At 37.5% G+C, this 71,606-nt stretch overlaps 5 protein-coding genes across 7 annotated transcripts; 1 reads left to right on the top strand and 4 right to left on the bottom strand.

The window, feature by feature from the left end:
- Nucleotides 1-17,083: 17,083 nt before the first annotated feature.
- On the top strand, nt 17,084-20,718 carry LOC141586724 (elongation factor 1-gamma-like). The gene is made up of 8 exons (XM_074408034.1): nt 17,084-17,193; nt 17,303-17,361; nt 17,949-18,098; nt 18,172-18,232; nt 18,311-18,363; nt 18,449-18,550; nt 18,769-19,270; nt 20,100-20,718. The coding sequence occupies exons 2-8, from the start codon at nt 17,353-17,355 to the stop codon at nt 20,474-20,476; spliced, it is 1,254 nt and encodes a 417-aa protein (XP_074264135.1). The 5' UTR covers nt 17,084-17,193; nt 17,303-17,352; the 3' UTR covers nt 20,477-20,718.
- Nucleotides 20,719-22,750: 2,032 nt separating this feature from the next.
- Nucleotides 22,751-35,271, bottom strand: LOC141586722 (agamous-like MADS-box protein AGL11). Of its 3 annotated transcripts, none has more exons than XM_074408030.1 (9): nt 35,099-35,271; nt 34,014-34,218; nt 30,603-30,681; nt 30,469-30,530; nt 24,118-24,217; nt 23,972-24,013; nt 23,432-23,473; nt 23,177-23,340; nt 22,751-23,018 (listed from the first exon to the last, which is right to left on the bottom strand). In XM_074408030.1, the coding sequence occupies exons 1-9, from the start codon at nt 35,121-35,123 to the stop codon at nt 23,015-23,017; spliced, it is 723 nt and encodes a 240-aa protein (XP_074264131.1). In that variant the 5' UTR covers nt 35,124-35,271; the 3' UTR covers nt 22,751-23,014. The 3 variants fall into 3 exon arrangements, with proteins under 3 accessions (XP_074264131.1, XP_074264132.1, XP_074264133.1); XM_074408031.1 differs by having other exon boundaries at nt 23,177-23,337; nt 35,099-35,265; XM_074408032.1 differs by lacking the exons at nt 30,469-30,530; nt 30,603-30,681 and having other exon boundaries at nt 35,099-35,263.
- Nucleotides 35,272-37,111: 1,840 nt separating this feature from the next.
- LOC141586721 (immune-associated nucleotide-binding protein 9-like) lies at nt 37,112-39,381 on the bottom strand. The gene is made up of 6 exons (XM_074408029.1): nt 39,319-39,381; nt 38,739-38,997; nt 38,261-38,535; nt 37,704-37,868; nt 37,543-37,611; nt 37,112-37,427 (listed from the first exon to the last, which is right to left on the bottom strand). Exons 2-6 carry the CDS (start codon nt 38,974-38,976, stop codon nt 37,212-37,214), a joined length of 963 nt encoding a protein of 320 aa, XP_074264130.1. The 5' UTR covers nt 38,977-38,997; nt 39,319-39,381; the 3' UTR covers nt 37,112-37,211.
- An 11,772-nt stretch (nt 39,382-51,153) lies between these two features.
- LOC141658709 (uncharacterized) lies at nt 51,154-51,850 on the bottom strand. The gene is made up of 2 exons (XM_074465581.1): nt 51,695-51,850; nt 51,154-51,575 (listed from the first exon to the last, which is right to left on the bottom strand). Exons 1-2 carry the CDS (start codon nt 51,737-51,739, stop codon nt 51,195-51,197), a joined length of 426 nt encoding a protein of 141 aa, XP_074321682.1. The 5' UTR covers nt 51,740-51,850; the 3' UTR covers nt 51,154-51,194.
- Nucleotides 51,851-53,215: 1,365 nt separating this feature from the next.
- Nucleotides 53,216-57,585, bottom strand: LOC141586720 (immune-associated nucleotide-binding protein 9-like). The gene is made up of 6 exons (XM_074408028.1): nt 57,411-57,585; nt 55,993-56,241; nt 55,144-55,421; nt 53,950-54,114; nt 53,725-53,859; nt 53,216-53,598 (listed from the first exon to the last, which is right to left on the bottom strand). The coding sequence occupies exons 2-6, from the start codon at nt 56,222-56,224 to the stop codon at nt 53,386-53,388; spliced, it is 1,023 nt and encodes a 340-aa protein (XP_074264129.1). The 5' UTR covers nt 56,225-56,241; nt 57,411-57,585; the 3' UTR covers nt 53,216-53,385.
- Between the last annotated feature and the right edge of the window lie 14,021 nt (nt 57,586-71,606).

Below are 71,606 nucleotides of genomic sequence, written 5' to 3'. Positions count from 1 at the left end.
CTTATATGAGGAGATAAAAAGCGTTTCTACCCCTTCTACGCCAATACCACGGCCCGTCTCTCCTTCTTCAAGAGAAGCAATTGCCGAATTGAAATCCATCATGTTGAGTAGGTCACAATCCGATCTTTGTTATATCGGAGTTGAAAGAACAAGTCACGCAGTTAACACTCGCGAAAGACCAAACCAAGACCCCTCCAATTTGCGATCTCATTGCCATGAATTCTCAAAATGACCTTATTCATGGAGAGGATGAGGTTTTGGCGGTGATGATGACTCAGATGATGATCTAGACGAGTTCTTGCAAGAAATACTTGCTGCGTGTGCAGTGACCACTCGATCGAGCAACTCATCTACTCGATCGAGCGGTTCTAATCATCCAGTCACTCGATCGAGTGACAATGGCGGTCGATCGAGAAGTACAGAACTCCAGGTTGGTCGATCGAGTAACTATGCTGAGGAAAACGTTCGATCGAGTGTCAAGACTGGTCGATCGAATGAAATTGAAGAAGAAATCGGTCGATCGACCGAAACGTGTTCGACCAAAGGTCTTTGTAAGTGACGGAATCCTAATTTATTATCTAATACCGCCACCGTGTCATCTTCCCCTGCTGTGGAGACGTCACGAATTGATAAGGGTAAAGGAAAGGTTGCGGGACCACTCATCGCTACCAGGGTGCCCTTCCCGAGCCGTCTGAAGGACGCAAGGATCGAGCAACAGTATGGTAAGTTCGTGGACATCGTGAAGAACCTTCAGGTAACTGTCCCTTTTTCTGAACTTGTTACTCAAGTACCCACTTACGCCAAGTTTATGAAGGATATCGTGACGCGTAAGAGAAATTTGAGCGAATTTGAGACGATTTCATTTATGGAAGAGTCTAGTAACCTGCTGTTAAATAAGGCCCCTCCAAAAATGAAAGACCCGGGCAGCTTTTCTATTACCTGTGTCATAGGTAATATGGTTATTGATAAGGCCCTCGTGATTTAGGTGCCGGTGTCGTGTCATGCCCCTTCCTGTCTGCAAGAAATTGAAGATGAGTCACTTCAAGGTGACTAACATTACCCTACGGATGGTGATAGATCTGTTTAGGAGACCTTTAGGTGTCTTGGAGGATGTGCTGTGAAAATAGGCAAGCTATACATCCCAATGACTTCATTGTTTTGGATATAGCCGAGGACACCCGGACCCAAATTATTTTAGGAAGACCGTTCCTTTGTACAAATGGGGCCGTTATTGATGTTAGACAAGGGCGTCGACTCTTGCGAGGGGATGACGCTATCACATTTAGTTTGCCCAAGATTTAGCCCACCCAATGATAGAGGACACTTGCTATTCGGTCGATATCATTGATGAGTCTATTTATGACTTCGGTGGGTTCTTTTATGAAGGACCCACCGGAAGCTCTCATGCTTTTTGATGAGTGTGCGATAGCCCGAGAGGACGATGACGCTGCATTGGATTTGCTTGTTGATGATTTAGATGAGCATGAGGGAGAGCAGTGGAACAAATGATCAGCACTCTTTGCTCCATTGAGGTAAAGGTACCTGAACGTAAGCCTCTCCCATCTCATCTTAAATATGCCTTTCTAGACGATACGAGCAAAAGATATCCGGTCATCGTTAGTGCCAAGCTTAGTGATGATCACCGACTTCTTTGTTAGTCAGTACTTAAGAAAAACAGAAAGCAATGGGCTATTCATCGGATGATATCACGGGTATTAGCCCCGATATTTGTATGCACAGATAGAGGCGGAGGAGGATCACAAACCTTGCGGGCGGGGGTCGGCGTCGGTGAACCCGGAAGATGCGAGGATGTTGTGATGGGCGAGGTAATGAAGGCTGCTGGATGCGGTATTATCTATTCGGTAGGTAATTCTAGATGGGTAAGCCCGATCACGGGTAGTCCCAAGAAAGGAGGGACAACTGTAGTTAAGAATGAGAAAAATGAATTAATACCTACCCGAGTAGTGACTGGTTGGCGGATGTGCATAGATTACGAGATAAATTGAATGCCGCCACCAAGAAAGATCACTTTCCCTTCCTTTTATTGATCAAATGGTAGAAAGGTTAGCTTCTCATAAATTTTTCTGCTATTTAGATGGGTATTCAGGGTTCTTTCAGATCTCCATCCACCCAGACAATCAGGCCAAGACTACATTTACTTGTCCTAAGGGCGTTTTTGCGTATCGCAGAATGCCTTTTGGTTTGTGCAATGCCCCTGCCACCTTCCAAAGGTGTATGATGGGGATATTTTCAGAGTATATTGAGTCTATCATGGAAGTTTTTATGGATGATTTCAGTGTATACGGAAGTGATTTTTCTAACTGTCTGTCTAACCTTGAGAAAGTGTTGCGGTATTTGTATTGAGGTTAACCTTGTCTTGAATTGGGAGAAGTGCCACTTTATGGTCAACGAGGGAGTTGTCTTAGGGCACTTAGTTTCTGATAGGGGAATAGAAGTTGACAAAGCAAAGGTGGAAGTGATTCAGCAATTACCACCTCCTGTTAATGTTAAGGGGGTGAGGAGCTTCCTTGGTCACGCTGGCTTTTATCGCCGGTTTATCAAGGATTTCTCCAAAATTGCTAAACCACTTACACAAATTTGTTGCTTAAGGATGCCCCTTTGTGTTTACTAACGCTTGTCTTTCTGCTTTTAACAGGTTAAAGCAGGCCTTAGTCTCCGCACCGATCATACAACCTCCCAACTGGGACCTGCCGTTTGAAATCATGTGTGATGCGAGTGACTATGCACTAGGAGCGGTGCTAGGCCAGAGGAAAGACAAAGCCTTGAATGCTATTTATTATGCGAGCCGAACTCGGATGAGGCTCAAGTGAAGTACACTACCATCGAGAAGGAGTCATTAGTTATGTAGTTTATGCCTTAGAGAAGTTTCGTACTTATTTAGTTGGGTCGGAAGTCACCGTTTTTACTGACCATGCAGCTTTGAGGCATCTCCTTGCTAAGAAGGAGGCCAAACCGCGGCTCATCGAGATGGATACTCCTTCTTCGAAGTTTGACCTGCATTAAGGATAAGAAAGGAGCTGAGAACGTTGTAGCTGATCACTTGTCGCGCCTGATGCGACAAGAAGGGGAAGATTCTCTACCTATTGATGATTCTTTCCCTGACGATTCTTTAATTGCTGTTATATCGTCTATTGTTGACCAGGAACCTTGGTATGCAGATATAGCTAACCGTTGTCGTGGCAAGTCGCCGCCGACCTTTCTCATCAAAAAAGAAGCGTTTTACAGATAACGCTAAAGATATTTCAGGATGACCCTTACTTGTTTAAGGAATGTGCAGACGGTCTCTACAGACGGTGTATTCCGCAGTGGGAGACCAAAATAGTCCTGGAAGGCTGTCACTCCTCTTCATATGGTGGTCACCACGGTCCATCGCGCACCGTGGCTAAGGTACTTCATCTGTTTTTACCGGCCTTCTTTGTTTCTTGACGCCAAGTCCTTTGTTTCAGCTTGTGATGCTTGCCAACGATCAGGGAACATTTCGAAGAGACATGAGATGCCACAAAACGGCATCCTAGAGGTTGAGGTTTTCGATGTCTGGGGCATTGATTTCCAAGGACCGTTCCCGTCCAAGAAAGGTAACAGTGTACATTTTAGTAGTCAGTAGACTATGTGTCAAAATGGGTTGAGGCAATTGCTTCACCCCATTGTGATGGTAAGACCGTGATAAAAATGTTCAAAAAAATCATATTTCCCCGTTTTGGTGTCCCTAGGGTCGTCATTAGTGATGGGGGATGCATTTTAAGGAAAAGAAACTCACTTCCATACTTTGTCAGAGTTGGTGTCCAACACCGGCGTGGTTTGGGGTATCATCCCCAAACTAGTGGTCGAGTAGAGGTCTCTAATCGTGAGTGAAAGAGATCTTGTCTAAGGTAGTTTCTAAATCACGGAAAGACTGAGTCTTAAGCTAGATGACATGTTATGGGCTTATAGAATTGCCTTTAAGACACCGATTGGTGCATCACCTTATAGGTTAGTTTATGGGAAATCGTGTCACTTACCTGTTGAGCTGGAATGCAAGGCCTGGTGGGCAATTCGTGAGCTTAATTATGATCCTAAACTGCGTGTGATCGAATCGTCTTTTGCAGCTAGATGAATTGGAAGAGTTTAGGCTTAATGCCTATGATAACTCGCGCATTTACAAGGAAAAGACGAAGAGATGGCATGACAAGAGAATCTTACCTCGGGAGTTTCATGTGGGGCGGAAGGTGTTCTTGTTCAATGCCCGTTTGAGACTATTTCCTGGCAAGTCAAGTCCGGTGGAGTGGTCCATACACGGTGACAGGTGTCACCAAATTTGGATCCGTGGAGCTTGAAGATTCCGAGGGCCACAGATTTAAGGTGAATGGCCAATATGTGAAGCATTACTATGAGGCGAGTGAAGCGGACAACCGCGTTGAAGTCCTGCGCCGACGAGCTCGACGCGCCGCCATTACTTGATACCGAAAGGTCGTGCGGGACCTCTTAAACCAGCGCTCTCCCGGGAGGCGGCCGGACTTTTATTTGTACTTTTGTTGAACTATTTGTTTTTCTTTAGCTTTACGTTAAACATTAGACGCTACTTTATGAACAATTTTTGTGCTTTCCTTGCTTTTATGCGTCTTTTGCAGGTTAAAGTACTCGATCGAGTGCTTTTGTGTTCGATCGAGCACTTTCTGATGCGGCTGCTACTCGATCGAGGGATGATGTCCTCGATCGACCAGATCCCTACCCGTGCTTACTCGATCGAGCCCTTCCAATACACTGGTTCACTCGATCGAGCTGTTCCAGGCGCTCGATCGAGTAGTTCGACCTCCAGGTATTTGCTTTTACGTCTACAAAGCCACTGTTTGACTCTCTTTGACCTCCCATGTTCATGGTCGGTTTGGGGAGGTCCCGCTATATGACGTTTTGTAAGTTTTCCGACTCCACCTTTCCTTTTCTTTTCAGTTTGTATTTCTTTCCCTATTTTTGGTACAATGAGGGCATTGTACGGTTTGGTCTGGGGAGGTATGCATCCACATCTGTGTCTGCATGTTTCTTGCATTTTTGCTTGCACGTTTATTTATTTCCGCATGCATTGTTGTTTTAATTACTTCATATAAAAATCATAAAATTCAAAAACTTTCAAAATTTTCATGTTTAAATTGAGTCGGAACGTTTGAACATTGACGCTACTTTGAATCCTTACTTGAGCCTGGCATATTCTTGACATTTAGCTGGCATGTTTATGTGCATAATCTACGAGTTTTTGTTTCTCTCTTATCTGAACGGATAGACTTGATTCTTTATGTCGGCAAGCTACATTACATTCTGAGGTTAGAGCTTATTAAACTGGTGACATTCATGACCGGTTTCATTTAGGATGTGAGTAGTACTCTCTTTAAGACATGTAACATCAATTTGCATAAGCATGAGTCTAGACTTCTTAATACCTGTATGCATTCGGTCTGTGGATGGTGACACGTGTTAGGGGAGGCAATCCCCCTTATTTCATTCTACCCATGAGCCTCACATAGCCAAATTGCCTTTTTGTCCTATCAACTACTTTCTATAATATTTCCTACCCTAGCTGAGCTAGTAACGAGTAGTTCTTGAAATGTGTTATTGCAAAATGGTTATTTCATCTGATTTCAGAAGATGGTGGAAAGATTGAAAAAAAAAAAAAATGTTGAATTGAAAAAAAAAAGAGTGCGAAAAAGAAAAGAAAAAGAAAGAAAGCGAAAAAAAAGAGACAGAAAAATTCAAAATGAAAAGAAAAAAGAATGAGAATTGCGCAATGTTTCACACTCCCATGCCCTATTTATATCTTATGGGGAGTTGACGACTTTTGGTGTTTTGTGAGTTTAGTGCATAATTTTGCACCGTTTCATCTTGCTGTCATGAGTACGAAGTTGGGATGCAGTCTATATTTGGATCCGTTGTTACTAGCCTAGCTATTAACCCCACATATCCAAATTCATTTTAGCCCCTTCTTATCCATTACCTCACTAACCCAAATGTAAGTCCTCGGCACGTGTCTTGGTCATTAGAATGGTTGGAATGCATATGTACGGTTGTAGAGACTTTATTCATGTCAATTGCATGCATGTTCTTATAGGTCGAGTTAGGTGAGTGTCTGATTCATCCCTATCTCTCACATTTATACTCACCCTGTATCTGATTTTGAGTGACTAGTGACCCGTGAGAGTCCGACATCTTTGAGTCCTGCAAGGTCGACGGTTCAGTAAGCTTGAAACATTAATTTAACTCGTTTGCACTTTCCAGTTGCCACTTTGTCATTTTGTTGCATTAAATTGGTTCTAGTGGATGATTTGTAGCTGATGCGTTGGCCCCGTTCTATTGTTCACCCTTAGTTGCATTCATATTTGCTTGGGGACAAGCAAAGGTTTGGTTTGGGGAGATTTGATGCGTGTCTTTTATATAAGGTTTTCACCTCATTTTTACACGCATTTCTGTGCTTTTTATGTAGCATCTGGCTACAAATACCCCGAATATTCTACTTTGGTCCGTTTATTGTAATTTGCAGGAATTGACCGAGGAGGAGCTAAATCGAGCCTTAATTGTCCCAATTGTACGCATTCATGGGAGATAAGGAGCCGGAGCTTAGGAATCTTACACTTGGAGGACGCATGAGCTGAGTAAAGGAAGAATTTCAAGAGCTGACGCACCTATGTAGCTCGATCGAGTGGTTTTACTGCTCGATCGAATGCTTTATACACTCAAGACTGGTCGATCGACCAGATTAAGGAGTCGATCGAGGAAGTTCAGCAAGCAGTGTTCGATCGAGAGGTTGTCCTGCCTCGATCGAGTGATTTGGTGTTCGATCGAGTAATCCTCCTACTCGATCGAAGGGTTTTCGTGTGTTTTTGGTTTATTTCCGCCTAATCTTTTATGGGCTTTTGTAATCAGTCCATAGATTAGGTTTAAGACAATTTTCCAAAGATAAGACCGAGGAGAACATCACGTTACTCCTATCACTTCACTACGCACATTTCCATTTGCTACTCTTGTTCTTGTTCTTTGGATTTCTATTCTCTACATTTTGTCACTCAGATTAGGTATTATTAATCTAATCTATTTCTTAATCATTTTTATTTTTTAATTCCTTTCTCTCTTGCTTATTAATTGTTCAATCGATCTCTTAATAGTTTGTCATCATGCTTAGTTTTAATTATTTAGTTGTTGCAATTGTCAATCCGACGATTATGAGTAGCTAATTTCCTTTGCTAAGACTATAGGGGATCCATGATTTGAAGGGAGAGTAATCGTTTCACTAGGTTAATACCAGTACCGTCTTTGTTGTTTAAGTGCTACATATAATTGTAATTGCCTAATTGAGTCGACGCAATTAGACCCTTATTCTCAGTGGACCTTAACCTGGACCGAAAGGTTGGAAGAGGCAGACTAGTAGCGAACAATAGAGTATTGCAGCGAGGGCGAAAGTTAAACTGTTTACACTTTAGGGTGAATTAAGGACCGAAAGGTGACGTTCGCTACCCCTTAGACCGTACTGCATTGACCTGGGACCTAGATTACTCGACCAGAAGGTTGTGGTGAACCGCTTGTCTTAGCTATTCTCTTTTATCTGTTAAACTCCTTCATTTATTCCTCTTCTCTTACTCTCTTAGTTTAAAAATCACACTTCATAAACCCCCAATTTGGTTACTTAGACGAAATTGAATTTAGCCGATAAATTCCTACCTCTCTGTGGATTCGACCCGACTTCCCTAGCTATATTAGTTAGTTGGAACCAGTTGGTTATATTTGACAGGTACGCGACAGACGTGTCAACTGTAATACTCCGTATTTATAAGTCTTGGGGTACTCTATCGAGTAGCCCTTACTCTGTCGAGTAAGGGTAAGTTGTGAGATAAAATAGTTTCTGACCTGTTGGGTACTCGATCGAGTAGCTGGGGTACTCGATCGAGTAAGGGGGTACTCGATCGAGTACCTTGGGTACTCGATCGAGTGTCCGGTTTACGGGGAGTTTTCTCGGGTTTTGTTAATTATGCGATTAAGGTATTTAAACATAGTCGTCATTGTTTTAAATCACTTTTACAAAACCTAAAACCCCGTTTAAGAGAGAAAGCAACCAGTTCATCTTCCTAATCGCATCCTTAGCAATTCCGGAGTTCGAGACGGTCGAGTTCTTGTCGTTATTCGTATCGTTGAGTTCCCTGCGTCGAGGGTAAGCTTTTAATATAATTTTTATAATGTTTTGTTAAGTTTGGTTAAACCCTAATTTAGAGATTGGGGGTTTTGTGTGTAGTTTGTGATGTATAGCCTCTATGTGTTATATGATAGGAGGAGGGTTCGTAGAAGAGACTTTTTGATACAAATTTGATACCGTCCGATTTTTGTGCTTTCCGGTAGGATTTCCTACTCAGTATTAGTCCCATAATGGGATATTGGTGATGTCTTGTATTTGGTTGTTTGATATGATGATTATACTGTGTTTGTGGTTGTGATTGTTGTTGATGGTTCTCGAGATGCGTTCTCGGCTGAGTGGGGTCACTTGCGGGAGTGACTTCACGCCCTAGTTTCGCCCTTCGTGGAACCCGCCACGGAAGGGGATGTGCACATTAATGGACAGGGTTATCGCTCGGTGTGATGAGCGGGGCTTAGGTGGGAACGGCTGCGGTCCCCCATCGCGTGGCTAGTCCAAAGGACGATCGGTGATTGAGATGATTGGAATTGGTTGGTTGTGTGTGTGTGACGTTAAGCTATCTGTTTATCTTATTGTTGATATATGTATTGAATTGTGTGATTAGTACTGACCCCGTTTAAATGTTTTAAAAACTGTGGTGATCCATTCGGGGGTGGTGAGCAGTTATTGAGAAGGTGTGATATGACGCGTATGGGATAGCTGGGATGAGTCATCACGTGGCAGTTAGAAGTCTTCCACTGTGTCAGACGAAGTCTAGTAGCTTTGATAGTTGTAGCTGTAGACCGTATGAGAACCTTGTAATTCCTTTTATTAGTTTTGGTTTGAACATGTAATCACTTAATCTATAATTACTTTAAAAGTACGTTTCTTTATTGTCTTATGATATTCAGTACCTCGGGCAACCGAGATGGTAGTATCCTTATACCTGAGTGGTCTTGGTAAGGCACTTGGAGTATGGGGGTGTTACAAAGGATACTTGTTCATCACCGTCACTCTGTTCAGCTCCCTGTAATCTATGCACAACCTCAAGCTCCCATCTTTCTTTTTCACAAACAGAACTGGTTCTCCCCACGGTGGTACACTAGGTCTAATGTATCCCCTCTCAATCAGATCATCTAACTGCTTCCTGAGCTCCTACAACTCCTTAGGACCCATCCGGTACGGTGCTTTAGAGATTGGCCCCGTCCCCGGTTTCAGCTCAACACTGAAATCTATCTCCCTCTTCGGCGACAACCCCGGAATCTCCTCTGGAAAAACATCTGGAAACTCGATCGAGCACCTTACCTACTCGATCGAGTCATGCAGACTCGTATACACTACCCGCATGTTCATCTCACTTTCTCAATATTATATACAACTACTATACTTTTACTAAGATATCAACAACTACTCATACATTTCTACGCAACTTCATGCAATCAACAAACGACCTATTCATGTTATCAATATGCCACATTATAAACATCCAACATACTTTTCATCCAATTCAACATATAAAACACATATCTTCAACTTTTATCCATACCTCCAATTCTCCACATCCAACATCCAACAATTCACAACACATGCCTTTATGTACACACATAGACCAATAGACAACACATACGACCCTGACACGTACCCCCATGTGACCAGTTCAAAATTGCAGGGCGAGTTCGCGGCTTTAGGACGTTTCCTAAGCCTTTGCATTAGCTCCTACAACTTCTACCCCGGGTTCATTTTAGTTGACTCCCTATGTTCATTAGATTCATTAGTTACAGGTTTCGGGATCGTCGCTCTGATACCACTTTGTGACACCCCCATACTCCAAGCTAAGTGCCTTACCAGGATCACTCATGTATAAGAACGTCACCATCTCGGTTTCCCGAGGCAATGATAATCAAATGACAATAACGAAACATAAATTTAAATGGTAATAAAGTTTAAGTGTTTACAACTCCAAGACCAAACTGATAAAAGTACAATACAAGTTCTCAAAACCAAATGTCTCAAACTACTAAAAATACGACAGCGGAAGACTCTAATCAGCTCGTGGTGACACATCCCAGCCCATATGCCTCTAATCAAACCTGCTCAACAACTGCTCACCATCCCCGAATGGATCACCACAGTTTTACAAAACAAAGACGGGGTCAGTACTAATCACACAATACAATCATAATAAGACAAACATCAAAACAGCTCAACCGTCACATCAACCCAAACTCCATAATCAACTCCTCATCACTGACTACACAATAAAATGTGTAGTCCTGCCAGAGTACCCATCGCAACAGGTACTCCACACCGCCAGTGGGGGACCGCAACCGTTCCCACCTAAGCCCAGCTCATTTCCATCGAGCGATAAACCCAAGTCCATTAATGTGCACATCCCTTCTGTGGCGGGTTCCACAGAAGGCGAATCATGGGCGTGAAGCCACTCCCGCAAGTGACTCCACTCAGCCAGGGACGCACCTCGAAGATCACAGACAGATACAATCAACAACAATCAATAATGATAAAATCCAACAACCGTCACAATACTAACATTATATAATCAAATCACCAATCCACATCTTGTGACTAATACTGAGTAGGAAAACCTTACCTGGAATGCAAACACAGACAGCAGACGATCTTAGCAGCTGTCTCAAAACCTCTCCTCTACGAATCCTCCTCCTATCACATAATCATACAATTACTACATACACAACTAAACATAAAACCCCAAATCCCATAAATTAGGGTTTAAACAATCTTAACCAAATGCTATGAAATTGGTATGTAGGACTTACCCTTGACGCAAGGATCACAAAGACACAAAGAAAAATCAAATCCGACCTCTCAAGCTCCGGGATTTGCCAATAATGCGGATGAAGAGAATAACGTAGTTTCAATCTCCTTTTTGAGTGTATTAGGTTTATAAAGTGTTTAATAAAGATGACGACATAATATATATATACTAACCCGCATTATTAACAAAACCCGTCAAAACATAACCCGTTAAACGAGCTACTCGATTGAGTACGTAACGTACTCGATCGAGTGCTTCTTACTCGATCGAGTGCCAAGGCTACTCGATCGAGTACCCTACAGGCAGAATACTGTTTCTTAAAACAAAACACCCCTACTCGACAGAGTAAGGCCCACTCGATAGAGTACCCAGAGATTCATAAAACCATAGTATTACAGTATGACTTAAACTAGATCACGAAGCAGGTTTAAGCCTTAGAATTAAACTCAAGATCATGAAGCAAGAGTTAATTCCGCCTCAAACACTAAGTAATGATGGGTTTTCTGCACTAAGCAAGAAGAAAGTTGATTGAAAACTTCAATTTTTTCAAACTCATATTTTAATTCACTCAAATCTGATTTTTACAAAGAGAAAAGAGCTCCTTAAATAGAGTTTTTGTTGTAATCCTAGCCATTCATCTAAAGTATCATCTAAGGCTCACAATGGTCTCCTAAAGAGACAATGAAAAACGGCTCAAAAGGCCTTACAAAGCTTATGTATTCATTTAGTTGACTTATGTATCATTGTATTCCTACTTTCATTAGTGCATGTGTATTTAGATCTTACTAGACGAACCTATTAGCATGAATACAACACCAAATATCATCATTTGGTACTCACTAAGTCACTAGCATGAATTTATGAAAACATAACTTTAAAGACACCCGTAATTTTTCACGGGTCACAAAACTCGTTTTTGGTTTATACATGAAGATATTTTCTAGTTTTTTTTCGTTGATTTGATTAAGGAGATAGAGTTTTTGTTTTTGTTTAAAGTGAGGAGAGAGAGAGGGAGTAATTTCACTTTGATAGGTTATGGGAATCGGTTGTATAAGTCTCCTGTCCACAAGTTCAATAAAAGATAAATGAGTCAATAGTTCAGATTTTTCTCAGTTAAACGTTAGTATGTCTTAATATGGGAAGCAGAGACATAATTTGAATTATTCCTATCAAATAAGAGTTTTTTTGTTAAAAACTGCCTAATATTTGCCCCACTTTCATAAATACTACCTAAAGTTTTTAATTTTGCGAGAAACTACCTAATATTTTTACTTTTGCCGAAAACCACCAAATTGAAATTAATGAGCAAATTCGACAATTTTTTTTTCCAAACTAACTAAAATTCCGACAAATAAGTCAAAATGCCAATTGAATTAATCATAATTTTGTCCAAATTAGCCACAATCTCGGCCAAACTAGTCAAAATTTTAGTAAAATAAATTGAAATAAATGTGTTAGTATCTAATCAAAACAGTTGGCGGCGGTTAAGTATAGTAAATAATGTACTAGTTTAAAACCCGTGAAATTCACAGGCTGTTATAGCCGGATGATTGTTACAAAGTACTTTTCATTTTGAATAGTCCAACTTCTAAAACAATCTTATAGAAATAAGATACAACAAATAATTCAAATTAGTTATATAACACTTAGGCACTTAGCCCTGTTCTTTTGAACTTAAAGTCATTTTCTTTTAAGTTTGATTCAGCTAGACCATGTTCTTTTGAACTAAAAGTCATTTCCTTTTAAATTTAGTTTAATTCCTATAAGTTAAGTAAAGTAATGTTAATTTAAATTAAGTTCAGCTTTTATAAGTCCAATTCAGCACCTATAAGTTAAGTTAAGTTAAGTTAAGTTAAGTTGAGTTCAACTTCTATAAGTTTAGTTCAACTCTATAATTTCAATTAAGCTCCTATAAATCAGTTCAGAAAAGTTAAGCTCATATAAGTTCAATTCAGCTCAGTTCAACAAAATTAAGTCGAAAAAAATATGGCATTTCTCCGAATATTTTAAATAAATGATAAATTATGAGTCTTAAAAAAAGCTTAAGTGGGTTACCTATGCAACATGACGGACATTTATACAAATATTTTTAAAACCTTCCATTCCGGTAAGATTAAAACGGATTAAATAATAAATAGGCCACTTATATATATGAGACAAATATCTTGTTACTTTTTAGACATTTTATTTTTATCTCATCTAACCTATTTGACGGGTCTTAAGCTAACGAAGGATAGTTTCGTTATTATAGATAAGAATTTGTGTATACTTATTACACCCCGCTTTGTAGAGCTAGTAACCCCAGCCAGCTAAATCTGGCAAAACCAACTCGGCCCGTTTCACCCGCTCCAAAAGGCTAACCCGAGACTCGAAACTAACCCGAATCACAACCCGGGAATGTGACCCGAATGGACCCAACCCAGCTCGAACATGACTCCAGCTTTATTGACCTGGGAACTGACCCGTCCTGAAACCACCCAACCCGAAAATGACCCGAAAAAGCATAACTCTAATTGGAGAAAAACGATTTGAAATGACTAATTTAAAAGCACACTTTATATTATACGCTAAAATAAAGAATCAATCATAAAAAAAAAACTAAAAATAGTAGTACTACTAAACGTATTTTGTGTTGCATAATTTCTTATTTCTATATTTTCTTTCCTTTTTTAGGTTGTAGACACAATTTATATTTCATGAAATCCACAAAAGGAAAGAATTTTTATAGAATGGTGTTTAGCCTAAATTAAATATTGACCGTAAAATTTTACCAATGATTTGTAATCAATACTATATATTAAATCCAGAAACCAAGGGACTTCAATGTAATTAAAGAAAGTTATACAAATTAATTATAATATATAGTTTTAAATTAATAGCACCGTGTGATGGACCCGATTAAGGGATCTTAATGCAAATATTATATAGTTTGGGTTAAAATTAAATTATATAAAAGCTTGGTAATTTTCTTAAACATGGTCAATTTCCTTAAAATAAAATAATTAATTAAGATGGACAATTTCCTTAAAATAAAATAATTAATTAGGATGGTCAATTTCAAGGAGATTAAAAGAAAGAAGATGTCTGATAATTTTCCTAAATATTTAAAGAAGATTAGAAGATGGTCAATTTCCTTAAAATAAAATAATTAATTAGTATAAACATGCACACTTATGGTATTAATTATTATCATCATAAAATTATATATTAAATTTAAAATCTATGCAATTTTATTAAACTTTATAGTTTATTAGATGTATAGAGATGTTAATTATTTAACATACAAAAATATAATAAGTAGGCTATAAATAATTCAAGTTAGATTCCATAGTATATAATATTGCAAATTCTTTCGATATGATTTAATGCATATATGTAATATATTTATATAAATATATAATCCTCTTAAAATTGCATGCTAAGTAGTAAAAGTAATTTCGTCAGTAAAAAAAAAATTGTAGTAACATTGGATATAGTTATATGATAGTAATCACTCATTTGAATAGTAAAAGTAACAATATCAACGAAAAATTAGTGAGAGTGGTAGAAACAACAACGGGAGTAGTGAAATAATCAATATTAATGTGGCAATAGTGAACGTAACAATAATTATGGCGCGAGTAGTGAAATTATCAATATTAATGCGCCAGTAGTGACAGTAACAATAATTACGGCGGGAGTAGTAAATTTTTCTCAACATTTATTTCATCCTAATTTTAGGATATGTTATAAAAAATATATTAATGATAAATTTATGAGTTATGCAACTTTAAGTAATTTTATTTAATGAAAAAAAATTTAATGGTAAGTAGAGATAGCCCGGGCGAAGCCGGGCACCAATACTAGTACTATATATTAAATCCAGAAACCAAGGGACTTTGATGTAATTAAAGAAAGTTATACAAATTAATTATACTATATAGTTTTAAATCAATAGCACCGTGTGATGGACCCGATTAAGGGATCTCAATGCAAATATTATATAGTTTGGGTTAAAATTAAATTATATAGAAGCTTGGTAATTTTCCTAAACATTTGTAACAGACTAAAACATGGTCAATTTCCTTAAAATAAAATAATTAATTAAGATGCTTGGTAATTTTCCTAAATATTTATAGAAGACTAGAAGATGGTCAATTTCTTAAAATAAAATAATTAATTAGTATAAACATGCACACTTATGGTATTAATTATTATCATCATAAAATTATATATTAAATTTAAATCTATGCAATTTTATTAAAATTTATAGTTTATTAGATGTATAGAGATGTTAATTATTTAACATACAAAAATATAATAAGTAGGTTATAAATAATTCAAGTTGGATTCCGTAATATATAATATTGCATAATTCTTTCGATTTGATTTAATGCATATATGTAATATATTTATATAAATATATAATCCTCTTAAAATTGCATGCCTAAGTAGTAAAAGTAATTTCGTTAGTAAATAAAAAAATTGTAGTAACATTGGATATAGTTATATGATTTTTTTTTTGTGAAAAGATATAGTTATATGATAGTAATCACTCATTTGAATAGTAAAAATAACAATGTTATCAACGAGATTAGTGAAAGTGGTAGAAATAACAACGGGAGTAATGAAATAATCAATATTAATGCGGCAATAGTGAAAATAACAATAACTAGGCGGGAGTAATGAAATTATCAATATTAATGCGGCAGTAGTCGGGAGTAGTGAAATTATCAATATTAATGCTGCAGTAGTGACGGTAACAATAATTAAGACGAGAGTAGTGAAAGTAACAATGATTACGGGCAAGTAATGAAATATTATTACTATTGTTTCATTAATAAGAGTAAAATATTAATAGCGGGAGTAATGAATTTGTCTCAAAATTTATTTCATCGTAATTTTAGGATATGTTATAGAAAAATATATTAATGATAAATTTATAGATTATGCAACTTTAACTAATTTTATTTAATGAAAAAAAAAATTAATCGTAAGTAGAGGTACATTTATGGTATTAATTATTATCATCATAAAATTATATATTAAATTTAAAATTTATGCAATTTTATTAAACTTTATTTGTAGTTTATTAGATGTATAGAGATGTTAATTATTTAACATAAAATAAAATAAAATATAAGTTATAAATAATTCAAGTTAGATTCCATAATATATAATATATTGCATAATTCTTTCGATTTGATTTATGCCAATATTATATATAATATATAATCTTCTTAAAATTGCATGTCAAGTAGTAAAAGTAATTTCGTCAGTAAAGAAAAGAATGGATATAGTTATATGATAGTAATCACTCATTTGAATAGCAAAAGTAACAATATTATCAGCGAGATTAGTAAAAGTGGTAGAAACAACAACGGGAGTAGTAAAATAATCAATATTATGCAGCAATAGTGAAAGTAACAATAATTATGGCGGGAGTAGTGAAATTATCAATATTAATGCGGCAGAAGTGACAGTAACAATAATTACAGCGGGAGTAGTGAAAGTAACAATGATTACGGGCAAGTAGTGAAATGCTATTACTATTGTTTTATTAGTAAGAGTAAAATACTAATAGCAGGAGTAGTGAATTTGTCTCAAAATTTATTTCATCGTATATGTTATAGAAAAATATATTAATGATAAATTTATTGGTTATGCAAGTTTAAGTAATTTTATTTAATGGAAAAAAAATTAATGGTAGGTAGAGGTAGCTCGGGCGAAGCCGGGCACCAATACTAGTTAGTTATGTAGAAGGAATCTTATGTACATATGTTTAACTAATATACGTTTTTTGGTTTGAAGTCTAAATCTCTAACATAACGCCATGTCATCTTTACTTTCATATTATGCTGCCATGTAATCAATGACTTAGAAGATTAATATATAGATTGATGTTCAATGCCAAAAATAATGTTTTCGAGTTAAAATTTTGTCTAATTTGATCGCATTTTTCAATTTGGTAGTGTCCGGCAAAAGTCAAGAAAATTTAGGTAATTTCTCGCAAAATTAAAAAATTTAGTTAGTATTTATGAAAATGAGGTAAATTTTAGGTAGTCTTTTTTTTTAAAAAAAAAAAAAAAAAAACTCATAAAAAAACCCTAAAATAAATGTTTTTTGTTATGTTATAAAGAAAAGAAATGGAAATAGCAAAGGCTATGCAAAATATCAAATTGACACACAAGTCGTAAACCCTAACATCTACCCACTATAAAAGCACCCCGTAAACCCAAGTCGCCCCTCTCTCTCCACCTACGACTCGATTTAGGTAAGGTTTTTCCCCAGTTCTTCACTCTTTGTTTAAACCCTAATTTTTTCTGTATATCTCAACTTAATTATTCAATATTTTCATCGTTATTATTTGTTTCTTCTCTCAGATCTTCAATTATCTGGTGTTGTAAGTCTTGTAACGCATTATCAGTTGAAGATGGCTTTGGTAAGACGACTTTATTTGATTAACTTTGTTTGATTTGATTTGATCGTTTTGTTTTTGTTTTTTTTCGGGTGATTTCTATACAAATTCGTTGATTATTATTCAGTTAATTGCATGTTCATATGAATTTCAAAAGATTGCGTTTATTCCTTCGTCAATAGCACAAAAGCACAAAGATTGGATTTGTATTGGTTGGATTGGTCTTTTTTGTGAGATGTATTATTCCGTTAAATTCGATCTTCATTAAGAAGATTAGGTGGTGATCGCTGTTGCTTTTGTGTTGTATGGTAGTTTTCGTTCGTTGTCGAACATTATGATTACTTGCTCCCTATTATTGTTAGACCCTTGTTTGATAGATAGCCTCACTTTCGATTCATGCTAACTGTCAATTGAATATTGTTTGATGGATAGCCTCACTTTCGATTCATGCAACACTTGCAATTCATAGCATGTCAAAAACTATCAAACCTGAGGATGTATTTTATATGGATTCTGAGATTGTACTAAATTCCGGCTTATGACTGATTGATTTCTTACATTTGAGAATTTGTGATCTTTTTAACCCCTTGTTGCTGAATTTTATTTTTTAGATCTTACATACCGGGAGCAATAACAAGAATGCCTACAAAGCACTCATTGCTGCAGAGTATAGTGGTGTTAAAGTTGATTTAGCAGAGAATTTTGAGATGGGTGTCTCCAACAAAACTCCTGAGTTTCTGAAAATGAACCCCATTGGCAAGGTAAGAGTTTGCAACACTTGTACGCTTCTGTTTCATTTGAACTTTTGATTTTTGAAGGAATACTTTTTTTCAGATCCCTGTCCTGGAGACTCCTGAAGGTGCCATTTTTGAAAGTAATGCCATTGCAAGATATGGTATGTCCCTGTTGGTCTTTGTGTGTTGTATATGATTAGTTTTTATTACTTCTAATTACCTTTCTTCTCTCGCTGCAGTTGCACGCTTGAAGCCTGACAACTCTCTTTTTGGCGCTTCACTGATCGACTCCGTAAGTATTACATATTAAATATACAAGGCCATCTTTAATGTTGTGAGCTTTTTTTTGACGTGTATGTGCCTGTTTCATTTGTCAGGCCCATGTAGAGCAATGGATTGATTTTGCATCCATGGAGATTGATGCCAACATTGCTCGCTGGTTCTATCCTAGAGCTGGCTATATTCCATTTCTTGCCCCTGTGAGTTTCACTCTTTCTTATCTCATTCTTTGTATATCCTATCCATTTATTGGACAACTCTGAAGTTGTTTGCCAATCTGATCTAACATATCATGCATTTGAATCTCATAGTAATCAGCGAACTTAAACTTGCCCATACAAAATCAAACACTAAAATTGGCAGCACTTGTTCCGACTCTATTGTATCTTGTGAATGATGCTTTTGTTATCTCCTGCAGGCTGAGGAACATGCTATCTCTTCACTAAAGAGAGCGTTGGATGCTTTGAACAAGCATCTTGCTTCCAACACTTATCTCGTCGGGCACAACGTGACACTTGCAGATATTGTGATGATCTCTAATTTATCTATGGGTTTTAGCCGTGTCATGACAAAGAGTTTTACCTCTGAATTTCCACATGTTGAAAGATACTTCTGGACTTTGGTTAATCAGCCAAACATTAAGAAGGTGTTGGGTGAGGTCACTCAAACTGAATCTGTTCCACCAATTGCAAAGAAGGCGTCACAGCCTGCCAAGCCCAAAGCTAAGGAGGAACCAAAGAAAGAGGTTAAGAAAGAGGAGGCAAAGCCTAAAGCACCAGAACCAGCTCTTGAGGAGGAGTCACCCAAGCCAAAGGCTAAGAATCCTCTTGACCTCCTCCCTCCCAGTACCATGGTTTTGGATGAGTGGAAGAGGCTCTATTCCAACACCAAAAGGAATTTCCGTGAAGTTGCAATTAAAGGTACATCTATTTGATTTGAAGTCTCCTCTTGTATTTTGTTTACTGTTGCCATTCCTGCTTTAATCCTGTCAAGACAACCCCTCCCTTAAATGCTATATATTGTCCTGTGAAGTGCCATAATATGATTTTTTTTTTTGGAAAGAAGTATATATGCCCCCAGAATGTATTGTTTATAGAATAGCCCTCTAATTTGCATGCCCCTCTCAATGCAACTATTGATACGGTCATATTCTGTACCTCTCTATGTTGTTAATCTGCACTTGTTGAGAACCTTTACTTATGCTGTATTTGTCTGATTACATTGGGCTTTGTTGCTCAAATTTAACATGCTGCATCACATGGGGCTACCATGACTTTGTAACTAGAGATAATAGTAGGGCATCTGTACTTTGAGTCTTTCATATTGTAGACTGTCTGCATTTCATGAAGTACTTCTAATTCTTGACAAGTGAGCTATATGTTACTTGGATTCATTTAGTATGATACGACGCGGATGTGTTGCAATTTGAATTGCCATGTTTTGGCTTAAATTAAGGTATCTAAGTGTGATACATGTCTGGGTGTCGTGTCGGACACGGGCAGTCGGGTATGGGAAGTAATAAGAAAAGCTGGAGCTACATAGCAAGGGAAAAGTGGACAAATCTTGCTGCTTGTTTTTACTATTTACCATTGTATGGGTATCTTTAGATGCTTGCTCAAGAATGTAGTAACTTTAATTATGTTTCCACTTGCTATCGGCTATACTATTGGCTATACTATTGGACTTTAATGGGCTAGTCATATAATCCCACGCTGTAAGCATATTCTTACATGTATCTTCACTTGGCAGGATTCTGGGACATGTATGATCCAGAGGGCTACTCTTTGTGGTTCTGTGACTACAAGTACAATGATGAGAACACAGTCTCATTTGTGACCATGAACAAAGTAGGCGGGTTCTTGCAGAGGATGGATCTGGCTCGCAAATATGCTTTTGGGAAGATGCTGATTATTGGTTCTTCGCCATTCAAGGTGAAGGGACTCTGGCTTTTCCGTGGGACAGAGATTCCCCAGTTTGTGATGGATGAATGCTATGACATGGAGCTGTATGAGTGGACCAAGGTGGACATTAGTGACGAGGTTCAGAAGGAGCGTGTCAACCAAATGATCGAGGACTGCGAGCCCTTTGAGGGTGAAGAGTTGGTTGATGCCAAGTGTTTCAAGTGATTCAGTTGTTTTTTCAGGGCCTGGGATATCAAGAAACAGTAGCACAACTGGGTGGTTTAAGATTCAAATTGGTTCACCTGTTCTATCAAAATATTCGAAAATGACTTTAGTAAGCATTTTTGTTATCTACTCTGTTTTGTGACGGTTTTTATCTTTTTTTTTTATGTCAGTTTTGCCTGCGGGGAAGAAACATTTTCGTGTAGTGGTTACAAATTCCAGAGAGTGAACTTTTAAATGAGAAATTTGTAATGTTGATCCCTTTCCCTGTGATGCCTTCGTTTATTTATCTAAGCATGAGGTGACTCAGATCCTAACTTTATCGGAAAGTGTATGGCTGGTGACTAAATGTTTGTGTCCATATACTTGGCTGCAATCACCCGATTTGATATGACCGGACCGCTCTTATACTTAGGACACAGGAACGTGAGTCAAAACTGTATCATACTCTTCGATGACTTGATTGAAGGACATTCAAATTGGGAGATCTCTCCTGATCTAGATGCAAAAATACTTGGAATTATGTGACCCTAGAATCCTTGATGATCTGTTCGCGAAAAATTGTCTACTCTTTATTTGCTTCTCCCTGGAATGTCCCTTCTTAGGCTTGATTGTTTTATCTAGAGAGGGATTGGGAGTAAAAGTTACGGGTTACTTCACTAAGCATGAGGTGATTCAGATTCTTAGGGCTTGCTTGGATTGAGGGTAATAGGAGGGGAATGAATAGGGGAGTAATATGTGAGGTGTATTTCCCATGTTTGGTATGTGGGTAATTATTCACCTCCTGGAATTATTACCCTTGTGAAGGGTAATACATTACCCACCCTCCCCCTGGTAATGATTAAGGAGTAAAAAAGATCTACTTTCGAATCATTCTTTCTTACTTAAATCAAACTGAGTGATCAAATGGCCCAAGCCCATTGACCCTACCCGGCCCGGCCCGGTTTTTGAAGGGCTTGGGCCTTTAGTTTTGGCCCAAAAAGCCCATGGGCCGGCCTAAAAGGCCCAAAATATTTTGGGGCGGGTTTGGTGCGTTTGGCTAAAAGTTTGGCCCTACTGACCCATATTTATTAATAATGAATATTTTTATAATAAAACCTATTAAAGTAGCGTTAAAGTTATACTCAACTCTTTACAAACTCAAGTATATTTTTTTAGATTTATAAAACAAAGTATACATAACATAAATCATATCTAAGAATGCATGATTAAGCATTCTAAAGTGGCGATTTTTGTCATTATTTTATTTTAAAGAGCAATTAATATGCATTTCATCATATTTTGTGCAATTTTATACACTATGTATGTTTTAAAAGTTGTAACTGAAGGTATTACGCTAATTATTTCCTAGGGTAAGTCGTAAATTTTAGGGCCCGAAAAAGCCCATTTAGGCCCAAAAGCCCGCATTAGCCCATAAGGGCCGGGTTTGGGCTTGCTAAATAAGCCCACGCATCTGGGCCGGCCCGGCCCGACCCACACAAATGGGCCGCTTTTATTAGAAGGGCCCGGCCCAAGCCCGCATTGGCCCGGCCCATGATCACCTCTATGCCAAACATATCATCAAGGAACTCATTATCCCACTAATTAATTTACCTAGTAATTATCGCCCAATAAAACTTACCCCCTTAATAATTCCATGGATTCCAGGCAAGCCCTTAATCTGAATCTAAACTTGCATTCGTCGGCAGGTAAACTAAATGAATATGTTACAAGTCCATAGCCTTTGCTAGAATGGTCCTATTTGGATGACCGGACGCATTTGGACCCGAACTTAGTGAAACCGACTCAATACTTTCAACGACTTATTTGAAGTACATTGAAACCAGATCTGTCCTGATCTGTATGAAATGAACTTGGAATAACCCGACCCTGGCCCTTATCTGTGTCCAAATGCCGATAATTGTATGTAATTGGAATCAAGAGGTTAATCAAAGCTTGAGTTGGAGGATGGATTGGGTATTTGAGACTAGCAGTCAGTTTTTGCGGTAAACTGATTGTTATAGTGTGAGCTGAGAGGGCAGCTGTGTCTATATAATGAAGCAAGATATAGAGATGAGAAATGTTGGATAAAGCACAATGTCACGACACAACGGCCATTCTGCCGAAAATTGAGTATTAATCCCCTTTTTGCATGGTAATGATAATGAGTCTCTGGTTTTATATTGATAAAACATCGATCTATGAACCAAAAGCAGAAGGGAACAACGTCCATGACAATTGAAGGCAGAAACTACTAGTGAAGGAACATGGTAATTTTCCCGGCTAATAGTCGACTGACGAATATAATACGCATTATATTTAACATACAATCCTTCTCTGTCCACTACAAAAGTATTATCTCCGGTAAGGCATTTACTCAGATCGGCCGCTATATAAATAATACATGAGCAATAATTAATCTGTTTTTTTCTGTGCGATTAATACGAAAGTTTCAGCACAATTGATCTTATTTTCAATATAACTCCAGACAGCAAAGAAGAGAATTGTCGTCATTACATGCTTGTAGATGCAGTGTCTACATTCGGTATCAAGAAAACCTGCTCAACTGCAAATACAAAGGTGGTTGTGGTAAGATCCGTATTGAATATGTACTCTGTTTACAAGTGACCCAGAATGACCCGATAGGTCTGTATTTGTGTATTCTATCATCAACAGTAAACATCGTTGTGTGCCCGATACTTGTAGTTTTGAGTTAGAGTTTACCTGAGATTGAGAAACTTTTTGTCAGGATTAGAGAATGCACTGCTATGCTGTATCATGCTTTGATCCATAATGTGATCTCTGTGCACAAAACCATGGAAATGATGGAATGCACTCAAATCTTGGTTCGGATTTACTTGTTGGAGCGCCTCGACTTCAGATATCTTCTAGTTTAGGATGTCTAATATGAGATTCAGGCTCAAATGAAACCACAAAATAACAAGTGTACTGTAAATATTGATGCATATACACATATACCTTTCCTTTGAGAAATACATTTTCATGTTCCAGCTCAATCTCCTGTTATCATAAAAACATCGAATGGTTCAGAGCTCACAGAAGATCTGTTAAACATTACTGAGTATTTTATACTCAAGTTTTTGTCGAAAACGTAAGATAACTTTCGGTATTGGTCGTGATTACAGTGATACTGCAACCTGCATTTCTGCAATGTACTAGTATATACTTTATCCATGATATTAAAGATTGTTTACAATGTTAATCTTGATCACTGAAACCGTAAATGATGCTTACAACCTATCAAAATATGGTTGCAACTTCATAAAATGCATTAGACCGCTGTCCGAACAGTGTTAGGAATTGACATGTTGGAATAACATTTATCGTGTTAAGGTATAGAACTTGATTTTAAACGAAAACTATACTGGAGGTCGTTTTCATAAAATAGCCGAGTCTGTCTCTTCACTGTCTTGAGCACCCACTCGGCCACTCATATCAAATACTGTGTTTCTAACCGGTCTGAGTAATGAGTTTTTAAAGGCAATAGGAAAAACTGACCCTTTTCTGCAAGAACTCAATGTCAGCAAGGAGTAATTCATGCTGCACCCACCAGATTAATGCCAAGTTATTGTCAGTAGAATATTAGATTGGAAGTGGCAATTGCAGAAGTTGATTTCCTGAACTATAAATATGGGAAATGTTACCTTCTTAGATCTAATTCTTGAGATGCCTCTTTCAAGCCTAGTCTCCACTTGCTTCAGTTCTTTTACACTTAAGCTTCCCAAGCATTCACCCATCAGATTCCTGACACAAAGCACAAATGCACAAGGTGAAGTAATTGCATGAAGAACTCAACATCGTAACCAATTACTCGTGTAAGATCGTTGTAAACTTGTAATCATTAAAGAGGCATGTTGTACGTCTATAACAGTACAACAATAACATTACCCAAGTGACTCAATGACTCCCCCAAATTGCGGGTATAAGAGAAAATCAGATGTGTAAAGAATGTGTTAGAATGTTTTTGATTAATTTCAATATTGACAAAGGTACCAATATATATAGGGGAGAAGTGAGACTAAATAAGGCTAATAATAGGAGCCTCTACACAGGAATATACAAGATAAAAATCTTTCTATATTTACAGTTAGAATGCATCTTTTAATTGCTTGATTTTAGGGACTAATTGATTGCCTTGCTGGTTGATTGATTTGGTCTCTTTGATTTGCAGATATTGAAGGAATATTGTTAATACGCCCCCGCAAGATGGGCGTCGGAGGAAGGAGTCCAATCTTGTCTCGTAGTTCATGGAAACGATTTTTGTGTAGCGGTTTGGTGAGAGCATCTGCCAGTTGATCTTTGCTTGCAACATGTTGTATACAGATGTGACCAAGTTGAAGTTGTTCACGGACGAAGTGGAAGGAGAGAGCCATATGCTTCATTCTTGAGTGAAAGACCGGGTTCTTATCATAGAGTGTAGCTGACATGTTGTCAGAGTATAGAGCTGAGGGTTTTGTTATGGCTATGTTAAGCTCGATGAGTAAGTTACGGAGCCAAAGAGTCTCTGTGGTGACGGCAGTAAGAGCACGAAATTTGGCCTCTGTTGTGGAAAGAGCAAGTCCGCGTTGCTTCTTAGAGGACCATGAGATCGGTTTACGGCCGAGATAGATTATGTATCCGGTGGTTGATATGTAATTGTCTTTAATTTGTCTCCAGCGAAGTCAGCGTCGCAAAATGCATGAAGGCAAAGTGGAGTGGTGCGATAAAGTTGAATGCCGTAAGTTTGAGTGCCTTGGAGGTAGCGGAAGTCGCGTTAAAGCTAACCAATGTGTAGAAGTAGGATGATGTAGAAATTGGGCTAAGCGGTTTACAGTGAAGGCAATGTCGGGCCGAGTTAGGGAGAGATATTATAAGCTCCCTACTATTGCTCGATAACCAAATTGGTCTTGGATTGGTTTGTTGTCTTCACGGATAAGGTGTGTTTCGGTGGCCATAGGTGTTGCATTTGGCTGAGCATCAGACATTTTGTATTTAACTAGTAGATCATGTACATATTTAGATTGATTAAGAAGAAGTCCAAGGGCATTAGGCGTGACTTCGATTCCGAGAAAATACGATAGCGGCCCAATGTCTTTTATTGAAAATCGTTGAGATAAATTAGTGATGAATTGTTGTGAATGGTGTTGGTTTGGACGAGTAATAATAATATCGTCGACGTAGACGAGCATAAAAATACATGTGGTTTTGGTGTTGAAAATAAATAAGGATGAGTCGGAAATTGATTGTTGAATGCCATAGGGGACAAGGTATGTTTTTAGCTCAGTATACCAAGCTCGAGGAACTTGTTTTAAGCCGTAAATAGCTTTGTTTAATTTGCAAACGTAATCGGGTTTAGAGACATCAACGAAACCTTGGGATTGGGCCATATAGACATTGTCATTCAAGGTACCTTGCAAAAATGCATTGTTAACATCTAGTTGACGTAATGACCAAGAGTTGGTGACGGCTAGTGAAAGGATTAAACGAACCGTTGTTGGTTTTACAACCCTTGGAAAGTTTTGGTGTAATCTATTCTGGGACGGTGAAATCCTTTTGCAACTAGTCGTGCTTTATGTTGTTTGAGTGAACCATCGGTGTTGTATTTAATACGATAGACCCACTTGCATCATATTATATTTTGAGACGGTTGTTTAGGGACTAAAGTCCAAGTTTGGTTTCGTTCAAGGGTTTGGAATTCATCATGCATAGAGGTTCTCCATTGAGGTGAAATTAGAGCTTGTTTCACAGTAGTTGGTAATGAATGAGCAGTAGCGGAAGCATGAGCGAGGTTGGCATATTTTGGGTTGGGTTTTCTGATATTGTTATCGAGACGGGTCACAATAGTGCGACTTGGTGGGGATGGTGGTGGTGTATGGGTTTGATCGGACGTAAGGGAGTCATGAGGTGTATGGGATAGCGTGGTGGAGGACTGTTGGTAAGGTGTTTGGCGTCGGGTATATACTTTGGTGATAAGGGGACGGGTTGTGAGGGCAGTGGGGATGCGTGGGGTAGTGGGCGTGGTAGTTGGTAAGATTGGGAGGAAGAGGTGACACCAATAATCAGGATTGGTGTTCATAGAGGGAGGAGGCATGGTGTTGAGAAGGCGAGTATATGAGAATTCGTCTTCGATGAACTTAACATGACACGAGGTATATAAGCGATTGGTTTTGGGTTCTAGACAGTGAAAGACACTTTGTGTGGATGCATATCCAACAAAGATGCAAGGAACGAAACGATATTCGAGTTTTTGCTTTGCATATGGCCGTAACCATGGATAGCAAAGACATCCAAAATTATGTAACTTTGTATATTCAGGTTGTGAATTGTGCATTTTCAAGTATGTTGTATGGCCGTTTAGCGTAGTAGTAGGAAGTCGATTTATAAGGTATGTTGCCGTACTAAAAGCAAATGGCCAAAGAGTTGTAGGGAGTCTTGCGTGAGATAGGAGGGTTAGACCGTTTCAACAATGCGACGGTGTCTTCTTTCGGCATACCCATTATGTTCCGAGGTATGAGGCAGATAGGTGAAATGGCTTATACCATTGTCGAGTAATGTTGGGTTTAATTTCTGAAATTCGCCTCCATTATCGGAGAAAAATTGGCGGATTGGTTTTTGAATTATTTTTTCTACTAATGCTTTAAACCGAATGAATACTTGCGTTGTTTCGGATTTTTGTTTGAGCGGAAAAAACCATATATTTACTAAAGTGGTCTACGAAAACAATGTATTATTTATAGTTTTTGCGAGAATAGACAGGGCTAGTCCATAAGTCGGAGTAAATTAAATCTAGTGGTGCATTGATTTTGAATGACGATGTCGCGAATGGCAATTTCTTACTTTTGATAATATGACATGATTCACAGAAGGAAAAACTAGAAATGATGAATGGTAAATTTTTATTAATAATTTTCATAACATCAAAGGTCGGATGTCCTAATTTGTGATGCCATGAAATTGGAGTTGAGCCTTTCTGGGTAGAGTAGACAGTTGGTTGTGACGGACTCAACTCGTATATTCCATTCTTAACTCGACCATGGAGTAGTGTCGCTCCCGTCGATATTGCCTTAATAACAAAAAAAGAAGGCGAGAATATAACATAAGCACTATTGTCGCGATATAACTGCGAGATTGATAGAATATTACGAGATATTTTTGGCACATGTAAAACGTTATTTAATTTAAGAGAGGAGAAAGGTAGAGTAAATTAACCTATATTGGCAATATTGAGAGCTGATCCGTCTCCAATAATAAGGTTGTCGGAGCCATAGTAGGGCGAATGAAAGGCAAGAGTATCAAGATCGCGGGTGACATGGTGGGAAGCCCCATTGTCGAGGAGGTAGTTACGGTTAGGGTTGGTGGTACCGTGGGTGGCAGTGTGGGCTTGCAGTGGTTGCTGGTGCTGTCAGGTTGGGGGTTCGGGAAAAATAATAATGGGGAAAAGCTTGCGAAAGAGTGGATAGTCGGTTATAACATGACCGACTTGTCTACACCATTGGTAGCGTCCCTTAATGGGACGAGGGTTCGGGTTGGTAGAGGGTTGTGGGCGGGTGGTTTGCTGGTTGTAGGCAGGGGTGTTATTGGTGCGCGAGTTGTCGCGGTATTGGTTGTGGTAACGGTAGGTGGGGTTGGCGGTGGGTTGAAAAATATCAGTGGTGGGTTGTTGTTTGATAAGGAGTTCGTGTTGAAGCAATTTCTCATGGAATGCTTCAAACGAGATGGGATTGTCACGGGCACGGACCGTGTCAATGACGGGTTTGTATAGGTTGTAGTCAAGGCCTTTGAGAACCTTGGATACAATGTCTTCTGGGTCGAGAATTTTACCCACTAAAGCAAGTTGAGCAATACATGCTTTAATGACATTCATATAGTCAATAATTGATTGGTCTGTGGTTTTCACTATTGAATCAAGACGGTCCTTGATTTGCAATATGTGAGCACGTGAAGGGTTAGCGTATGTGTGGGCTAATATGTCCCAAGCCTCTTTAATTTCGAGGTTTTGGCTCGGACAATGAGGGCTTGGACAGCTGATGATAAGGTGTCCATGAGGGCGCCTAATATAAGTCTGTCTTGTTTCAACCATGTGAAATAAGCGGGGTTTGGTTTTTCCGTTTTATTGTCACCAACAAAAGTTGGTGAGGGTGACGGATTTGATCCATCTAAGAAACCCAACAAGCTGTAACCAAACAGAATGTGTGATAGTTGGAAGTGCCATGACATATAGTTTAGGGGAGTAAGCTTGACGCAATGACTCAGGTTCTGAGATCGAGGTTAGAGGTGCAACGGTTTTGTGGGGGTTGGGCATAACAGTTTCGTGGTTGGTCATGGTGGTAACGAGTCTGGTGGAAGAGGTGATGGGACGTTTGAATAGGGCGCGACGAGGTTGAAGGCAAATCTTGGAGGATCATTTGTGACTCCTTGATACCATGTAAAGAATGTGTTAATTAGAATGTTTTTGATTAGGAAAAATTACAAATTACCACCTAGTATTTAGCGTATTTTACAACTTACCACCATGTATTTCGTTTATTACAATTTACCACCTACATTACATAGTATATATCTCAATTACCACCGTATTTCATTTTCGATAGTATTTCACTTAAATCCCGACTCGTTAAGTAAATAAAAAATTAAATCAATTAAAAATTAAATACAATACCCAAGATGCCCCTCAGTCTCTCATCCCTCCCTCACAATTCATCTGCCACCCTCTCCTTCCCATCCCAGATCCACCATCGAAGCCGTATTCACCGCCTTAATAGCTGGTGACTCTCATCTGTCACACACCCAACACGACCACAACTGCTACGAGTCACCACTCACCACCTGTGAACACCCTACTGTCGCCGCCAGCGTCAGCCCGTTCCTCACCACCGACGTCGGATATTCGCCCATTACCGATATTCTCTAATCTCTTCACTAAATCAGTCGATTGACACCCACCTCCATCTCGAACTCTTAGGTCCATTGACCACTCCACCACCAATAGCTTGGAGGTTGAATAGTCGTGTGGCAAAATCGTGGTGCGATATGAGATTATGGGAATGGGTTAGCATTTTGCATAGGGTGGCAGTGAGGTGGTGGTCAGGTGGGAGTTGTGAGGTCGTGTGGACTAAGAAGCTGGTGGGACATGTGGTACGGTGGGTCGGTGGCGAAGGCAAACGATGCTTTGATTTTTTTTTTTTTTTTTTTTTGTTATTTGTGGTGTTTGGTAATATTCTGGGCTTCTGGCCATATGATATGATGATGATGATGAAGAATTATAGAGGTGAGGTGGTGATAAATGATTTTATATTTAGTTTAGGTAGTGAGTGTGTTTGACTGTTTGTTTTTGGTGAATAGAAGTATGGGTATTTTGGTCATTTTATTTTTTATTAACTTAACGAGTCGGGATTTAAGTAAAATGTAGATCGGGAATGAAATACGGTGGTTATTGGGATATATACTATGTAATGTCGGTGGTAAGTTGTAATAAACGAAATACATGGTGGTAAATTGTAAAATACGGAAAATACTAGGTGGTAAGTTGTAATTTTCCCGATTGATTAATTTCAATATTGACAAAGGTACAATATATATAGGGGAGTGAGACTAAATAAGGCTAATAATATGAGCCTTTAATTACTTGATTTTAGGGATTAATTGATTGCCTTGCTGGTTGATTGATTTGGTCTCTTTGATTTGTAGATATTGAAGGAATATTATTAATAAGATGCACACAACCTTACTTTTGTGTCAGAAACGCAAAGAAGCTTTTTTGAATGACCCAAGTTGAAAATAGCGCCGGAAATTATATTAAATGATTACTATTTCACAATAGAAAGAAGACACACACTTTAATGAAACATTTTATTTCTTCCTAATACTCCACTACGGAGTATAAATTTTCGACTTGGACGTGTGACTCTTGTCGTTGTCAAATTGGCATAACTTTGTGCACGGTTCAGTTGCAAGCTTACTGTAATGACCAATGCTTACACTAGGTAATACTGTGATGAAGCGTATGTACTGCTAACCTGTTAGAGTTTTGCATCACTTGTATTTGCTGCCGTAACTTTGCAGATTCTTGCTGATAGTACTGTATGGAACATAATAACAAGCTTAAGTGTCCATGGAGTCGCTAAGCTAGGTTGAAAGTAAGGAAGCTTACTTGAGCAGTGATCTCAGTGGTAGAACTTGAGGCTGAATCATCAGTAGCTTTCTTGTACCTCTCTATTGTTGATCTTATACTGTATATATGCAACCATTTCAGTTACATAAGTATAAGCAATAAACGAAAGAACATCAATGCTCCGTAATTTGTTATTAAGACGGAGATATCTGTTTTATAACTAAAACAATTCAAATACAATTCTATTTAGATAGATAGCATCTATCTAAATGACTAGTATTTGACCTGTTATAAATACAAAACGGGTATCTTCGTCTTAAGTAAAAAAATTTGTAAATCCACTTAATTTATCACATAACATTTGATGTATATATTACAGGCATAATCACATACTGTTGTATAAAATTGTCTTATACTCCATATATAAGACTAGCCTAAGAGTATCAATAAGGCCAACTAATTTACTTTAAAATCAAGTACTATTTTCTTTTTAGATTCGTCCTATATTTAATAGAACGATCCTATAAGGAGTTGTTAAACAAAAATAGAGGATTTTAAAAGCAATATCCCTTAATTATTATGATTTGTAGTGATCGCATTATATAAGATCTTAAGTCTAAACATGAAGAATTTCCCCTAAATATTATCAACTGAACTTTTGTTATACGGACTTTATCATGAAATTCCAATCTAAAAACAAGACACGTGCAAGATTGAAGATAAAACTCGAGATATAAGTATATGAATCTCAAATTGCGTTTTGGATTTACAAAATCTAGTTTTATTAGTTAAACGTATTTTACCGACGGTTATCACTTAGACGGTAAGTTACTAAAATCGATCAGTAATTTATTTTACCGACCGAATTTAAACTTACCGGCCTTTTTTGTCGGAGAGTAATGAGTAATGTTCTTGTAATGATCCGACCACTGTTAAAGGCACGCAATATTCTTTGGATTTGGTGAGTTAGATGAAAGCTAGAAATAGAAATAAGGTGGGGAAATAAAGTAGACGTGCTACTGTAAACTCTAGTCAATGTGACATTATTAGCAGTTTAGCACCAATACATGCACCGAAGACAGATATGCTTGTATTTTGTACCAACCAGTAATTCACATGTAAAATGGAAAGACTAAAATCCTAAACTTGCACCAAAGATTTGTTGCATGCATGTCAAGATATGCTCACTACATTTGTATGTTTACTACATTTGTATGTTTACTGTAGGGGTAGAATGACTATTTGGTCTCCCATATAATTATATTAAAGAAATAGATAAGAATTGTCTACTTTCTAAGTCAATGGACTATTGGTTGGTTTTGGGATTGAACCTCTTTGGACTTGTAAAATGAACACTCATTCTTTTTCAATGAGTGCGATCTAGGCCTACACAAATTTATCGTAAAACGAAAACTTTTAACAACGTAACCATCTTACACAAGAGTACTAATTTATAGCAGAAGATTAAACTTTTGTTGATATAGAGTGAATTTTGCATTTCCTTAATGAAATAAGGGGAGTGGTTGTTTAGCAACTTCCCAAAAGTTATAATTAGAGGGACCAAATCAAACCAATCACATTTCCTTAATTAGTTAATCAACAAGTAACAAACTAATTGGGGAAAAAAAAAAACCGAACTCTAACCCTAATAACCTAAATTGATTTTCTTCCCCAATTCACCCCAGATCACTCCAAGATCTCATTTATAAAAAGTTAATCTGTTTTACTTATTATCACTAAAATCTAGACCTGGCAAATAGATCAAGTCTGGGTTCGTGTTTGTATCACATGTAAACGGGTCACAAACTCTTCAACCCAAATCCGACCCATTTAAATCTCGTGTCGTGTTCGTGTCGACCCACTTACATAAATGAGTCATCAAGCCTCAACCCTAACCCGCTAATTTCGTGTCAGGTTCGTGTTGTGTTTTCGTGTCATGTCAATATTTGAAAAGTTGTAAGTATATTTATGGGATGAAGGATAAAAAAAAATTAGGATTAATTTACTAAAAAGGTCATTCGTGTCGGGTTCGTGTTTAGAGAGCTCAACCCAAACCCGATCCAATTAAATATCGTGTAGTGTTCGTGTCGACCCACTTACATAAATGGGTCATTAAACCTCAAACCAAACCCGTTAATTTTGTGTCGGATTCGTATCGTGTTTTCGTGTCGTGTCATTATTTCTCGGCTCTACTAAAATCTACTTCATTAATTTGTTACTTGTAGATTAATTAACTAGAGATTTTTGAAATTTTATTACCTGGTTTTGTTTGGTAGTTTAGATTGATGTTGAGCTTTGGTTAGTTGTATATTTAGTTTGTTTAAATATTTACTGGACTGAACCAGATGAAACCGGACCGTAAATAAAAATTTAGTGAACCGAAGACTGGACTTAAAACTTTCGGTTTTGGACCGGACCAAACGCGAAATATTTGGTCCGGTCCGATTTTGGACCAAAATGGACCTAAACTAATTTTTCCACTATTTCGGTTATGATAATATATTTTTAATTCCGCTAAATAAAATGCATTTAAATAATTAGACGACTCTTTTTATGAAAATCATTGACAATACTAATTTATAATGTCTTTTGAAAATAAAATATTAATTTGATTCATAATATTTTAATGATTAGTCTTGAAAAACATAAAATTTGGTCCATTCTGTCCGGACCTAAATTAACCGGTCTTGGACCGGAACGAACCGAAGACCAAAACTTGAAAAAATGAGGACCGAGGACCGGACAAAAATAATTCGGTCCGGGTTTGGTCCAAGACCAAATGATCCGGTCCGGTCGATTTTTCCGGTCGGGACCTAAATTTGTTCACCCCTAGGTGAACATATTTTTTTGTTTTAAATAATTTTAATAAACTTTTTAATAGCTTGATAAATTAGAGATTAATAAAAGTCAATTTTCTTAAAATTAAGATGAAGTATCTAAGTTTCAGAGGACACAAATCAATATCTACTTCATTATTCCATGCGCTTTTTATGATACAATACAAAATAAATTCTCAAGTTATGAACCTCTTCAAGTTTAATAATAATCGCCTATTTGTCCCATTTTCGTGTCCTATCTTGTATATTCCTTTATCTCTTATTAATTAATGCTTATGTGTTAAAATGGAGAGATATTGAGATACAAGATGAGAAGCGAAAACAGAACAGAGAATTCGACCTCATAAAACACCTATCCATCTCTAATATTTATTTATCTTTGATTATGTCACTAAAGCCTTAAAAAAGGGCGGCTTTATGTTATTGTTTATCAAATAACAAGTTAATCGAATTGTATTTTTATACAAGTTGAAGAAGCACACTGAAATCATTCTCAAACAAAAAGGCAGAAAATGATACATACATGAACACCCTAAATTGGAAAGGATAAAGAAAATGACCAGATGAATGAAGTAGCATGCATGAGAGAAGATTAAAGAGGAAAGAATAATACTTGTGATTGGAGTACTCATAGACACGGCCACGGCTCGAGAAGACGATGAGGGCAAGTTCAGCATCACACAGGACTGATAACTCATAAGCCTTCTTCAACAATCCATTCCTCCTCTTGCAAAATGTCACTTGTCGATTCGTCGTGTTCTCTATCCTCTTTATCTCTATCTTCCCCCTCCCCATCTTCTTCCCCTCCGCCTCCTCCCCTGCAATATATTATCCTTGTAAACGAGTCTAACCAAATCATGTCTTCAAATAAGGCACAATAACATTGACTACATTCACATTGTTATCATTTTCTTAACTTAGATAAGACGTATAATTGTCTAATCTTATGTTATATGCCTCATTTCGTCATAACAATGATGTATCATGTATGTACCATACAACCGTCATAAAATAGATAATCCGTTCCATTCATTTGTTTAACTTTGTCATTTTTTGTGAGGAGTAATTAATTATAAATAAACAAATCATTGGTACGGACGAAGCACCACTTAATTTTAAAAATCAATCAAGAAATAACACATCCTTTCCTCATAAATAATTTCAGTAGATTTACTTATATTTAATAGTATAAATGATGTTAAATTTGCTAAAACATTTATTATCCTCCATTGAATTTAACATAACTCCATAAAATCGATCTTACTAAATAATTAAGTACACTATATATTGGCTATATGCTTAAACCTAGCTAAAAGATAGAATTGATCAAGCATTAGTAATTCTACTACTTTTAGACCTATGATCAAGACTAACATGATAATTTTACATAAGCTTACGATCAATTATATACTCAACTACACAACATAGATGCCAACAACAATTTGTTTACCTTCAATTAAAGTATCTCTCATAAGGAATAAAAAAAGTAAACAATTGTTTGAGACAGAGGGAGTATATGGACTAGATCTAATAAAAACCCAAATGACTGTTTTCACATCATGAAATTTCAACTAACATACTAAAAATAACAGATCTACCAAACAGTAGTAAAATCTAATGACAAACCCAAAGATTATACATAAAAAAAGCCCTAAAAAAATGGAAAATGATAAAACATAGAAAAAAGGAAAAGCAAACCTTGAGTATTACTGGTAGTTAACATAAGCAGAAAAAAGCGAAGATGAACTGGGAGTTCAAACCCAGTTCAACTACAGTGAAAATTATTATAATTATGATTATAATTATTTTTACAGCTTTTTTAAAAAAGCACAATTTTCAAGGGAGATGAATGAATGAATGAAAATGATGTTAATTTGTTGAGCCCTACTTTTATTCTTTAACATAGCATGGGAAGAGAAGTGAAACGACGTCGGATTGTGTTATTTTTAAATAAAAATAATAATATAGGGATTCTTTACCCAAATGCATGCAAGGTGACGTAGTTGTTAAGGTTTTCAAGGAAAGGGCTTTTCAGGTAAAATTCTAGCTAAATATGGCAATGTTTGGTTTCTATGTATAGGGTGGATTTACTTTATTGCCCCTGTTTATAAAACTGGTCCCCATTAATTCTCAGTGAATTCTAATTCACCATGGTCCATGCCTCATAGTCTCAATTGTTTGATTTTGTAGCATTGCTGAAATTATAAAATAAGGAAGCCCTCTTAATGAAATGTTTACATATGTTTTATACGAGTATATATAAAGAACACGGTAGAAAAAGAGGGAATTATTTTTAATATTATTAAAAGATAAGCAGAGAGAAAAACATATCCAAAAAGAAAATTGTAAATTATTGAAGGAAATACTCAAAAAAGAAAAAGTATAAAATATTAACCGGAGTGGGTGAGTTATAACATAAAGCAAATTAAAAGTAACCTATGAAAGAGGTGAAAGATTGCACAAGGAGTTATAAATTTATTGTATAGTACGTGGATTATACATCTGATGTATTACCAGTTTACCACCAATTATATTGTTTCTGAGCATTATAATAAAAATTTTGAGTTTTGTTTTAAAAATTATGAGTTTTGCTATAAAGTTTCTGAGTTTATTCACGTAAACATTAAGCTCTAAAAAATTACAATAAAACTCAAAAACTTTACATATAAATTTAATAAAATTTGAGTTTCGATGGAAAAAAAATTAAAAACTAAATTATAAATTTTAATAAGCTCAAAAAAATATAAATATGCTCAAAAATAAATAAAATTTGAGGTAATAAGCTCAAAAATATACATATATGCTCAAAAAAATAAAAAAAATTGGAGTACATCCGATATATGTGCTTTTTTCTCATTTATTGTAGGACTGCCGATTTTAATTTCACCACTAATCTCAAAACGTACGTTTCTTTTATACAAGTCTATGTTTATTGTTCGATATTAGGCTAACTTCCCATGAGGGTTTGAAATGATCCGAAAATATAGTTTATTATTGCTCCTAATTAGTGGCGGAGCCAGGATTTGAGGTTAAGGGAAGCGGAAAACTTCAGTGGGGGCAAACTAAGATTAACCCGAAAAAAAATCGAAAATTTGAAGTAAAACTTGCGACATTTTCATTTTCCAGCGAGGGTAAGCACCCCTGCTAGCCCCTTTCCCCCCCCTAAATCCGCCACTTCCCTAATTTTGCATTAGAAATAGTGTTGTAAGTGCTTGGTTTGGGGGGAAGTTTGCGCACAAGCAATCCGAGTTAATTCAAATTAACTCTCTGAACGACCGAAATCATGCATGACTTTAGCTTAGCTAAGATTAGTTGTATCATTTGTAAACATATAACATCGAGATACTCGCATTTACTAAGACCATGCATTCATTCATATAATATATTGCATCTTGAATTTGTATTTCAATTTCCAATATTCATATGACTGCCGGAGATCAGCCTAAGAGCTGCCACATCTTCGGCAAAGCCGGAGAGGATGGAGGTGGTAGGCAAGGAAACTGAAGGGTTAGAGAAGGGGGGAAAAAAAGTCTGTCTCTCTCGGATGATCGGTTTAGTTTTGGGGTTTCTAACTTTAGATTAAATTATAAATGGCAACATAACTTTAGTTCAAATTGCCAACTCTCCATCAAGGCCATATACTAAAACAAAGAGGGTTAAGTCCCTCGCAAACTTATCTAAGCCACGGATGGTACGAGTACATATCGCAAAATCCAAAATCAATCCATTTAAAGCATGAATCATCAAGACTATGTAAATCCAAATTCCACACGCAAAATAAGCTTAGATAATACTCATAAGAGTTTGGTGATTAGAGGATAGAGCAACCCCCTTGTTCAGCTGCTTTATTACGAAGGTTTTCTGTCTCCCTTTGTGCCTTCTCCAAGTTCTCTCGGAGTTTCCGAATCTCGTCATCTGACTTTACCCGATCAGCGAGTGCCTTTTCCTCTGCTTTTAATCTGGCCGCGTGCTCCTCAGCCAATTGTTCTTCAAGCCTTTTAGTTGCCTCTCTCAATTTTGACTCGACCTTTGAAAACAATAAAACATATACTCCGTATTAATGTATGTACATTAATATCCCATTCTATTAAATATTAATGTATGTGCATCAGTAGTTTATAGTTAGAAGAAATGAGAAGAACCATTTCAGTAATCGGCTCGAGTTGAACTTCATGTGACTTATGCATCTGCTCCTTCAAGTTTGCTACTTCCTGCTCCATCAGTAGTTTATTGCAAAAATGTTTAGTTCACTATTATTCGACTATTTAACCATAAAAATAAAGTAGGTCGAAAGAGAGAATACCTTGAGTTCCGTAAATATACTATCAGTGTATGGTTGCTGTTCATTTTGTAGCATGATCATTTCAACCATATCAAGAAGCTTTTGTCTCTGTCTTTCTCTAACTGCTTCATCTCTTGTTTTGTTATCGAAAAGAACATGTCGACCTCTACACGAGGTAAGAATTTTCTGCAAATTATTAGGGTAAAAAAACAAACTCAGTTACTCAGTTACTCAGTAGTTAGTACATACTCAAACCTCTCAATCTCTCTCCCTAAACACTCTAGACCAACACAATAAGCTTCTCATTCAAGGAGCCCAATCAAAATGAGTTGCTTCGATAAATGCATTCATCAATCATGCGAACAAATAAAGTGATCGACAGATAAAATTCATTTAAATGTTTATGCTTTACAAAATTTCAAATTATCATAATTTTTTTCGGAGTTTATCAAGAATATATCAAGCATCAAATCATCAAATTAACAAATATCTAAATCGTTGGCCGAAACAATTAGTTAAAAGAAGTAAACATGTCTACAACCTAGCTTAGAATTGCATTGGTAATGGCTGCTACCTACCTGCAACGGTTCTGGACATCCAGTCAAGTAATCATCAAGGGTCTCATCATTTTCTTCAAGCTCGTCACCTCCCGTAAACACTACTATCATGTAATCAATAATTTTAGGACCAAAGAAGGTTTGCAGAAGATTTAGTGCGGTTGCCTCTTCTCGAGTAAAACGTGTTCTCAGAGACACTACTAAAAGTACTGCATGTATCCCATCCTTAGCCAAATCAACGCACTTCACGATCTCTTTACCAATGACTTCAGATTCAAGAACCGGATCAAACAGCCCTGTAAACTCAAGAAAAGACACATTAGTTTTATACATAATTAAACATGTATAGTAATATTAGTCGAATCATGATGTTCGATAAACAATCTTTCACTAAAGTAGACGATAAAAATATAGATAAAATGACTAGGCATACAAGACTATATTGTATACGTGGTTAGAGAAAACAATGAATGAGATTAAGTTTTAAGTAGTTGCATACCTATGGTGTCGATAACATTAACGACTCGTCCATCTTTTAGCATTTGACTTTGCATTTCTGTCATACTTGTGACACTAGCAAAGCTACGCTTGGACTTAAAAACCCTTTTTCCAAGAATACTGTTACCAGTAGCGCTCTTACCATTCCCTGCACCTCCAACCAAAACAATAGTACGACCCCTATTTGATAGGGATAGCGACGGAAATCCCCATTCATCTTCAATTGAGTTTCCACCCATTTTATCAATCAATCAACTTTTCTGCAATATAACATGCAACCAAGTTTAATTCAAGTATTCAACTAATTTATTCTAACCGATGCCATCACATTGTTTACTTTTGATTAAAATACCGCTCATAATGAATATACAAGATAAACAAATGAGTGAGACTCAAAGATTAATTAAAAATGATGAGATTTGTGTTAACAAAATACCCTTTATTGGCCAAAAGATAAACAAGATACTGAATCAACCAGTAAAACAAGGAAAGAAGTGCGATAAAATTGACGAAGAAGTATATATTAATCAAAAGGAAACATAAATTCCAAGGAAGAAGAGATCCAAAGGGTTTTGACTTACAACTTTAACAAGAGAAGAATAAATAAGACCTTTGAGTATCCAACGAAGGCAAGTCACTATAAAACCCACTAGGTTGTCTTAAATGACTTTCAATTTTTTTTAATTCCCAATAAAAAAGAGAATCGCAATTACCAACAACTATTTAGATTGACTCCTCCACTAAACGTATTAACCATTCAACTTCCTTTACAAACAACATATCAAAAAAGTTTCCAGATTATAATTATCAAAAAAAAAAAAAAAAAGAATATATTGATGCTTCATTTGGATTTGAATGAACCCCCTCTAACTACAATTAAGCCCTGTTCTTTTTGATTTTTTAGAGCGGAGTTGAACTGAGCTAAAAATGGAGCTTGAATCAATCAATCGAGCAATCAATCAATCCCGGATGGAGCTGAATCAATCAACTCGAAATAATCCGAATCGAATGGAATGGAATCCAAATCAATCGAATCGAGCTGAATTGAATCCCAATGGAGTCGAAAATTAAATCGAATCGAATCAATAGAGCTGAACTGAACTAAGCTGATTGAAGCTGAATTGAACTAAAATAATATTAATATTAATATTGTTAATATTAATATTAATACTGAATATAATAATAATAATAATAATTATTATTATTATAATAATTATAGTTATTAATATTAATATAAATAATAATATTATTAATATTAATATTAATATTAATATTAATATTAATATTAATATTGATAATAATAATATTATTATTATTAGAATAATAATAATAATAATAATAATAATATTAATATTAATATTAGTAATTTTACTAATTTTAATGATTAACTAGGTAGCCACCATGAACCACGGTTCACTATCAATCTAATTAGGTGAAATAATGGAGCACTGATTTGCTAGATAGATGTTCAAATTCTAGTCGTTTATCATCCTAATTTGACTGATTAGGTAGCCATCACGAAGCACCAAAAATCCTAATTTAATTAATTAGATAAATAAAAATTAACAGACCCTAATTTCATCTTTAACAAATAAATAAAATTTGGTTGATTAATTAAAACTCAACAAATAATATTATTAATTGATAACAAGTAAATTAATTTATTATTTGATAAATTATAATCCCTCTTGTAAGTTTTAAGTCCTTTGAGCAATTAAATTAAGTTTTAGGGAAAAATATTGATTTAAGAGTTCACTTGGTTCAGTTTTAGGCGAAAAGGGTACAAAATAGAACATTATGAAAAAGTGTATGTGAAATAGTAAAGTTCGTATATGAAAAAATAATTACGTATTAATAATAGTAATATTAAAATTAACAATGTTATTAATAATATTATTATTAATTAATATTCATATTCATATTAATAATAATAGTAATAGTATTATTATATTAATATGAATATTATTGATTTTAATAAGCATAATATTCATAATAATAACAATAATGAGGATGATTAATTAATAATAAATTAATGAGGATGATGACGATGATGATGATAATAATAATAATAATAATAATAATAATAATAATAATAATAATAATAATAATAATAATAATAATAATAATAATAATAATAATAATAATAATATTAATAATATTAATAATAATAATAATAAATAATCGATTCTATCGTTATAGACGATGATGATGATGATGACAGCACCGCCGCACCAATCTGCCCGCACCAGTCACATCAACAGTTATTGATTGATGATAATTTTTTGATTGATGATAATTTTTGATCGATGATAATTTTTTGACCAACTGAAATAATCGATTCTATCGTTATAGACGAGAGAAGAATTTTTTGATTGATGATAATTTTTGATCGAGCGTTCGTTCCGTATGCTTGATTGATGATAATGTTTTGATTGATTTTGGCTAAGAAAAGAGAATCTAGAACGGTGGATTTGTTTAATTTAGTTTTTGTTGTCCTTTTGCAGAGAGGAGCAGCTCTTATTTTTTTTTTGAGATTTAATATACTCTCATCTAATGACTGAGATTTTAAAGAACAAACTCACAACTCACCGTAAGAACCAAACTCACAATAATAATAATAATAATAATAATAATAATAATAATAATAATAATAATAATAATAATAATAATAATAATAATATATTAGTAATATAAATGATAACATTTTTAATAATAATATAATATTAAATAATACAATATATTAATTATAATAACTAAAAAATAAATACGATAAGTATAATATAATATATAAATATTATAAATAATTTTAACAATTAATATAATAATAATAATAATAATAATAATAATGTTATTAATAATATTAATCAAAATGAATATATTAATAAATAATAAATATAATATAACAATATTAATAATAATAATAATAATAAAAGTAAAATTAATAATAATAATAATAATAATAAATGTTAATACTTTATACTACTAATATTGCCATTAATCATAATAATATAATAATAAATTAATATAATAAAATAATAAAAATAATAATAAAAACAATATTAATATAATAAATATAATAATAAAAATATTAAATAGATTAAATAATAATAATGATAACAGAATATAAAATAAGAATAATATTATTAATATTGAAATGAAATGAACTGAACTGAACTTACACTACTACAAGTACAGGCAACCACAACGGCCCTTTAACAACGCTTATTCACAAAAATCATCAAAACACGTTGTAGAATTGATTCCGCGAATTTTACCAAACTTAATTACAACGGTTCTGTGTTGTTAACCGTTGTTATTGGTTTTAACAACGGGTCATACTTGAAAAACCGTTGTTAATGAAAAAACTAATAACAAAGGTTAAATTTTAACCGTTGTTAATGGTTTGGCGCCAAATTAGTGAAAAGTAATCACAACGGTTATATTAGAACCCGTTTTTAAAACTTTTTAACAACGGTTGTAGACTCAATAACCATTGTTATTAATGTTATGAAAATCTTAAGAACAACAGATTGCTTTATTCTGCTATACGCTACAAAACACAAACACAAGCTAATACTGCTACTGTATTATCCTCCATTCCTCCCTGATCGTCTCTCTGTCTTCATCTCCGTCACTGTTGTCACGTCTTCTCTCCCTCATCGTGTTTATCAATCAGGTATATATATGTTTCTTAGCAACGCTTATAGATATATGATTTTTTGGGTTATTATCTAATTTGTTGATAATTTAGCTTAATTGATTTCCTGAATTTCGTTTATTTGTTTGCCTATTATTGTATTTTCTGAATTAGTTGCCTATTATTACTAATGTAGAATAATGACTCGAACTTGGATGATTGATGCAAATATGAGTGACCGCACCTACAAGGATGGTTTAGCTGAATTTTATGAATTCGTTTCGAACAATTTGAAAGGTTCTTCTAGTATTGCATGTCCTTGTGAAAGATGTGGTAATATTAGCTATATGGCTTTTCCGGACGTTAAAATACACCTAGAAAAGTGGAGATTTAGTCGATCCTATACACGTTGGATTTTTCATGGGGAATCATTAGAGGAAGAGAATAACTCTGAAGAAGATGATGTTGAGGTACACGAAAGTCTAACTGATGATCCTGAGTTTGCCGAGTTTTTTGAGTTGGAAGAGTTGGAAGTAGAGAAGTTGAATGTTGGGTCTATAGATAATGAAGAGAATGATGATGAGTCCATTGCTTTTGAAGATGTAGGTGATGACACTAGTAATTGGGATGACTTTAACAACATGTATGAGAAGTTGTGTGAGTCTGAAGCACCTCTGTATCCTGGTTGTAAGTTCACAAAAATGTCGGCTGTGGTGAAGTTGTATAATATCAAGGGGGCAAATGGGGTGAGTGACACGTGTTTCACTAGTTTTTTAGCCTTGATAAAGGAGTTGCTTCCTGATGGTAATGTTCTACCTGTTAAGACATATGAGGCAAAAAAACTAATAAGAGGAGTGGGTATGAAATATGAGAAAATACATGCATGTCCAAATGATTGCATATTGTATCGGAAATTATATCAAAACTTAACCAATTGCCCTAAATGTTTGGAGTGGCGTTATAAGGATAAGGAAGGTATCCCGGCTAAGGTGTTGTGGTATTTTCCATTGATACCAAGATCCATATTTTTTGATAAACTTCCATATTGGTCAGGCATTGCCTCGATTTCATGCACATTGAGAAAAATGTCTGTGATAATATTATCAATACCCTTCTGAATGTTCTTGGTAAAACAAAGGATAACGCCGCAGCTAGGGAAGATATGAAAATGATGGGTATTAGGCTAGAGTTGGCACCACAGAAGAGAGGTAATCGTACATTTTTACCGCCAGCAGCTTTTACCCTTTCACGGAATGAGAAAAAAGAGTTATGTGCATGCTTGAATGGAATTAAAGTGCCACATGGTTATTCGTCGAACATCAAAAGTCTAGTGTCGATGCAAGACCTAAAACTCACCGGGTTAAAGTCACATGATTGTCATACTTTGATGCAACAATTACTACCTGTGCCTATTCGTTCCATTTTACCTGAAAAGGTAAGATATGCTATAACTAGATTCTGTCTCTTCTTCCAGTCCATATGCGAGAAAGTCATCGATCCCGATGACGCGGATTCATTGCAGGACCTCGTTGTAACCTCTCTTTGTCAGTTGGAAATGTATTTTCCACCCTCTTTCTTCACTATCATGATTCATCTGACCATTCACTTGGTTAGGGAGATTTTGTACCTTGGGCCCGTGTACTTGAGATACCAGTATCCTTTCGAAAGATTGATGAAAGTCTACAAGGACTATACATCTAATCGGTATCGTCCGGAAGGTTGTATTGCTGAACGCGCTATTTTAGACGAAGCTCTTTCATATTGTTACGCTCATCTCTCTCCTGAGGAGTTGATTGGCGTTCCTAAGAATCGTTATAGTGACTGGATGACCGGAAAAGGTATTAGGGGCCGGGTTGAAAAAATTGTGACACGTGAAATGTTGCATTTACCACACACGTATGTTCTAAACAACGAAGATGAGGTGCAACCTTATATTCAACAACACAAAGATGAGCTCAAATACGATCACCCAAACAAGACCGAGAAGTGGATTGGGAACGAGCATACGAAGACGTTTGCAGAGTGGTTTAGGAATATTGTCTTAGAGTGTACTGATCAAACTGGTGATGACATCTCTCCTAGGTTACTACGTCTTGGTTTAGGTCCAAATGTCAGGGTCACCTTTTACAACAGTTTTGCCATTAATGGATATACTTTTTACATCCGCGAGCAAGATGAGTTGAGCACAATGCAAAATAGTGATGTGAGTTTTGAATTTGAGGTAATGCACTTTGCTACTTCAAAAGATAAAAAGCCTATTTGGGGAAAATGCCTTTATTATGGTGTTATTCAAGAAATATTGGTACTAGATTACATTGATTTCACAATGCCTTTGTTTCGATGTAACTGGGTTGATAACAACATCCATTGTGTCCGAAAGGATAAGATGGGATTTACGTTGGTCAATTTGGGTAAGGTTGGCAATAATAAGGATGATCCTTTCATAATGGCATCCCAAGCTAAACAAGTGTTCTATGTCACCGATCCTATGGATAAGAAGTGGTTTGTTGTATTGTCTATAAAGAGTAGAAGGAGTAGTCCATCCGATAATGGTGATGATGATCAGGATGTCGTTTTTGAGGGAATGGATCAGTCTACCACTGTATCTTATTTCGACGATGTTGACACTGATCATGAGGACACTGAAAGCATCTATATGCGTGAGAACCATGGTGAAGGTATTTGGGTTAACGAAGAAACTATGACATCCAAGAAACGTCCCCGATCCTGAGATAGTTCATCAGGACACAGTGATATGGACGACCAACATTTTGAGTCATTTTCAGACCAATAATTTGATGGTTTAATTTATTGGTAAATCAATAATGGTCATTATATTGTTAAATAAAAATTCCCAAATTTGCATGGCATGGTAAATCTTGTAGCTTAGATATGCAGTATGCATGCATGCTGGTGTTGTCTTATTTTCTTGATCTTATTATTAGATGTGGATCTTTGGTGTTGAAATTCTTTGAATAATGTTGCAAGATATGGTGCTTCTCATTTATTCTGATGTATTATTACTGAGTTTGGACTGTAATGGAATTACAGTAATTTTAAAAAAAAAAAGAGGTTCAACAATAACAACGGTTATATTTAAATTACCCGTTGTTAATACTTTCAACAACGGTTGTAGTACCCCTACCCGTTGTCATTGATTTTTTTGACATATTTCATTTTGGCGCAAATTTGGTGAAAATATATTACAACGGGTATATTTTAACCGTTGTAATAAAGTTTTTGACAACGGTTGACTTTTATTGACCCGTTGTTATTAACATATAACAACGGTTCTTCTTTGAGCACCCGTTGTCAATAGTTTGTCTTAATAAAAAACTAATTTACAAACCCATACAGCATACCATACACAAACACACACAACATTAGTTCGATCAACCGTTGGTATCCTGAGTTAATTCTTCTCTCTTCCTCGCTTTCTACATTCTCGTTGCCGGCCGTCGCCCAATTTCCGACGCCCAGATTCCGTTGCCTTCCCTTATCATCCTGCTCGTTCTCTTTATCATCATCATCATCAGGTATGTTCACTTTAATTTTGTGTTTCGTCATTAGGGTTTTAAGACGATTTTCTTTTTTCTTTTTCATGCATCTGTTTGTTTTTCGTCTTCGTTGTTATCTTTATCATCCCGCATCATCTACTTCACTCCTGTTATTAGGGTTTAGGATTTTAGAAACTCAATTTGTTGTTTTAAATTTTCATTCCTATTAGGGTTTAGGGTTTTAGATAATACTCTGCATGTACGTTGTTAAGTTGTTCATTTCCTATATCATTCATATTTGGGTTTTAGGATTATCATGGGTGAAAAACGTAAAAGAAGTCAAAAGAATAATAAGTCTCAGAATAATAAGCCTGGTGAGAGGGGTGCTACGAAGTGCCAGAAAGTCCTTGCAGCTATAGCCGCTAAACAGCCGTTGGAAATAACATGGAGTGAGATGGGTTTCCCTACTGGTCCAAATGCGGGTTATTTCTCCAGTTGGATTGGTACTTGCACAAGACAGTTTGTGCCTATCCATTTAGATTATGTTAGAACTTTGAATCCAAAATTGGCGGAGTTATACTTGGCTCGTGTAAAGGAAGGCTTTATTATACCCGATGAAAGCCATGATAAGTATTTAATGCATAAGGCGGCGGATGTCCACGAGCGGTGGAGGTGTGACGTTGCTAGGGATTGGTTGTATGTGGACAAGGCAACGGGGAGATGCGTAAGAGCCCACCGGAAAACAAGTGTCCCACCATCAAGCAGAACAATGAGATCTTTTCAAAAGATGAGAACTACGAGAAATTTCAGTTAAATATCCTCGCCTTTTAACGATTTACCTATCATTTTTTTAATTAATGAGTCCTTTATATAATATTTTTATTATCTCATCTACTTGCGCTTTTATATAATTATTTGAAGGCCGTTAGCAGAAGAAATCGTGCTAACATTTCATGCAAGAAGGGGAAATAGTATGGTTCTCGAGGCGGTTCTGAAAAGATAGAAGAGAACCTCGTAAGTAGCATGCATTATTCCCCTGTGAGACTTTATTTTTTTAATCACACTTGAACTTGCATTGATACACATTTACGTGTATAAATATTACCATGTTAATGTGTAGGTGGCAAAGGGAGTGAAAGAGGTGGATCGGCATGTAACTTATAAAGAAGGGCACACGCCTAAAAGATCCCGGTCGCGTGACAAATATGATGAGGAAGTGTTGGCCAACATAGTAAGCATTATTTTATTAAGACGAGTTCATTACTAACTTTATTATTTTAGTCACAAATATAATTTGAAGTTTATTTAATATATTATAGGACAACGTATTGAAAGAGGTAGAAGAAGGGAAATTCACTCCCAGTGGTCGTAATGACGTTCTTGCTAGAGCGATCGGCCGACCCGAACATCCAGGTCGTTTGAGGGGCGTCCCGTTACAGGTTGGAGTAACGAAATATTATGGGACAACTGCCCCGATAAAGAAGAAAAGGAAGACTAAGTCTGAGAAGGCTGACATGGTAACATTTATTCTATTATTTTCATTTAAGTTCAATTCACATGTTATTGTTGGGATAAAAATTGCTGACACATTACATTCTTGGCACGCAGCTTCAGTTAATGGCATCCGTACTACTAAAGCTGAATGCTTGAGGCAAGCTTTCCGAAGAAGAAGTGAAGATGATGGAGGATGTCATTTCTAAAGGGGGTAATAATAAGGTACAACAGATTGGTCAAGAGGCCGCTACTACCTTGGCAATACATGAGAAGGAAGTATCGGTCAACGAGATTTAGAAAGATCAGGTACCTAATAATGCTTCTGAAGTTGTAACAACTAAAGCCGATCAGGTACCTAATACTTCCTTATTTTTTTTTTTTTTGGTAAGATCAGAGGGTGTGTTCCCTGCCAGCTCTAATGCTATAACTTCTGACATAGTGCCATTGGTTAATTTTATTAGGTAAATAATGGGTCTGAAAAGGAGATGCAACTTGAGAAGACGGCTGATGGAAAACAGCATACATCCCCTTCAAGTCAGTTCCCTGTTTTCAGTAAGGTATGCATGAAGTGTTTAATTAGTTAAATTTATATGAATTCTATTAAATTTTGGGATATAATAATGTATGTGTATATTCTTCAGGCCGTAAACAAGAGGCCGATTATTCTTGTCTTGACCCTAAAACCGAAAAGCCACATGTGCGTGTTGGCCGGGTCTCGTAGAAATGCACACCAAATCTGCAGCAAGAAATCGTAGTTCATGGCGAAAAACTTTTGCCGAATCATACCAAAGTAGAGATAACTACAGTCTTTCCAGGCCATGAAAAATTGCAACTGCCTGTCCCAGTTCGTGACGACATTACCATTCTGAGAGATGCGGTTGGAAGTTTCATCCAATGGCCTGAAACTCACATCTACTTGGCTCGGTCGTCTCCGCCTCAGAAGCGGAAAGCAGTTGGGGTTAGAAGAAATACCTTTATATATATGTTAAATTTTTAATTGTTGAATGTTTTTATATGTTAAATTTATATGTTATTTTTTTTTTGTAGGGAACAAAAAAGCCGGCTTTGGCGGATAAGCCTAAGTCCACAGACATGCCAACGACCTCGTCGAGACAACAACTTGATGAGGTATTTAATTAACTTCTCCATTTTTTTAAAAACCTCGCTCATTTTATTTATATTTTGTCTGTATTTATAAAAAGCATGGTAATTTTGTGTAGGGGACAAAAAAGACTGATAAGCCTAAGTCCCCAGTCTTACCTGCTACTACTACCTCATCATTGAAAGAGCATGTTGACGAGGTATTTAATTAAGTACGCTTTTATTTTTATTACTCCAACTAGGATATGTTACCTTTGGATTTTTTATTATTTTAATTATCTACTACATGTGTAGGCTGGTGGTAGTAGCACAAAATCAAAGACTCATTCTTTCCCGGACCTGAAAAAAGTTAGGAGTTTAGACTCCACACAATATACTGGGAAGGATTACATGCAAAAAGTAAGAACGGTGACGATGAGGAAACTGCATGAGGAGGCTGGCCATCGCATAGCCACCGAGCAATTGATAGTTATTCCGCTCGAGGAGGATATTCTAGGGGTTGAGCGCCAAGTACATCTATCATGGGATATGCTAGCCATTTGGGTGGCCTAGACCGTTGATGTCCAACACCTATTTGTTTGGATGAAGTAAGTTTCTTAATAAATAATTTCATATTCTAATATTCTGACTACTAGATAGTGTTTTAAATACCGGAATTAATACCGTAATAATGTAGGATATTGAAATTGAGAGTGATCCCGGAGAAGAATATTCCATCTGATCAATACGGATTCCTGTGCCCCTATGTTTTATCTTTATTTATTCCGAATTTCTCGTTCAAGAACGGGTAGATTATATTGCTCAAAGAATTGGCGACAACCAAGAAGCTGATTTTTGGCGCTTATAATGAAAAAGAGTAATAAACAAATTAATATTACGTTTCCCCCTACAATTGCATTTTCATAACTAATATATGTACTTGTTAATAATGATGATGTCTCTTGATGTAGGACTCATTGGGTGCTAGCAGCCATCATGCCGACAAGGAATAAAGTTTTCTGGTTGGACTCTATACATCATCAACCAAGCGAGACTTTTAAGTACTTGATTAATAAGTAAGTTTATAATACTGATTTATTTATAATAACATTAAGTTTCAATTTTTATTTATAGAAAAAAGCTCATTTTTGCCCCTAAAAAAATGAGTTTACGCCTCCTTTTTATTTTAAAAAAAAAGGCCATTTGAGAAGAGAAGAGCAAACGAGCGGGATCAACCCGGAAAGATTCGATGTTGGCCCCGATTTTATTACGATAACAGGGGTACGTGCTCAAATACAATAACATTAAGTGCAAAAATTTGTGTTTAATACTAATACAATACCTAAAGTTCGGGATTCGATGTGAGCCTTCTCTCGTTTGTTTGTTTTTATGTAATAATAGGCCCCTCGCCACCCAGGATAGCATACAATGTGGATACTACGTTTGTCGGTTCATGTTGGAGATTATTAGGCGAAGATATATCATTATTTCGAAAAAAGGTTAGTAATTTAATAATGTGTTTATTACCTTTTTTAAATTAGAGCTAATGTTGTCTTGCTTGCTGCTATATATACCATGATGTTGCTATGCGAAGAATTGATGTTGTTACAATAATGTCTTCTCTTTGTTTTTTCCGCAGTATGTAATCAACCCGTCACAACAGATTGAGGAGTACTCAAGTATAGATATAGACGAGGTAAGGGACATGTTGGACAAATACGTCTTAGAAAATAGAAATGCATGATACTCCGAGTTTAGATCAACTTATTAGTAAATTTTTTGTTGAAGTTAGGGAATGATTAGTTCATGTAAATTCAACTCCTTGTAAGTATATATATATATATATATATATATATATATATATATATATATATATATATATATATATATATATATATATATATATATATATATATATATATATATATGATCTTTTTGTTGTGGTTGAATTGAATCTATTGAGTTCGATGAATAACCCAAATTTGATTTATCTTTGGTCTTTGGTATATGGTGTCACTTGATATATGCGAGGTTTTGAATGGCATGAAACAAATTTAATTTTTCAAAACATTAGGAGTTCGTAATAAAAACGGTTACTAAAAAAACCGTTGTGAAGACCTTTCACAACGGTTAATAAAAATAACACCGTTGTGAATGACTTTCACAAATACCGCGCATAATATTCAACAACAGGTTTTAAACGAAGAACCGTTGTTAAAAGTCTTCACAATTTTGGAGGGAAAGTTACAACAACGGGTTTTAAACTAAGAACCGTTGTTACTACAAATATCAACAACGGGTATGTAGCATAAACCTGTTGTCAAAAGACTTCACAATTTTGGAGGGAAAGTTACAACAACGGTTATACATATGACAACCGTTGTTATATTATTCCCTCCAAATTTTTGAAACACTTTCCACAACGGAGAACACCCAACAACAACGGCTTTTAACCGTGGTGAATACTTTCGACAACGGTTTCATTAAATAACCAAACCGTTGTAAATACCTTCTCTGAACTGTCCGCTTTAACAACGTCCGCTTTTTGTTTTTACAACGGTTTTTACCCGTTGTTATAGCCTGTATCTGTAGTAGTGTTAACTTAACTTAACTTAAGTTAAGTTAACTTAATAAGCTGAACTGAACTGAACTTAAAAGAACTAAAATTAAGTCCAAAAGAACAGGGGCCTAAGTCCTGCCATAAACTCAACTAATAAGCCACGAATCGTACGGAAAATCCAAAATGAATCTATCTTCTTAAAGCATAAACCAAGACTATGATAAATCCAAATTCCAAGCATCTCCATCTCCATTGTTGAGCAGCTGCTTTACGAAGTTGTTCTGTCTCCGTTTGTGCCTTTACTAAGTCTATACGAAGGTCGAGTTTCTCCCTTTGTGCCTTCTCTACGTCTTTACGAAGGTCTTCTGTCTCCCTTTGTGCCTTGTCTAACTTGTCTTGTAAAATCTTGTCATTTGATTTTCCCCATTCCCATCCCCATTGCTGAGGTTCTGCTTTACGAACGTCGTCTTTTGTCTCACTCCGTGCCTTCTCCTCGACTTTTAATCTTGCCGCCGCTTGATTCTTATCACCCAATACTTGTTCTTCCAGCCTTTTAGCTTGATCAAGTAACTTCAAAAACAATTTATTAATGTATGTACGTTAATATCCAATTCCAATTCTATTCTATTAATGTATGTATGTATGTGCATTTATAATATGAGTAATTAATTAGAAGAAAGGAGAAATACCATTCCAGAACGCCGCTCGAGTTCGTCTTCATCTAACCCATACATCTGCCCCTCCTGCCCTCCATAGTATAGCCTTCTAAGTAGTCAAGATCTTTTCTTCTTTAGTAGAGATTATAGATCCTTTTTATTGTGCTCTCAAAACCCCTCCTCTTAATAATTAACCTATAAGAAAACTTGAGTATTTATGTAATCGTACATCTAGACTGATAATAATAATAATAGGAAACAAAATACTACTAATTTCCTAATCTAAGTACAACACCCACATAAAAACAAAACCATTAAGACTAGAAAGGTGGGAGGACCGGGGACCCACACTTTCCAAAACATGGCAAAAAAAGCTACTCGTCCGTGGAAGTAAAGCGCGTATCAATATGATCATAGGGTTACTACGTTTTTTTTTTCCGAAAACGAAACTAGGTTAATCTCGGATCAACCTATAACATCCTGCGGATGGAATTGAAAAAAAGAAAATCACAGATTTTCAAAATAGGGTTACCATAAAATAGGGTTACTATGTTGTATGAAAATACTCCCCTTCATTTTAATTATTTATTTATCTTTAATTAAAATATTTCTAAAAGAAAATAAGAAAGACAAATAAATAATCGGTACAAAAAGAGTATTAATTAATAAATCAATTCCTAATCGAGATTGTGTTACATGCAATTGAGGATGGTTGTAGACTTACAGATAAGAGTATAAGAGGGTGAAGTGTAGAAGATACAGTAGAACACAATATGAATATTAATAAAAATTAAAGTGGAAGACGTCTTTGAAATGGATTCGATTCATTTTTATGTTTAATTGAGTTACATAAGTATGATGTTAGGTGCTCGTATATGATATACTCTGTACTTTTCAACCTCCTATAATTTCATTCTATCTAGCTTGACCTTTTCCCCAAATTTGAAGACATAATGTCACTTTGAAATTACTCATGTTTGTGAGAAGGTGAAAAATGAGTATGAGACTTAGCTTGTATGGTTGTGCCATTATCAAAAAAGTGTAATGGCATTATCATTTTCCTATAAATCTATAATAAATACTCGTATAGTGTACTCCTATATACAAAGAGGATGAAAATCCAAAATTCCCAGCTTAGATAATTTGTGATAAGAGTTTGTTAATTAGAGAATCGAACATGCATCTCTCCCCTGTTCAGCTTGTTGAGCTGTCTTCCTACAAAGGTCTTCTGCCTCCTTCTGTGCCCTATTTAAGTTCTCTCGGAGTTTCCTAATCACCTCATCTGATTTTTCTCCACCCGAAACACCAAACTCTCCGTTTGACATACAGGAGAATAAACACCAAAACAGGACAACAATTATACTACTTCCACAGTGTTCCACATTTCTATCTTTCACTACCATCACTCCTTTCCATTTTCTATTTTAACTCTATTACTCATTTAACTGCTTAACAATTTACCTCTACGGCTGACGGGCTCTATCCCGAGCAAGCTGTATATTATCTATCAATCTGTTCATTCCATCGGGGTCATATATACTAAAACAAAGAGGGTTAATTAAGTCTCTTGTAAACTCAACTAAGCCAAGGATCATACGAGTATATAGATCTATATACATACCCCAAAATCAAAAATCAATCCATTTAAAGCATAGATCAAGAATATGAAAATCTTAATTCCACACGCAGAAAAAGCTTAGATAATACTCGTAAGAGTTTGCTGATTAGAGGATAGAGCATCTCCCCTGTTCAGCTGCTTTACGAAGGTCTTCTGTCTCCCTTCGTGCCTTCTCTAAGTTCTCTCGGAGTTTTCGAATCTCGTCATTTGATTTTCCCCGATCAGCGAGTGCCTTTTCCTCTGCTTTCAGTCTTGCCGCGTGCTCCTCAGCCAATTGCTCTTCAAGCTTTTTAGTTGTCTCTCTCAATTTTGACTCGACCTTTGAAAGCAAAAAAAAAAACATATCAAGTAACATCAAAAACATATACTCCATATTAATGTATGTACATTAATATCCCATTCTATTAATGCATGTGCATCAGTAGTTAGAAGAAATGAGAAGAACCATTTCAGTAATCCGTTCGAGTTGAACTTCATGTGACTTATGCATCTGCTCCTTCAAGTTTGCGATTTCCTGCTTAGTATAACCTTCTAAGGAGTCGACATCTTTTTCTTGCTGTCGGAGCTTCATTGCTCCTTTCTGTACAACATGATAAAACAACCAAGTAAAAATGTTTAGTTCACTATTCGACTATTTAACTATCAAAATAAAGCAGGTCGAAAGAGATACCTTGAGTTCCTTAAATATACTATCAGTGTATGGTTGCTGTCCATTTTCTAGCATGATCATTTCAACCATATCAAGAAGCTTTTGTCTTTGTCTTCCCTTAATTGCTTCATCTCTTGTTTTGTTATCAAAAAGAACATGTCGACCTCTACATGAGTTAAGAATTTTCTGCAAATTATTAGAAAAAAAAAACACCATACTAAGTTACTACATTCTCAAACCTCACATACAAACTCTGGACCAACAAAATAAGATACCCATTCAAGCAGTCCATTCAAAATGAGTTCCTATGATAAATGCATTCATCAATCACGCGAACAAAAAGTGATCGACAGATAAAGTTCATAAAATGTCTACCTACGGCTTTAAAAATTTCAAATTATCAAGCTAGATTATGGACTTGCTTGGCAAGGTAAATAAGCTAAGCTAATTAGCTAAAATGAATTTGAGGTAATTGAAATAAAAAAATACTTTCGAGTAGGATTTTAAGGAGGAAAAAAAAACATCCTAGCTTATTTTTCCTTTTTCCACTTTTACAGGTTAAGAGACATACTCTTCAATTACCTTTTCATCTAAGTACAAAACACTTTAAATTTAGGGATTTTCTCATGTGTACCCCTCAACTATTTCATTTTCTCACTTGTGAGAAGAAAAAACTCAACTACCCATAACTCTTGGCTACGAGATCAAAAAGCTTTAATTTTTTTCCCAAACAAAAGATCTTGTAAAAACGTAAATTTGATCACCGCATTCAGAACTTGTAACTAGGAGTTATAAAGTTTTTTACGAAAAAAACTTTGGCTGACCATAACTCCCAATTATGAGTTCAGAAAACAACAATTTTTTTTTTTCAAACCGAAGATCTAGTAAAGATGTCAATTTGAAAAAGAAAATTACCGTTTTCTGAAATCATATTCAAGAGTTATGTCTAGTCAAAGTGTTTTTTTCAAAGAGAGGTATAAGTGAGAAAGTGAAATAGTTGAGGGGTACACATAAGAAAATCCCTTAAATTTGTCAATGAGAGTGTTAGATCTACGGCAAACTCAAGACAGGCTTTCAAGAATATAAAAAGCATCAAATCATCAAATTAACAAATATCTAAAACGTTGCCTGAAACAATTAGTTATAACAAGACTATAACATAGAATTGCATTGGTAAATAATATAAGGTGGAATATATATATAACAGCTACCTACCTGCAACGGTTCTGGACACTCGCCACTCAAGTAATCATCAAGGGTCTCATCATTTTCTTCAAGCTCATCACCTCCCGTAAACACTACTATCATGTAATCAATAATTTTAGGTCCAAAGAAGGTTTGGAGAATATTTAGTGACGTTGCTTCTTCACGGGTAAAACGTGACCTCACAGACACTACCAAAAGTATTGCATGTATCCCATCCTTAGCCAAATCAACACACTTAACGATCTCTTTACCAATGACTTCAGATTCAAGAACGGGGTCAAAAAGCCCTGTAAAACCAAGAAAAAAGCACATTTTCAGATTCACATGATTGAATGAATATGAAAATACATCTAAAGTTATATATTGACATGTATAGAAATAGTCGAACCATGGTGTTATTTCAACAACACATTGAATAAATTTTATTATTATCATTATGTATGTAATAATGTTGGACATCCTAAGAGCTAAAATCATTCAAGACATCAATGTTGGGTAAACAGTCTTTCATTATAAAGTTGAACTTTACATATGAACGAACTAAGACTTGTAGAGTTGAGATGAACCTCCAAACAGACACGCCTATGGGCTAATGACAGTATAACAAAACTAAGGCTTACCGTCTAAGATAAATAGGTGATAAAAACGAGAAGCAAGGAAAAAATCAAGAGTAAGTGCATATAGTTTCTGCAATTAGAATAGAATATTTCTATCACATTGCCACATTACTAGAGTACATTGATAAAATGAAGTAATGAACAACTAACTAAGCAATAAGCAATAGACAAAATGACTAAGCATACAAGAATAATAGTGCATATGTGGTTACAGAAAACAATCAACTAACTGATTGCATACCTATCGTGTCGATAACATTAACGACTTGCCCGTCTTTTAGCATTGTACTTTGCATTTCCGTGGTGCTTGTGACACTAGCAAAGCTAGGCTTCGACTTAAAAACCTTTTTCCCAAGAATACTGTTACCCGTAGCGCTCTTACCATTCCCTGCACGCCCAACCAAAAGGACAGTACGCGCACTATTTGAAAGAGAGGGAAAATCCCAATCGTCTTCAATTGAATTTCCACCCATTTGATCAATCGATATATCTGCAATATGATTAAGAACCAAGTTTATTTGTACTCCGTAAATTTTAGTAAAGTAAGACCACGATAACAACATGAGAGCCTTAATCACAAAATGATCTTGAGTCGGCTCACATAAATCATCCTAAACCTCTTACTATAAAGTAGAAAGTATTCAGGTAATTATATCAAACTCATAGCAACACATACTAGCCATAACATCACAAAATCTTGTTTAAGACGGGTATATCCGTCTTAAGTTTAAGACGGGTAAAGTGGTTGGAATAAAACAAAGCAGAATGCATAGTGGTAAAGCAACAGATTGTCTTATATGCACAAGTAGGATGATACTTGACCCGTTTTATTGTTAATTTGGATACATACGTCGAAAGGTAACATAGGAGAGTTTGTTTATAACAAAAGATGACAGATAGGCATTGCGTAAATCGATACATAACCAGCATTGGCATAACACAATTGGAATGGATCACCAAACTTTCCGCTGATAACTACGGAGTATTTTGAAGATCAGAAACGAATTATTAGTTTCAAAATCAAATTAACAAGTATTTTTAGTATCTTTCATGGAACAAGTCTCCTAACTTTGAAGTTACTAACTACCGGAAAAGTTCAACAGCAAACTAAACCTAAGGCTCGGGAAAGTCCACAAAGGGTCCGAAATTATTGGCAGAGATTCCGATTCAAGAACAAATTACTGTATCCGTCCCAGAAATTTGTTTACCATTGATTAAATACCCCTCACAAGTCACAAAAAAATTAAAAAAATAAACAAATGATTGGGACGGAGGGAGTAAATAACTCAAATTCAACTGCAACGCTAATGAAATAATGCAGAATTTTTATTTATGATTACACAATTTGTCAATATTAATCCAAGGATCGGCATTAAAACTCACAAAAGGAAAGAAAGCAATAAAAAAAAACACGAAATTTCGAGTATCTGAAGCATTGCAAAAGCAAAACATTAGAATTCAACTCAAGTCAACAATCAGCAATCAAATTCACATTCTGTTCACAAAAATAACTATCATACCAAAATTAATTTACTGAATCAACAAGTAAAACAATCAGACGAATGAGATTAAATTGAGGCGAATGAATGAAGAAACAAGATGAATAAGTATAAATTAAGCAAAAGGAAACATTAGTAGGAAGAAAGGGTTTTAACTTACAATAACTTGAACAAGAAGAAGAATAAACAAGAGCTTTGAGTGTTGTTTATTGAAGGCAGGTCACTCACTATATAATTTAATATTTAATATCAAAAAATAATTGTGGGGGAGAGTCCGTAATTGTAACGACCACCTTACCAACAGAAACTGTTCTAAATTATCGCCAATTTGGTGTGGATTATGGATGGGCTAAGTCGTCATTTTGTTTTGTCCACACTCAAGACTCAAGAGGCTCAATATGACAAGGACTCTCACTCACACAAAATTAATTGTGGATTCAATAACCCCTCACAAGTCACACTATAATAAATAGTAGAGCTCAAAATGCGATTTCACTAGTATTTTAGATAAAGATATTAGAGATGATAATTTATAAAATTAATATGGTTTACCTCCATTTTGAAAAGGGTAGAAAATTTACATATATAGTGCCAAGGAGATATTTTATTCGCCTTATTTATGTAAAAGTTAGCAATGATTTATGTTAATTAGGTGGTAAAATATTGTTCAGTAGTAATATAGATAGTGAAAATTAATTTGGAAAAAATATCGTCCAGTAAATATTGCTTAGGCAAGAAATTTAAGCGAGAAAATTTAGAGATATGTTAATCTTTTAGTATATAGGAGATGTTAGTATTGTCCATATCTTAGAATATTTTAGAGTGTATTATTTTATGGAAACTATATCTTCATTATATGTGTATATATATCCTCTCATAATAGAATACTATACAATTCTGTCTCCCTTTCTCTCTACAATTCTCTCTTCTCTGTTATCTTTTATTTCACAACACGTTATCAACACGAAACTCTAACCAATTGAGTATGAAATTAACGACGACCATGTATCCTTTGGATCTGATAATTCGATGTATTCAACAAGAGGAAAGGTGCAAGTGGGGAAGACATGATAATTAAGATGGTCGAGCCATACACAAAGATAAACACCTCGTATTATCACATATCATCCAACTTGTGTAGTCAAGGAGGAGCAGTGATGCTAGCGGGACGTGCCATGAGAGTCGAGATGGAGCAAGTCTTTGAGGCTACTAAAGCATTGTCTATGAAAGTGCTCAATTTCGATCGGTGTTTCACGGCCCAAGCAACTCAAGTGGGTTCGTGTCTTGGTCGTCTTTCCTTGCTTGAATTTCGTACCCGTCCTGGTTATGTTAACCATCACCGTGTCAACCACAACATCCCCTAGACCGCTTTTATCATTACCATGCCTTATTGCCTTTTATTTTGCTTCTTAGACTCTTATTTTGCATAATTGTCTAATTCGGCCCATTTTTGCTTTAATCTAATTCGGCCCATTAGGCATTAATACGTGTTATCATATTCAACTCTTTGGCATTAAACTCCTTGGTTTGTATTAGACATATTTTATATTTTGCATGCTTATCGTCGATTACTTTCTCGTTTTATAATCTTTCTTTGCATGATTAATACGTGTCTCGGTCTATTTTATTCTAGTTGTTTTATGTCTTTTCTCGTCTTTTCGATGATGTCAAGAGAGGGAAGAGAATGACTGTGACTTAAGTATTTGCCTAAACTTGCTCCTTATCAGAACCTTTAATCTCTTAAGGTCCTTAGATGCTATACTTGTATATAAGTGGATTATTCTTGTGTTCAACTGACTATGACTTTTATAATATTATGTTGAGGGAGAACTTACACTTACTTACAAATCGTAAGAGACTTGTCATCATCAAAAAGGGGGAATTTGTTGGACCATATAGACATATGATTAGTTTTGATAATGACAAGTATGTATTTGATATTATATATACTCTTACTCGTAATCGTTGTTTAGTCTTTAATAGATTGATTAAAGTTTACAATTTGAGTAAGTAATGTTATAGAAATCTTGGCTATAACATTGAAGATTTGTAAAGCGTCGTTCAAGTAATGTTGTAGCAGCTTGAGCTATAACATTGAAGATTCTTAAAGCGTCCATAGTAATCGTAACAAGTTTCAAGTATGATGATCACTTAAGCAAAAGGTTCGATCAAGTCTATAACAGGCTCAAGATGAAGGTCTTATGATCAAGATAAACAGATGATCCTACCACTGAAGATCTCCAAGAAGATTAGCTAGTATAGAACATCGTCTAATAACGGTATCTTAAGAAGTAGTGTTGGGAAGGTAAAGTTATAGCTATTTCACCTATAACTTTACTTACTAAACTTAAGGTTATAACCATTTTTATTATAATCTTGGGTTTCATTTTAAAGGCACGATTTTAAAAAGTTTTAAAATCAATTTTCAAAAGATAAAATTTTTCAAATATGTTTCGAAATCATGCGTGTATATCCCCCAGCTACTGCTACCACTCCCACGGCCACGCCCATATGAAGCCCCAGCACTAAACCTCGAACCAGATGAATATGCTCTTGCCTGAGTGTGGTTACCCTTCTTATAGTTGGATTGGCCACCACCCTTGCTCTCAGCCTTTCTTTTCTCAGCACCTCTCTTTTGGGTCATCTCCACGAACCTCTCAGCCCTCCCAGCTCTCTCATAAGCTTCCTTAACATCTGTAAGGACTCCCACAGGTAGCTTCTCTATTATCTTGGGGGTCAACCTCTTCTCAAACCTCATAGCTAGGCTCTCCTCACTCAAACCTATATCCTCAGGGTACCTAGCCTTCTCATTAAACTTACGGTAGTACTCAGCCACCGTCATATCAGATGTCATCTTAAACTCATCCTACTCCTCTCTCAGCTTACTCCTTACATGTTCCGGTAAGAACTCTCGCCTCATGGCTCTCCTGAACTCATCCCAAGGTATAACAGGTGGTCCCTGCTTCATTTACATCTCCCTAGCACTCACCTTGACCTTATCCCACCACTCTCCTGCCGCCTCCCTCAAGTAAAACGCAGATTGTTCCACTTTCAACTCACCCGGCAAAGGTGCACCAACTCCAGATATTCTCCATCTCCCCGTGCCAATTATCTAGAAGAATTGGCTCCCCGGTCCCCTTATACTCTTTCGGGTTGAACCTCGCTATGTGATGCTTTGATCTTTAAATGGTCAACCTCCTTATCCTTTCCCACTCTCTTCAACGCTTCCGTAAGAGCATCTTGGTGCTCCAACATCTTTACTATATCATCAATGTTCATGCTCTCAGCTCTCGCATATAAGGCGGTTTTCTTTGGCGGCATCTTGTAACTATATAAGAAAAGGTAGATATAAACACGCATACTATAACCCAAAACACGTATATAACCCGCATGCACCCCACTCAATCGAGTACGTAACCCACTCGATCGAGTTGAGGCTACTCGATCGAGTTCCCAACCTACTCGGTCGAGTGCCTCGACTCCAGAACCTAATCAGACCTCTGATCATAAACGTACTTGACCGAGCTGACACGCCACTCGATCGAGCGCTCCTATGTACTCGATCGAGTACCCAAAAACACGATTCTACCCAGAAAACATCAAACTACCTACTCGACCGAGTCACACCCACTCGATCAAGCACCACACCTACTCGATCGAGTGCCCCCTACTCGATCGAGTCATGCAGAGTCATATACACTACCCGCATGTTCATCTTACTTTCCCAACATAATATGCAACTTTTATAATTTCAATAAAATAACCATAACTACGCATGCATGTATACGCAACTCCTTATGTAATCAACAAAACGATCTACTTCATATTATCAAAATGCCACGTCATAAACATACAAAATGCTTTTCATCCAATTCGATGTTCAAATCACAAATCTTTCAACTTCTACTCCATACCTCCAATTCTCCACATTTAACATCAATCAATTCAGAAAACATGCCACTATGTACACATACAAACCAAAAGACAACACATACGACCCTGACACATACCCCATGTGACCGGTTCAAAATTGCAGGGCGAGTTCGCGGCTTTAGGACGTCTCCCAAGCATTTGCATTAGCTCCTACAACTTCTACCCCGGGTTCATTTTAATTGACTCCATATGTTCATTAGATTCATTGGTTACAGGTATCAGGATTGTCGTTTTGATACCACTTTGCGACACCCCCATACTCCAAGTGCCTTACCAGGACCACTCAGGTATAGAAACGTCACCATCTCGGTTTCCCGAGGCAATGATAATCAAATGACAATAACGAAACATAATTTAAATAGTAATAAAGTTTAAAGTGATTACAATTCCAAATCCAAACTAACAAAAGTAAAATACATGTTCTCAAAACCAAATGTCTCAAACTACTAAATTATGACAATGAAGACTCTAATCACTTCGTGGTGACACATCCCACTAGCCCAAATGCCTCTAATCAAACTCTGCTCAATAATCGCCACCGTCCCGAATGGATCACCACGCTTTTACAAAACAAAGAGGGGGTCGACTAATCACACAACATAATCACAATAAGATTATTATCAAACAGCTCAACCGTCACATCAATCCCAAACTCCACAATCAACTTCACATCACTGACTACACACTAAAGTGTGTAGTCCTGCCAGAATACCCATCGCAACAGGTACTTCACACCGCCAGTGGGGAACCGCATCCGTTTCCACCTAAGCCCCGCTCATGTCCATCGAGCGATAAACCCTAGTCCATTAATGTGCACATCCCTTCTGTGGCGGGTTCCACAGAAGGCGAATCATGGGTATGAAGCCACTCCCGCAAGTGACTCCACTCAGCCAGAGACGCACCCTGAAGATCACAGACAGATACAATCAACAACGATAATATTCAACAACCGTCACAATACCAACATTATACTTTTATCAATTCAACAATCATAATCAAATCACCAACTAATACTGAGTAGGAAAAACCCTACCGTAATGCAAACACAAAAGCGCATATAGCTCGTTACGTTGATCGTATGTTCATCCAAGTTACGTTGATCGTATGTTCATCCAAGTTTTAGCCCTTCTTGGATTAATTAAAATAAAATTTTAGGGTTTGTCGGGGTTTTTTAGGGATTTAGGGTTTGTAGAATTTTTTAGGGGTTTAGGGTTTTTTAAGGGTTTAGGGTTTATTTGGGGTTTTAGGGTTAGGTTCTAGGGTTTCTTAGGGGTTTAGGGTTTATTTGGGGTTTTAGGGTTTAGGGTTTGTACGATTTATTTGGATTTTAGGGTTTATGGTTAATTGTCCCGATGAACATGGTACAACTAATTATAGCAATGTTTGATCAATATGAGTTTATATATGATCGAAAAGTAAGATTTAAGATTAATATGTCATGCCACTTATGGTTTAAGATGTTATCGATCATACGTTGTTATTAACTAATCATAGCAATGTATGATCAAGACGGGTTTATATAAAATCGGAACGTAATACTCAAATTTAAGACTTAAAGTTAAGATGTTATTCCACTTTATTTTAAGATGTTATTGATTATACGTTGCTATAAATAGTTAATTGTCCCGATCAACAATGTACGAGTAATCATAGTAATGTACGATCAATACGGGTTTATATATTATCGGAACGTAAGACGTAAATTTAAGACCTAAGGTTAAGATGTTATTCCACTTATGGTTTAAGATATTATCAATCGTATGTTGCTATAATTAGTTAATTGTCCTGATCAACGATTATTGTGACTAATCATAGAAACGTTTGATCAATATGAGTTTATATATGATCGGAACGTAAGACTTATATTTAAAATGTCATGCATGTCACTTATGTTTTAAGATGATGTTGATCGTACATTCTATTGACTAATCATTGCAACGTACGAGTAATAAGATTGTACGATTATTTTTATAATCAACGGTTGAAAATGTTGCATTTGGCGGAAAAACAACAATTTAGGGTTAGAACAACATAAAAAGTGGATGATACTTAAGAGTGAATCGTGGTCGTTCAGTTGTAAATAAATTATTAGATAACATTTAACTTTAAAACGTGGCCGTTCATCCTATGACTGACCAATCACAAAGAAAACCACAGATTAGTGAATATTACAACCTTTATAAGCATTTTTCGGTGTGGATCATATCAACTAAAACATAATCACTCTCTCTCTCTCTCTCTCTCTCTCTCTCTCTCTCTCTCTCTCTCTAACTTCTCTCAATAATACTTTCTTCATCTCTATTTTATTCAACTTATCTATCTCTATTACTTTATTATCATTTTTATTCAAGTATGACTTAATTTCTCTACTTCTTTTCTACTTTATTATTTAATTTCTCTAGTCAAGTATTATTACTATTATATCATTTAGTTTTCTCTATTATTAATCAATTTCACTTAACTTGGAACTAGTTAATTCAATTCTTGTCTTTGTGTATGTCAAGATGGAGAACGGCGTCGTTGATGTTGTTAAGAGGTTAATCCGAGGAAAACAAGTTTATTATTTAACTTTATTGTTAAGTATTATATCCTTTAATCTTCTTCCTTTTCCTATTTTTCCTTATTTCCTAGATTTTTTGTTTCAACACTTTGCTTACTTTTTCTTCAAACAGCCCTTCATAGTCATGTCTTCTTCTTCAAATACTTCCAAAAACTACCCAATAATGGGGATGAAGTTTCTCAATCAAGCTTGCTATCATTGTGGAAGGAATGCAGTAATAAAAATTTCCGGATCCACAAGCAACCCACGAAAAGCTTACTTTAAATGTCAAGAATGTAATATATTTGTTAGTTGGTTGACGGAGAATCTTATTATTCATACTCGAAAGCTAGAATTGAAGAATTGTTATGAAAATGGAGATGGGTCAAGTGGCGTTGAAGGGGAAAATGAAGACATTTTAAGTTGAAGAAAGAAATTGTTGGATTAGCAAATGTTGTCAAGTTTTATGTTAAGTTGGTTAGTTTTATGTTAATATTATTGTAGTAGCTTTTATTTATAAGTTGTAATTTTCTGGGTATTGTGAAATAAATTGAGATCTGTAAAAAAAATCTGATTTGAACAAGTTGTGATTGTGACATGAAATGCGATTTGCATAAATTGCCATTACATGTTCTTGAACCAAAATGGTAGTACACTTTTGTTTTTTAAGTTTATCTTACTATTATTTCATTTAAGTAACATTGTAGTGGTTTCTCTACTATACTCCCTTTATTTTAGTTCGAATTAATTGTTGAAATACAATAATTAAAAAATAACTTTCTAAATAAAAATATACTCCATATTATATTAATTAATATTTATTAAAATACAACTCATTGTATTGGAAGATTAAAGGACACAATGTCATTTCCTAAACATATTAATTAAAAAAAAACTTCCTAAACAAAAAAATATTAATTTATTATTAACTAGAAAAGAACTCTTGGCATATCAAACGACAAATGTTTCGTTTATATGCTACATATACACTACATGCTAACCACATTTCTCAACCAACCCATTATCTCATTTTTCTTTCAATTTCTCCAAACCCTAAACTTCAAATCCTAAATCTTCGGTAGGTTAAATTTGGTTTGCATAGTATTTTGTAAGGATTAAAAGGTTGGTTTGTATTATACTATGGACAATATCAACTAGCCAAACACGGTCGCAAGTAAAGCATAGTGTAGCTGTAAATCGCGTCGATTAAACTATCTATTCGAGGCAAGGGATAACAATCTTTGGGGCATGCTTTATTAAGATTGGTAAAATCCACGCACATCCTCCATGCCCCCGATGATTTCCTCACCATTACAACATTAGCTAACCACTCAGGATAGGTTTAAGGCATGATAAAGCCCGCCGCCAGTAATTTATCTACCTCGGCTTTTATGGCCTCATCCTTCTCGGCCGAGGAGTTCCTCATCCTTTGCTTGACGGGCGGCGGTGGGGAGTACGTTTAGCTTGTGAACAATTACCTCCCGGCTCACGCCTGGCATCTCGGCCGCCGAGTAGGCGAAGACGTCTTTGTTCTTCCTCGGCGGATCTAGGAGGGCGGCTCTGAATTTTGGCTCCCGAGGTTAACACCGATAGTTACGGTGCGGCACAGGTCAATCTCCACCTCTTCGGTCTCCGCTCCTTCGACCATGCCGACGGTGGTATCCATGCGCTCGCCCTCCTGTTGCAAGGATGGGCTCTTCCCCTTCTCTGACTTCTTCGCCACTTTGAAGGATTGCATGTTGCACCCTCTGGCGGACACTTGGACATTGACCACTTCGTCCTTTTCGTTCTTTGAGACGAGCTTATGCGCTTCCCCCCGTCCGAGACATACATCAATGTCGAGCCCGGATGGACATTATCGCATCGGCCTCGCTCGGGGTGACTCGGCCTATGAGAACGTTGTAGGCGGTGAGCCGTCAATGACCACGAACTCAGACATAATGTTCTTGGCCGCACTTCCCTCGCCGAACCTCACCGGCTGATTGACCCAAGGGGTACCAGTAGAAGCCCCGGAAAAGTCAGACACGGGTTGGTGCGAGGGCTCAAGTCTTCAACCTTCGCATCGAGGTTGAGAAAGCATTCGCCAGTACATAATGTTTGTGTAGGCGCTGTGTCAATCGGGCACCTCTTCACCAGGTGGTTGGCTATGTCCAAGTGGACTACGAGTGGAGTCGTTTGTGAGGGGCGATGACTCCCTCGTAGTCCTTCTTCCCAATAGTTATATCGGGGATGTTGGAAGCGGGAGCCGCTGTGTTGGGCACAAAGTTGATGGCCTGATACGCTCGTTCAGTCCGCTTGTGCCCATGAGCGGACCCACCGTTCTCGTTGCCCCCGATGACCACATGGATTACTCCTATCCGTTCGAAGACGGATTTCTTATCTGAACCGCCGGCATCAGTCTTTTGGCCTTTGGCAACATACTTGCCGAGGCTCCCCTTCCGGATCGCTTCCTCAATGGCATTCTTCGATGATGCGCGAGTTGTCGATAAGGTGACCGGTGTGGCCGTGGTACTCACGATGATCGCTCGTGTCACCGTCACTTCTCGGCCGGGAGGCCTCTCCCACTTCGACCCTCGTTCTTGCTCGGGCGAAGACCTCGGCGCGATTACCGACCAAGGGGTGTGATCATTTTACCACTTCGGCGGTTCGTTCCCGAACTCCCCGTCCCGCCGAGTTCTCATTTCCTGGTGGACTGTCGCGACCGTGACCTATTATTGTCACGGCGTCTTTCATCCGGTTGTCCTCCGGCGCCTTTTTCTTTTCGAGTGCTCGGCCTCGTCGGGGCCTACCCAGGTTTTGTGGTAGTCCTCCACCTTAATGGCTTGATCGGTCATCTTCCTGGCGGAGTCTAGTCTCTGGCCGCCGCACTTGATGAGCTCATTCTTTAGGTCCCCTCTTGGGAGGCCTTTCATCAGCTGCGAGCCGCGCAGTTCGCTATTCACTCACGAATCTGCCAACCTTGGCGTCGAACCTCTTCACATAACCGGAGAGACTCGCCTCCCCTCCTCGTCGATAGTCGGGAGGTCCGAGGTCTCAACGGCCCTCCTCTTGTTGCAAGAATACTTTGGGCTAGGAATGTGTCCTTTAGGTCGGGCGTAAAGATGCACCGACCCATCGGGTAGCCCCTTGTACCAACTTTGTGCCATCCCATGCAAAGTCGTTGGGAAGACTCGGCACCAAACCTCATCGGGTTGCTCCCATACCGACATGTGAGACTCGTAAGCCTCAACGTGGTCGGTTGGGTCGCCCTCTCCTTTGTATGCTATGGGTGGCAACTCTAGCTTAGTCGATCGGGTATCTAGGACGTGGCGCTGAGGGGCTGTCTGACCACGTGTCGAACGACACGCGGCGATCGACTCCTCACATCCCTAGTCCGGCTCCTCTCCCCGTGGCGGGAAGGGCTTCTTCTCCGACTCGGTGAGTCGGACTCCTTCTCCGACTCGGTGAGTCGGACTCCCTTCTCCGACTGCAGGCGAGTCGGACTTCTTTCACTCCTCACTGGGGATGCCTCGTCGGTCTTTGCGGCGACGCCGTCCTCCGCGAGTGCGGAAGGACTCGGAGTCTACCACTAGCATTCTCGGCTCCCCGTCTTGACAGGGCCGCTTCTTCCGGTGCTCCATTTAAGTCTCTTGGAGTCACATTACGGGCCATGGTCTCTGGGCCGGGTTCCGCCGCTCTTGTCGGTGTGTTAGTGTGAGCCGACGTACTACCAATGAGGTCCAGGAGTAGCTTCGGTTTTGCTACATCAACCACATGTCCCATGATGGTGACCTGGTTGGCGAGCGGCACGCGTGATCTCGGTATTATTGGCATCCCATACTCCGGTTGACTTACCCGGGGTGGAGGGTGCGAACTCGAGTGTGGACAATATCATCTTGGCGAACTCGGTTTAAGTCGATTCTGAATACCTCTTGTTGTTTTGACATCTTCTTAGCTTTTTGGGTGGGTTTTTGTTTTGTTTTTTTTGTTTGGGAATGAATGTGACTAGCTTCTAGTATCTTTCCTCACATGACGCGCCAATTGTTCCGAGTGTAATTCCAGAGTAGTTATTTGTTACCACCCGTGCTTGTAGAATGACGTCTTTGGTTGAATCCTCCTCGCGGTCTCTGAAACAATGAACAAACCGAGGGCTCGGCTTGGACCGAGCGAACTCACTCCGACGCTCCGAGTCGAAACTCAAAGGGATAAGTTGTGGTTACTTGGCGAAGTACGTGTTGTAGAGAGATAAAGGAGATATTACGGATGAATAGTGTATTTTAGGTTAAATTGTGTATCCCCTCCTCAATGAGAGTTGAGGAGTATTTATAGACTTTCACCTTTTGTCACGTGGTGGCCAAGTGGCCAAGTGGCTAGCAGGTGGAAAGACCGATCTACCCCTCGGCCGAGGGACCCATGGCAGGCCGGCGGGCCATGTGACTCACCGCCGAGGGGTCTTGGATATGAGTTCGCGGATGTGTGCCTCGGGCCGCTTGCCCCCAAATGACCCAAGAGACAGTGCCGATTGTGCGTTGGCGTCGGTCATTGTTTAAGCCGTTGACTTCAGGGGATATCTTTGACCTTGTTCAATATGTTGATCGTCACGGGTGCGAGAATATGCCCGTCAATTTGCCCCCACAGATAGTCTATGCCGTGGTATGGGCTCCGTGCATGTTGAGCGTATATTTCTGCGCACGCCTCAATTTACTCGCCTGCTTCTTCTTCCCCTATGCATGGCTCGCTTAGGCCGTACCATATCCCCCTCCACATGGATGTGTAATGGACATCGATGTGGAAAAGAAAGTGTCTTTGGCCGAGACCGAGGTTGTGAGCGCCGTGTGCTTTGATTGCCCCCCAGTCTTTGACAAACTTGGTTGATCGTGTAGCCGTGGGAGAAATGGATACTTAGGAGTTTGTTGAGGAAGATGAATGGGCAGAGAGATTTGAAGGGGCGTGTTGAAGACGCTTGGTCACCGTTGCATTGATTGACGTTAAGTGTTGCATATCCGACACGTGACATTTCTTGCCGATTGGCCGGCGTTTCATGGGTCATGTGCCTGATTGGTCCTTCTTCATGGGCCTTCCCCTATAAATAGGGGGTTAGTCCTTGAAATTGGGCACCAATTTCATTTTCTCCAAAATTTTCTTCTCTCTAAACTTTCAAGGGCTTCTCTCTCTTCTAATCTTCAGAGTCGTTACTTCGGCTAGCACTTTTCTTCAAGGTAAACAACCAAATTTCTCTCTCTTTAACTTGTAAGTTTTGTCGTAAACATGTCTTCTCGCTGGTGTCGGGACCTAGTAAGCTGCGCCGGGGTTCCCGTCGCGTCTTGATGAGGAGGAGATACTTTTAGACGCCATCCCGATAAGGTGCCTGGGGCCCTAGGTCTCCGTCTTCCGAAGTCGATCCAAAAGCTTTGGAGGGTTGGGAGGATGATGATGTTGATGATGACTGTGAGGACAGGATTCCTTCGGTGAAGAGAGGCCGCATATCTGGATCACGGCGAGGCCTGCGTAGACGGTCTCGACCGTGCCTGGACCAATAAATTCGCCGATTGTTCCGTGGAACTCTTTTCGAGGGTCATTTCTACTTTGGTGAGGGGTACAAAATTGTTATCCCTGGGAGGGTCAAAGCGATCTGTTGCCCTCCTCCGGGTCATATCGGGCGTATATATCGGCACCGGAGTATGGGCTCGGTTTCCTTTGAATAAATACGTCCGCGGCCATCATCAAAGCTATGAGCGTCGTCGTGGCTCAACTACATCCGTTGGTCATTAGGGCGATAGTTGGCTTCGTGTGCTCTGCCTTTTTAAGGGGAGGTACCTACGATTAACTTATTCCGGCTTCATCATCTTCGCATCGACCCCGTGAAGGTGGGTGGTACAAATGCGGATGGAGCGGGGCGTCCTCTCTGTTGATAAGCTTTCTTCCCGCAAGGACCGGAAGGGCGGTGTGTATGTCGAAGTGCGATGACTATCCGCTGCCCGTGCCTTCCAAAGACCAAGTCAACTTACGGTGCGAGAGTAAGAGGGAGCGTGAAAATGGGTCTCCCAGGAGTAAGCTCAAGATGGATGCCGTAGGTTCCTCTTGAACACACGTGCGGACGAGGAGCGGGCGATCTGTTGTTTGATGTGAGAAGGGATGGGTGCCCCGACTCATTATTCTTCAAGATGAGCTGCTTTGCCGCGTCGGCCTCATCCTACCCTCAACCAGGGTGAGTAGGGTCGGTGAGGCCCATCTTTGCCTTCACGCTCCTGTTTTTAGAGCTTTGTTTTACTTCTTTTATGTAACTCTTGTTTGGTTTCTTGCAGACCGGTTTGGGCAGGATCTGTCTGAGAGGACCTTGAAGAGGTTAGGGCTTGATAAGGACGGGAATGTCGTTGAGCGGCACCCTCAGGCTGACGCGCGTGATCGTAGATCGCTCCCAACGAACTTATGGACAAGCAAACAAGGCACTGATCCTGGCGGCTCAAGCACGGGTTCTCGGAGGCGTGCAAGAGAAACCAAAGCGTCCTGGTTGGCGGCGTCAATCCCAACTCCTCTTCAACCCCAATGGCCCGGAAGGAGCATGTGGAGGTCATCGATGTCTCGAGGAGGAGGTGGTGGCCGTTGCGAAGGGCCCTCCTCCTCCGAAGAAGAGAAAAGAGCCACTGCCCTTCTACTGCTGCCGGGAAAAGAAAGATTCACCCGGTCCTCCATCTAAGAGGGTCCGTGACCGGGTACGGACCTAACCCGTGGTTCGGACTTAGCTAGTTCATTATGCATTCCCGATGACAGACTCTCTACGATGTGTCAATGAATGTTGACATGGATGCGTTTGTGTGAATTTTTTGTAGATCCGCATTAATCGGTAGCGCCGTTCTTACCGAACGACAATTAGAAAACACTGAGAAGGCGGGTGATAGAAATGTCACCGTTGACTCCTCACTCCAGAAGGTTCCCCCCGCCGAGCTTGTGGCAGAGGGTACAAGAATATACAAGAGGTTGGCGAAGTGGACTCAACTAGCTGGCTCCCACATTATGGAGCAAGAAAGGTCGTGGCCCCAAGTGGGCCATTGATCGAACGGCTTAAACTTGATCTTTCCGCTGCAAAGGGAGAAGCCGGAAGGCTAAGCTGACCTCCTTCCGCTCGGAAGCGTGCGGAGGAAGGCGAGAAGCGGCCCATCAAGCCGAGAGGGCCAAAGTTGAGGCCGCTGATGCCACCTCCGCTTGATTCTTTGGAGGAGCGGGACAGTATAAGAGGTGGTTACGACGCCGTTGTTGCCAAGAGGGACGAATGGAAAGATCTGTATTTGTCCCGATCGGAGGCACATAGGGATACAAGGATATCCTTGCCCAAAGGGAGAAAGATATCGAGATGCTTCAAACCGAGATCATCCCTAACATGCGCGCTCAATTCGGGATCGGGCCGAGGAAGCGACTAGGAGGCAATCAAGAAGCTCATTCTGAAGGCTCCTTCCGTGGGAAAAATTTGAACAACTTACGGATGAGATGGCCGCCGCGAAAAGCGGCCGCGGAAAAGGCGGAGGCGCGGCGCTCGGATAGCCGAGGCCAAGGCGGCCTACGATGCAAAGGTGAAAGAGGCCGAAGAGGAGGCTGAGAGGCTAAAGGCACGTGAGAATGACGAGCCCTCCTGGGGCCGACACCAAGATGATCTTTGCTGGCGATGATGCTGCTTTGCCGATGGAGGGCGCACAACTAGCATAGGAGACGGGCGGTCGTTACTGCTCACCCGACATCTCGGATAGTCAGAGTGTTGGGGCTAACTATTGAGCCTTTCCTCCCTGCCATCTTTTGGCGCCTGAAATGATCATGTCCGTAACCTTTTGCTTTTCTTTTCCTTGTTTATGTAAAACTTTGGTAGGTTGCGTTTTGGCTTATCCCTATGGGGACTGACCGTCGTCGTATTCT

This window comes from Silene latifolia, chromosome 6 (assembly GCF_048544455.1).
Source record: "Silene latifolia isolate original U9 population chromosome 6, ASM4854445v1, whole genome shotgun sequence".
Taxonomy (NCBI): Eukaryota; Viridiplantae; Streptophyta; class Magnoliopsida; order Caryophyllales; family Caryophyllaceae; genus Silene; species Silene latifolia.
Note: the sequence above shows the minus strand (reverse complement) of the source record. Positions and strands in the feature narration are given on the sequence as shown.

Bases quoted from the DNA above. Each gene is read 5' to 3' on its own strand.
- LOC141586720 (XM_074408028.1), bottom strand. From the start codon at position 56,224: ATGGGTGGAAATTCAATTGAAGACGATTGGGATTTTCCCTCTCTTTCA. The intron at 55,422-55,992 runs GTATGCAATCAG...TTGGTTTTACAG, and splicing joins TAATGTTATCGACACGATAG to GGCTTTTTGACCCCGTTCTT. The intron at 54,115-55,143 runs GTAGGTAGCTGT...AATAATTTGCAG, and splicing joins AGTGTCCAGAACCGTTGCAG to AAAATTCTTAACTCATGTAG.
- LOC141586722 (XM_074408030.1), bottom strand. From the start codon at position 35,123: ATGTTAACTACCAGTAATACTCAAG. The intron at 23,474-23,971 runs GTCAGTTTTTCC...TTATGATAACAG, and splicing joins TTGAGTTCTTGCAGAAAAGG to GAGATTGAGCTGGAACATGA. The intron at 23,341-23,431 runs GTATATGTGTAT...ATCCTAAACTAG, and splicing joins ATGTATTTCTCAAAGGAAAG to AAGATATCTGAAGTCGAGGC.
- LOC141658709 (XM_074465581.1), bottom strand. From the start codon at position 51,739: ATGTATGGGTTAGATGAAGACGAACTCGAGCGGCGTTCTGGAATG. The intron at 51,576-51,694 runs GTATTTCTCCTT...TTGTTTTTGAAG, and splicing joins TCGAGCGGCGTTCTGGAATG to TTACTTGATCAAGCTAAAAG.
- LOC141586724 (XM_074408034.1), top strand. The intron at 18,099-18,171 runs GTAAGAGTTTGC...ACTTTTTTTCAG, and splicing joins AAATGAACCCCATTGGCAAG to ATCCCTGTCCTGGAGACTCC. The intron at 18,364-18,448 runs GTAAGTATTACA...TTCATTTGTCAG, and splicing joins GCGCTTCACTGATCGACTCC to GCCCATGTAGAGCAATGGAT.
- LOC141586721 (XM_074408029.1), bottom strand. From the start codon at position 38,976: ATGGGTGGAAACTCAATTGAAGATGAATGGGGATTTCCGTCGCTATCC. The intron at 38,536-38,738 runs GTATGCAACTAC...TTGAGTTTACAG, and splicing joins TAATGTTATCGACACCATAG to GGCTGTTTGATCCGGTTCTT. The intron at 37,869-38,260 runs GTAGGTAGCAGC...AATAATTTGCAG, and splicing joins GATGTCCAGAACCGTTGCAG to AAAATTCTTACCTCGTGTAG.